Raw genomic sequence first — 72,089 nt, 5'->3', positions numbered from 1 at the left:
CATCAGCCGTTATCTTACTTTCGCTTGACACACACCTGTACATTGTTTCAGGAAATGAACCAATGAAGGAAAATTTAGTTGTATCAGAGAAGATAATCTTCTTGGTGTGAAATGTAGCCACAAAGGAAAGCATAACATCAGTCATCATAGGAATCTGAAAATGATCAATAGACCTTTGAGGGACGATGGTCCAAAAATGACCACATGAAATCACTGAACGTCTGGTGGAGGAGTTGATACTTTGCACGAGTTTCGACCAGATAAGAGAACCATAATCTAGGTTAATACCATTATAGAGACCATAGAGAATGGTCATAAAACCTTTGTTGGTACCATCCGACCCGGCTACTCGTTCCGCCAAACCCTTGTTGATAAGAGTCAGTAATCCATTCCACTGCGGCGGCAAACATGACTTCTTGAATTTAGTCACTGTAGTGAGGACATCAGTATACCCCATCTCATAGAACATCGAGAATAACTGAGTCGTAGTGATGAAATCAGGAGAAATAACAGATGCATCAACAGCAAACCCTAGTAAAGAGCTAAAGAGGGCTTCAGAAACGGAAGTCTTATGATTAAAGATCTCGAAATAGATGCGTTCCTTGTTCTTGTCATAGGAAGTAGTAGTATAAACCTGTGATAACAGGGACATTGTCACATATTTGATTTGTGTAAGAGCAATCACTAATGGGGAATACGTGAGAACCTCTACCACATGTAACATGTAATGATCATACATAAAAGGATTCAGTTGGATGATCAATTTCTGGTTGGGTTTGATGGGAAGCAAGTTTGAAGAAGCTGTATGTTCTTGCAAAGAAGATGATTCTGCCATGGTTGTAATAAAAAAGATGAAGAGCAAACAAGCGCTTGTTGTATTTGAGAGAGATCAAAGAAGACAGTGAGGTACAAGAGGTGTGAGAAACCCTTTATATACCGTTTCTAGGAGAGAGAAAAAAATTTCCGTAATGATTATACGATTTCTGAAACGTCCCTGAAAAAGCACGATTTGATAGCTTGGTTTCCCCAGATAGACGTCATCACGTGTGGGTTTAGGAACAGTTTCAAATTCACGCACCCAATTTAATGCTTATTCGATGACTCGGTTCAAATTCTTATCCACATATCCTCTCTTCAAAACAAACTTCAACTTCCAACACAGACAGTGTTAAACATACATCATTCTTTCTCTTCAACATGACCACTTTTGCTCCATACATCAAAGAGACATCAGTGCGGTCAGTTCCTCAAACATAAAACGTAAACGTACCATTAGGACTAACACCTTGAGATATGGAAAATCATAAAAAAAATTCGTGCAAGAGTGTGTCAAAGATAAAGAAATAAAGCAAAGAGTATATAAGACGTGAGTGATGTCTTAAGACATAAAGCAGATGATTCCGAACACAAATTTCTTCCTTCAAAGTCAAGAGAGACTTGAAGTGCTTGTTTGGTTTCCCGAGAAAATACGATCGAGTGTTTGTAAATAAACATCGAAAAGCTTCTTTTCAACTATTGGCTCTAAAAGGTGGCTTATCTTCAACAAAACTGCAAGACTTAATATAAGTCTGAAAGTTGGATGAAGTACTTGTGACACGGATGTGGTCTATTGAACAAGTAGGTTAGATATTGTTTGTAGTGATGTTTAATGGAGGTCTCAAAAAAAAACTAAAGTGGATCTTTTGGGAAGAAATGCCTTGGTGTCAGTCAATTTCATAAAGATCACTCAAAAATAAAAAGAGACTTCATAAGGTAACAAGTAATAGCTTGAGTTTATGATCTTAGATGCGTGCACCACGTGCTGAGTGAAACCCAAAATCCAACACCAACAATGAATCAACTTTGTAACCATAAACCTCAGTGGTAATGGCTGAGAGTCTTAGGGGTTACATTGGTGGAATGAAACGTGATGGAGAAAGAAGAAGAGGTGGTTACAGAACCGAAAGTACCACTTCTATAAAAGGATGACAAAGCAGAAAGCTCTTAACTAATATGAGAATAGTAAGGTAGCTCATGACATGAGTAAATTTAGCAACCTGATTGGGAAGAAACGATTGGTATGAATCGAATCAATAAGGCTTCACTCAGAGTCTTGGAGGCTTCGGTCTACATACAACAACATGCTTATAGGAATACCTAACTAGTTCATGGATAAGAGAATTTGTACATTCCTTTGCTTCGCTGCATGTAGTGTCGATGATCTTGAGACGAAAGAAAGAAAAGAAACCATACGAGAATAAAATAATAAAGATATTTTTGTATTTTTGAACTTTCTGAAAAAGAATAAAAGCAGAAAATAGAAGATAAAATATAAGATATTTTTGTAATTTTGAAATTTCTAAAAAAGTATAAAAACAGAAAATAAAAGATTCCAGATAAAGAGAAAGACCAAGGAAAGACGAGTATAGATACTGAACAAAATATACAAGATTGACAACCGAAACCTAACCTTGGGAAGATGAAGCGAAATAGACCGAGCGTTCGGTTCATTTCGGTTTCCTAAAATTTCGGAGCCGAAATAGACTGAGCGTTCGGTTCATTTCGGTTCCCAAAAATTACGGACCCGAACTAAACCGAGAAAACGCTCTATTTCGCTCGTCTAAGTTTTAGAGAAATGAAAGGGGTTTCGGTACCAACTCTGCTTCCATCAATCCCATACCTTGTAATATTCTATTAAAACATGCTTCTGGTAAGGCCTTAGTGAAAATGTCAGCCAGTTGATCAGAGGACCGAACGAAATGAACTTCCACATTACCATCTTCAACATGGTCTTTGATTAAATGGTATCTCAGTGCAATATGTTTGGTCCTAGAGTGTTTCACTAGATTGTGACATATTCTTATCGCACTTTCTGAGTCACAGTAAAGAGGAATTTTCTTCATATTCAATCCATAATCTCTAAGCTGGATTTGAATCTAAATGACTTGTGACGTACAGGAGGCTGCTGCGATGTACTCAACTTCGACTGTTGAGAGAGACACAAGGGTTTGCTTCTGTGACTGCCAACTTAGAAGTTTTCCATCAATAAATTGGCATCCACCAGTTGTGCTCTTTCGGTCCAGAACACATCCACCAAGGTCTACATCAGAAAAGGCTTGAACGAAGAATCCGGATTTTATTGGATACCAGAGACCGAGAGACGAGGTTCACTTCAGATACCGAAAAATATTATTCACAACAATCATATGAGGTTCTCTTGGATTATCTTGAAACCTGGCATAATAACACATAGATAACATAATATCTGGTCTACTAGCTGTTAGATACATAAGAGACCCAATTATTTGATGATAGAGGGTCATATCGACGGCCGGTTTATCCAGAGAAGGTGTATGCTTTGTGCCAAACGCCATGGGAAATTTCACCTTAGAGTCTCACATCATACCAAACTTTGCCAATAGGGTCTTGGTGTAAGCCTCCTGGTAAATAAATATGCCTTCTGGTCCCTATCTAATATTCAGTCCAAGGAAAAAGTTAATTGAACCCATTGCGCTCATTTCAAATTTAGTCTCCATCAACGTCCTGAATTAAGCTGTTAGACTAGGATTCGTGGAGCCAAAGATGATGTCATCGACATAAATTTGAACTAGCATTAAATGTTCGCCTTCTTTCTTGCGAAAGAAGGTTGGGTCCAATGAACCTTGCTTAAATTTCGACATTTTGAGAAAGCGAGTTAGAGTTTCATACCAGGCTCTCGGCGCTTGCTTCAGACCACATACTGCTTTATCTAGAACATAGCAATGATCAGGATATTTCTCGTTCACAAACCCAGGTGGTTTCTCAACACACACCATTTCTTCTAGTTCTCCATTCAAGAAGGCACATTTTACAACCATTTGAAAAACTTCTAAGTTTTTATGAGCAGCGTATGCCATAAAGATTCTTACAGATTCCAACCTTGCTACATGAGATAAGGTCTCTTCATAATCTATCCCTTCTTCCTGACAGTAACCTTTCACCATAAGTCTCGCTTTATTGCAAATTACATTCCCTTCCTTGTCCACCTTGTTCCTAACAACCCATTTTAGTCCAACCACCGAAGCATCCTTTGGTGTTGGAATTAATCTCCAAACTTTGTTTCTCTCGAATTCATTGAGTTCGTCCTGCATGGCCTGTACCCAATCAGAATGATCGAGTGTAATGTTAATCATTTTCGGTTCAACCTTGGAGACGAACGAATTAAACATGCAAAATTCCACTTTAGAGAGTAGTGCAATTTGTTTCGCTTTCAGTTGAGAACGTGTGAGAACCTTTTCTGATGGTTCAACAATAATTTGTTTTTGAGGATGGTCGTTATTCCAATTGATGAGTGGTGGGTAATCAGGATCATAAGAGGGATCTATGTAACGCCCGTAGATCCAGGCTAGTCAATTTAGAGATAATAGGGGACGAAAATGACTTTTTGACAAAAGATTATTTAGAATAAATAATCTTAACCAAGTTGTAGAATAATTCTCAAGGGTTCCGTACATATAAAGAACGCCGAAATCCGAGTTATAACGAAGAAGTTGTGACTCGTCGAAGTTTTTCGGCAAAATCGGCACGACACCGGGAGACGTAAGTAGTGAATTTAAGAGAAACAAATTTTTAGCCTTAGTGATCTAAACAAAATTTGTAGTATACGTTAAACCAATAACATACAAATAAAGAACGCCCAAATCTGACTTCATATGAGGAATCTATGATTTTTCAAAGTTTCAGCTTAGCAGTGTACAGCCCGAAACTTGAATTTTTACTTCGAACGGTTTTTTGCTTACGTGACCTAAATAAGAGATGAATATCTCATTAATAGGAACTCAACGGTAAAAATACAAACGAAAACGGAGTCTGTATGAAGGAGTTACAATTTCTTCGCGGTCATTTAACAGTCTAAACGCCTCCTACTGTTAAATTTGAGATTGGTCGAGAATTAGCCAATGGATCTAAATGAAAGTTGTAGATCATGATTTTACCTACGCGTGGATATAAAGAACGTCGAAAACGGAGTTCGTATGCAAAAGTTATGAATTTTTGAAAATCGGTTGATTTCCACCCTATGTGCGATGCCACATGTCATCACCAGGTCAAAACTTTGAGCCTACGCAAGACCCTGACATGGTGACGCTCCAGGAGCACTATAAATAGAGGTTCCGGGGCAGCCTTCAACCTCACACCTTCACCCATTCTTTCTCTCTCTAGAAACACTCTCTAAACCCATTCCCCCCCCCCCCCCCCAAAGCCTAGGGAACCCCCTAGCACGAGGTGGAAGCCCCGGAGCGCTCGAAGGCTCCGAAAAGAAGAGATTTCGGCTCGGAAACACTGGTCCAGCGAAGCCCGTTTTTCAATAAAACCCGCTGTAAGTGAGCTATGCCTACCATATCTTTAGTATAGCTTATGTTTTAATACAGTAACGTTATTAGGAACTTATAATGAGTATTTGGGCTATTATTATGAGCTATATAAGAGTGTTTCTGAATGCTTATATAATAGTAATCATATCTAGACTATTAATTAGTCGCGGTTAACGTTAGACTAAACTCTATTGGTAATGATACTAGGGTTTGTCCGAGGGAAATTGTTTTAATAGTAACGAAGTGTTGTCCGAGTACCGAGTCATCACCTTATTAAGTGAGTGCATAGTTACTTTCATCTTACGCATAGATATGAAGTATTTTATATAAACTACTGTTGGATTAGTGTCTAAGTCCATAACTATTTTGGTATGTACTTGACCCGATGGTGCATGGTCCTTTTGGGTTGCCTTCACCAAAGCAACTTGATAGGATGAATTATGGAGAGAAAGGATTAAATATGATTTATTAATATATTATGAGAATAATATATTAAAGGAGAAATCATATTGTTTAATTACTATTAGTTACGAATTAATAAGAATTAAGTTGGTGGCTAAAAGACATTAATTAAACATAAGGGACTTGAACTATTAATTGTATAATAGTTGAATATTGAGGTAATGGACTCCATATTAAAGGGGGTGGACGAATTCTATGGGGAAACCCATTAGCTAGAAATCGTCCAAAGGCCTTTAAGTAAGGGGTTCACGGGTTGCTTAGGGCCTAAGCATCCAAATTAGGGTTTCCTTGTTAGATAACCATAATTGCATCACTATTTAAGGACCCCCTTGGGCACCAAAAATGTGGGCAATTGAATCCTTAGGTTTTCTACATGTTTTTTTGAGTGTCTCCTTCTCTTCTCTTCTTCATCCTCTTGCTCTTGGTGTTTGTGAACCATTAGAGGAGTGACATTTATGACTCTAAGCTTTCTAAAGTCAACACAAGAAGGATTTGAGATTGTTATTGCTACATAACAATCAAGGTATGATCTAAACCCTAATTTATATGTTATATTGATTATCATATGCTAGATCTAGGGTTTATAGTCTTGGATGAATTGCATGTACAATAGAGAAACCTAGATCCAAGCATTAGGGTTTGTATGAGCACATAAGATGTTCTTATGGCTAAAACCCATCAGTGGTATCAGAGCCTTCATTGGTTTCTATTGTATTGATGCCTAGTATATTCATTCTTGTTGCAAAATCAATTTTTTGGCCCCTTGACTGATGAACTCGGCGAGTTCCAATGTGGACACGGCGAGTAGCTCCAACTCGACGAGTCCATAGAGGAACTCGGCGAGTTCGAGCGTCAGTTAGGCGGATTTTCGGGATTTTTACCTATTCTGACTTAGGATAATTGCCATAATTGTTTAAAATTAATAAAATTCAAATTTTGTTAATCCCTTATGATTATCCTTATCAAAATAAAAGATTTTGGTCATCTAATTAGATAATTGTTACCTTATTTGATAAATGTTAAATTATGGAAATTATTTGATCATTATCTTGCAAGAATTTGAACTAGATCTAATTAGATAACCACCAATTAATAGTTAATTGCCTTATTTGAATTATGTGATCTAGAATATTCTTAAGAAAGTTTGAAAAGTTTCAATTTTTCCCCTTTAGATTTTATAGTTTAAATTTGAACTCAAAAGTTTTGTTTTGAAATTTAAATAGTTGAAACCCTAATGTTTTAAAATGTTTCAAAACTTGCCCTCAAGTTTTGGAATTTAAAAGTTGATTAAAAGTTTAATTTAGGAATGTTAAAATCTAAAACCCTAGTATTGTTTTGAAAAGTTCAAATCACACCCTTATGGTTTTATTAATTAATTAAAGTGTATAATTAAAAGATATTTAGTAAATCCATAACGTTTTGGTGTACGATTTAATTAAAATTAAAAGTATAATTATTAAATTAGACCACCTAGTATTTTTAAAAAGTGTAAAATAGACCCTATACTATATATAACATTAAAAGTCTAACATTATATATATGTATGAGTAAAAGTCAGTCTTACCGTTAGTAGGCCTCATTCACGAAGCTGGTCTATAAGGGGTGTTTAAGGAAATTGCCTATAAAATGGCGATTGAATGGGTATCCACTCTTATCCACCACACTCTTGACTAGTGGAGGGTCGTTAGCCGAACGGGTAGGATAGGACAAAACCTTCCATTATAAGTATAATGAAGTACAAAAGTAACTAAATGTTTTTACAAATTCCCATTCTTGGTTACTTCAGGCAAAAGTGAATTGATGCAATTCCATGAAATTACACTTTGTTCCCTTGCAAAGATGTTAGTGGAGCGTGTGTGGTTTACCGGCACACTAAATGGTTCTAAGCAAAGGTAGCAAAGGGTGACACAATGTTTGTCATAGTTCGGTGGAGCGTGTGTGGTTTACCGGCACATCGAATAGGTGACCGTAACATGTGAGGGCACCATGTAAGTTTGCATGGTTATTCACACCCGCTTTGTGATCCTCGGTATCCCAGTCACAAACTAGAAGGGCATATCGAGATTTAAACATGCCATTGAAAAGTTCAATGAATCTCAAAAGATCTAGGAGTTTTCATAGATTTAAAACTTAAATTTCTTTTTTGTTTTTCATGGTGGAAAATTAGTGAATCGTCATTCACTTACCTTCAAATATTCTGCAACCAGATTACGGCATCCCTTTTCTAGGCTGTAGCGTATTGTGTTGGGTCCTAGCCTTAATATCTCATTTGGGTGATTTATTAAAGACTCAATCTATCAACTAACTTGAATTTATGTTTTCTCCCATTTTGTAGATGTCAAACTTCGACAACTATGGTCTTCCCAAATCCCGTGGAACAAGCTTTCCACATGAAGATGATATTCCACGATTCGATCGAGGAACAAGAAATCATGCTTCACTTCCCCCTCCTCCTCCTGTTGTTCTCCCTAACCCACAAAATCGAAGAATTGAAAGGTTCAATGTCACTAAAGCCCTATTGGAAATGAAACATGAAAATGGTAAACCCGTGTGTGCCCACATTCTAGGAATGAAATCACACATTGATAGGTTGAAAATGTTGGGTGCATCATTCCCTGATGAGTTGGCTATAGGCTGGGTTCTACAGTCACTCCCTGAATCATATAATGAGTTCAAAAGAAAGTATTATATGATGGATCATGACGCAAACCTCATTGACCTAACTTACATGCTCATTGTTACTGAATTAAAAATGGTTTGGCAAAGCAATGGAGCATATTTGTTGGGAGAGTCAACCAACCATGCTTCCGAGGACGTTCTAGGAGAAGCAACCTGTGTTTGCTGCCAAGAAAAGGGCATTGGATACAAGTCTGCCCTAAGAGCCTGAAGAGTCCAGAAGATGGGAGAGTCAAAGAGTATGGTTGTACTTCAGGTATAATCCACTATCTAACTCCATTAAGTTCCTATTCATTGATTCTTAATACATAATGTGATAAGATTTCATTTGAATGTTTTGCAGGATCGGTGAAAAGAGAGGAAGCTTGATGAAAGAGCAAGATAAATCTAATCATGAAGAAATGGATCTCGATCGCATGGATTTTAAGATTAGATTTTAATCTTAGAGAGTTATAATAGAGTTGTTAGGAATATTGACTACATAGTTTTTCAGTTGATTTTTCATTATAAGGACAAATGTTTTCCGCTGCTTTTATAAATAAAATAAAATTTTAGTTTGACTCATTTATTTATTTATTTCCTTGCAATGAAATCGTTATGAAAAATTGGTGTTTGCATGTTTCTACAACAAATGGATGTGATTCTTAATGACGAGAATTTACCAAATAGGGAAAGTTTCTCATCGCCCGAGTTTGAATTGGATAGAGACTTGGAATCATACAACAAGTATGGCATGATGAATGAGAAGTTTCATATTTGGAAATTAGATTAATTCGTCGACAAAATGTCAAGTGAACGACTAGGAGATCGAGTACACAAGGTTATGTGTTGATCAAGTCCACCACAAGAGTAACAAAGATATTCATCATGATTCACTAAGGTTAAGTAAATATGATTACACTTATGAGATTAAGTGTAATTCTTAGTTGATTGTAAAATTTTAAATCAATAGCAGAACGAATAAGAAGAATCAAGTAGGCAGAAAGATAAAAGTTTCTCTATTCTAAGAAGAAGGGAGAGTACCTTTTATTATGTTTTATGATAAGTCTTAATGATTAAGAACCATATCTCAATTGATACTCTAAGTAAGTCTTAGGACAATTGTATGTCTAAGAAGAAGAATCAAGAATTGAAGGAATGGTTAAATCAAGAAGTCAATCATACTTCATTCCAAAACAAGTCTTAGAGCTAAGATTGTGACATTGAGTGATAAGTCTTAAGAAGGTTTATAACATTCACCAAATGTGGAAAGTTGTGATGTCTTGGAGAAGACAAAGACCAACTAGGACCAATTTTGTGAAGCGTTTTGTCTTGATAAAAGCTACACTAACTCTTGAACATTTATTTGTCGAGAAATGTTTATTGGCAAGAGAATCTTATATGTCAACGAGTCAGTGGGAGTCTTAATGATCTTGAAAGGTTTCAAGAACAAATCAAGAATAAACCTTATCGAACATCACTAGCACACGACTTGAGGTTTACAACCTATCGTGTTGACATTATCTTGTTTCTGCGCCATTCCAATCGAGTTAATTATGCATGTGAGTTCTATGAGTTCTCATTTGCATGCATAAAAGGCAAAGACCCTAATCAATGAAAAGTACATTGATAGGAAAGGGTGAGCTGCTTAACTACTTGGAAGACATGGTGGGCAGCCGTGTTACCATAAGGCAAGAAATAAAGATTAAGAAAGTTCGGTCCATATGAGTTTGAATTTGTCGCAAACCTTGTTTTTGGCAAATTAACATGGACAGAAACACATACACCATTAAAATCTAAGTGTCATAAGATTCCCTCCTTCATGAAAATGACTGTGAGAAAATGCTTTCAATAAGAGAGATTTTAAGAAGATAGCGATTGTAAAATTGTATTCTCAAATTTGATTATGATTACGGTATCCCTTTCCATAATTCGAGTTGTGAGATTTGGCAATTAGTCTGAATTGTTTAAGACACACAAATGAGCTATCTTGGATAAAGGTGTATAAGTATAAGAAGCTTAGATAAAGGATTATCAAAGCATAAGTGTTATGTTTATAATAGTCATCATGATAGTGGGAGCATAAATGTTATGATTGTATGATTATTAAGGCAAGTATTGCAAGTTAGCAATATTAATTATAGAAAACAAGAGTTATACTTTGCGAAGTCGTAAGAGTTGAATGGTTGTTTTGCTATAATTAAGGGAGAGAATATTTTACTTCGTTTCAAAATCTAAAGCCTAGATTGAGAAATTTTAATAAATTTAGTCAAAGGATACATAGTGCGTTCTTAAATTTCGATTATGATTACGACATTCCTCTTCATAGTTCGAATTATAAGAATTAAATCTTCATGTAAGATATTACGCATCATGTCCCATACGCTAAAGGTATAGGATCGATTGCAAATGCTATAATATTTGACCATTCTAAATCTTCCAAATGTCCAGGACATTTAGAGGGAAAAGGACAAGAATCGGTTTTGACTAAGACAATTAAACAACTATCAAAGGACGATCCAAAGCTGGCTGGGGATTGGTCGCTTGTGAGTAGTTGGAAGTATGATATTGGATGGAGCATATCGACATTATTATGAATAGATAAGATTCTATTAAGAATAAGTTGTCATATGGAAAATATGGAAATGTTTCCATATTGGGAGTTAGATATTGAAAATCTATGTCTAGATTAGAAATTTTATGCAAAAGGATGCTCAAAGAAATGTACTATGAGTGAGGTACATCACGTCTATGGAATTGTATTGTCACAATCATAGAGAGCTTTGTAATTTATTGGCAAAACTCATTGTGACCTTAGTGTAGTAACATTACAAAAGGATCATTGCATAAAATGTTAGAATCTAGCATATTCTATAAGTGGCAAGAATTTGATATTCTTACACTTGTGATATGGATTGAGAGTTGTGAAATGAGTATGATTGGAAATGTGTTCATTTGATCTATTTCACAAAGTAATAACCATAGGTAAACATTGTGTGCATGCTAAGAGCATGGGACAAGTGTTGTAATTCAAGTAAGAAGTTGATTACCCGAAACGACAAATAATGAGTAATCGATATGGTGATAAATAAAAGGTGTTTTATTTATACTCAAAGGTTTGAGGCCATATGTGATTAGTATTATTCTTGTGTTTCACTTTGCATGTTTTGACTTCCTGAATAATTTAATTTCTTAAGAACAGTCAAATTATTCAAACGGGCCACAGTCGTTCATATGTTGGAAGTAGATATGAAATAAGACTGTCGTGAATTGGTGTGTGGATTGTCCAAAGAGTATTAGACATAAGCAAATGTTTGCTGCAACGTTCATGAATGCTTATGAATATGATTTGAGCATTGGATTAAACCCACGCTCACTTGGATCATTTCATGGATTTTATCACGAGTGATTGGTGAGACGATAACATTTTATATTCTTGAAACCGAGATGTCTGAGTTGTATCTTGCGAATCGGTTGCACATTGATAATATGAAAACGCACCAGTAACTTGGTGTTATAAAACATATTGTTGTGTGTGATTTGGTGAGTAAGTGCAAGCGAGCATTGAGTCAAAGTTTATCCGTTCCTTTCATCCAAAGTAGGATAAAAGCTATATCTGTGGGCCCCTCGATGATTTAGTGATGGCACCTAAGCGCTTGGCTAAGCCGGGACTAAATTGATGTGTTCAATTGTAGTCTATTGTCAGTCGTCATAAATCAGAATTCGGGAAACAACACATAGACAAAGAGAATGATTTAAATCCATGTATCAGTCTATACGATATCTAGAATGGAGGAATATATGATCCCTTTTCTTAAGGACACGCGTATCTGATAAGATCAGAGTTGACAACGGCTTTGGAAAGCTACGATTGCAGATCAGGATCTGAAGTCATACGTGAAATAGTTATTAGACTTATCCAAGTAGGAGACTGTTGGATTAGTGTCTAAGCCCATAACTATTTTGGTATGTACTTGACCCGATGGTGCGTGGTCCTTTTGGGTTGCCTTCACCAAAGCAACTTGATAGGATGAATTATGGAGAGAAAGGATTAAATATGATTTATTAATATATTATGAGAATGATATATTAAAGGAAATCATATTTTTTAATTAATATTAGTCAAGAATTAATAAGAATTAAGTTTGTGGCTAAAAGACATTAATTAAACTTAAGGGACTTGAACTATTAGTTGTATAATAGTTGAATATTGAGGTAATGGACTCCATATTAAAGGGGGTGGACGAATTCTACGGGGAAACCCATTAGAAATCGTCCAAAGGCCTTTAAGTAAGGCGTTCATGGGTTGCTTAGGGCCTAAGCATCCAAATTAGGGTTTCCTTGTTAGATAACCATAATAGCCTCACTATTTAAGGACCCATTGGGCACCAAAAACGTGGGCAACTGAATCCTTAGGTTTTCTACACATTTTTTTAGTGTCTCCTTCTCTTCTTTTCTTCATCCTCTTGCTCTTGGTGTTTGTGAACCATTAAAGGAGTGACATTTATGACTCTAAGCTTTCTAAAGTCAACACAAGAAGGATTTGAGATTGTTATTGCTACATAACAATCATGGTATGATCTAAACCCTAATTTATATGTTATATTGATTATCATATGCTAGATCTAGGGTTTATAGTCTTGGATGAATTGCATGTACAATAGAGAAACCTAGATCCAAGCATTAGGGTTTGTATGAGCACATAAGATGTTCTTATGGCTAAAACCCCTCAACTACATGATGTGTGCATATTATCTGTATACTTGCTATCTATCATGGATGAACGATTTTATACAAGTTTTAAATGATTTAAACTGTATACATATTTTATATCTACAAATATGTTGGGTATAACATGGGTAGATGAAGGATGAAAGATAAAAGATGATATGAATGATCATTGGCAGCTATGGACTTAGTGCCTATTGAATAAATGTTGGTAGCTATGGACTTAGTACCTGATAGATAAACATTGGAAGCTATGGACTTAGTACCTAGACATTGGTAGCTATGGATTTAGTACCCGATGAATGAACTTTAGCGGCTATGGAATTAGTGCTTTACGAATGAGCCTTGGCAGCTATGGATTTAGTTCTAGTCATATAACCTTGGAAGCGAAGGACTTTAGAATGAACGAATGCAGGATAGATGACTCTTAGGGTAGAATCTTAAGAGTAAGGAAGATAATGGGGATGGGTAATTGGGTTGATTGTTTGATTGTTTAAACATAATAATTATATTATTGTGGGTTGAAAATCCTATGTACTCACCAGGTTTCCTAACGACCCACTCAGTTTATTTATATCACAGGTGTTGTTATGATATCACATTACACTGAGTGATTAAGAAGATGTAAATCACTAGCGATAATAAATGTAAGTTCTGTTTATGCTTATGTTTCTGTATTGACGATGACATCCCAAATGTTTTAAATTGAATAAAAATATTTATCCTCGGAAATGCTTTGATAACGTATTTATCATGTTTTACTGGGAACAAATTCTGCAACGTTTTTACTAAAATTGATACTGTGATTTTTATAAAGCATAAACAAAACCGGTCTTTTCTGGCCGTGAAAATGGGGATGTCAGAGTTGGTATCAGAGCATTAGTTCAAACGAACTAGGAATATGGATTTTTTTCAACACTTAAACTTAGAATGCTAAGCAATGATTGTGAGGAGTGTGTCTAATAGATTTAGGTAATACAACTGAATAGACACAAGCACAAGCTTATTTTAGGAATGATGCCTAAATGACTTTTACGTGCTAAATGATTTGTGATGTTTTATGCTATAGTTTGATCGGATCTATGGTCTGTTGCCAACCAGATCTGGAAACCTAATATGTTTAGGATTCTAAACGCACGAATACGATATTAGAACTAGCATATAAACGTTTTGGAGTGATACGGATGATTTAAAACTTCAATTCTAAATTAAGATCTAGATTCATCTTATTCGATGTATAGATCAAAATGGCAAGAACCTGTAGTGGAGCTAGGAATACAAATGGTAATAGGAATCAACCCCTGGTGATTCAACAAATACATGTTGTATTAGAAGATGTACCCAAGCCAATCACCATGGCTGGAGTACAATCCATGATTCGGGCTATGTTAGCAGAACAAAGGGAAGAAATGAGGTGGATGTTGAATATGGACGAACCTACTATGCCCATTGAGCAACCCGAGCTAATTCCCAAGCAATCGGAGGAAGGGAACTACAGCCGCCAAGTGAGTCAAGTAGGGACTCAAGGTGAACGAAGGGATGACCTAGAGAGGAGAAACGACAAGGATGGACGAATGTACAAGAATTTATTGGGTGCGAAACCACTGAGTCTCTCAAGAAGCCCGAAGCCGGTTGAGATTATAGATTGGATCTCCAAGATGGAGATGGTGTTTGAGAGCTACAGTTGTAGCGAGAAACAGAAGACTATCTTTGCAGTAAGACAGCTAAAAACTGGAGTCTTGAGCTAGTGGAATCTATTGGCAGATACAATGCCACGAGGAGAAGCCCTAAGGATGTCATGGGAAGAGTTCTTGGAACAGTTGAAAATGCAGTAGTGCTCAGAGATAGATCTGATAGACCTAAACAACGAATTTCAGAACCTGAAGAAAGGGAAGATGAGTGTTGATGAGTATGCCACCGCATTCACCGAGAGGATGAAGCTATTTCCCTACTTGGTTCCTACTAAACTCTCCAAGATTGATAGGTTTGCTAATAGACTACCCACTGACTTTCGCCCGATGGTCAAAATCGCAACTACCTTGAAAACAGTTGTTAAAGCAGCTAAGAATGTAGAGACCCAGATAAGAGAAAAGGGTCTAGAAACACATAAGGCAAGAGAGAAGCGGAAGTTTGAAGGATCTTCAAGGTCCAACAAGGAGAGAAAATTCTCAAAGCTTGGAGGAGGAGAAGGAGGTGAAGCGATATGGTGTGATAAATGCAAGAAGAAGCATTGTGGGAAGTGCAACGAAGAAGTGACTTGTTACAAGTGTGGAAGGATTGCTCACTATTCCAAGGATTGTACACTTAATGATAAGGTATGCTACGGATGTGGAGGCAAGGGGAACCTGTCTAGAAATTGCCCAAATAAAAACGAAGCAGCAAGGCCAAACACACCACCATGCCCAAGGTCATTCCACATGATCCTCGATGAAGCGGAAAACAACGCGAGGAACCAAGGATGAGGATTCCATACCCGAAGATCGAGTTATGAGGTAGCCTAAGATATAGAAAAATATGATGTAGCCTATTAGAGGCATAGTCTAGGGGAACTTGAACAACTATGTAATAGTTTCAAGAAATAATAAAGCCTTCATTCTGTATCTTATGAGTTAAACTGTTATGTGATTTTCTTGCATGATGACTTGGAAAACTGCGAGACAATACTTGGGATGAGTATGAGTAGGTGTGAAAGGTAGTAGATGTGTATACTACCGGAAGCACAAGACTCACGCTTGGATTAGGGAAAGTCACAAGGTTACCAAGAAGCCAATAATTGATTCCGTTTTATTCAAGCATGTCGTTACCATCGTTTTGGTGATAACTAAGAAGATTGTTGTTATTCCGAACCTAGTGGTCATATCAAATTGAGTCCAACTAAAATGAGTATGATACCTTGTTCAGAGAACCAAGTTCGATGTAGCATCTGACTTAAACCAGAAGATTGAAATGAAAGCTAACCAAGGAAATCAGTAGAAGTATCGCGATGATTGTTAAAGAAGTTCGTAGCTAGAAATGCTACATATTGAAATGTGATTGTATCACATTAGAACATAAAGGAAGGTATGGTATGTTCTGGAATATAACTCTAAGAGGCCTGAGTCTGAGCGTTGCAACATACGATGAGAGGTCATTAGGATATGACACATCAATCCATGATAGTAATAAAAGAACTTATCTTAAATTCATATCCAGTGAGGATAGAGATTGTGACTTGAAGGTCGTAATTTGGAGTCTAACGTGAGATAAGGAGCAAGTGCAAGATCAAGCACCGCCTGCAGTCAGGAAGTCTTAGAGTTAGATACTCGTTCGAAGAAACATCAAAGTTACACTTAATACTTAGGATGAAGAGGTAACGTATGGAATCAACATGTGAGCCCTGTTTCGTTGGGACGTAATCATCCTAAGGGGGAGATAATTGTAATGCCTGTAGATCTGAGCTAGTCAATTTAGAGATAATAGGGGTCGAAAACGACTTTTCGACAAAATATTATTTAGAATAAATAATATTAACCAAGTTGTAGAATATGTATCAAGGGTTCTGTACATATAAAGAACGCCGAAATCCGAGTTATAACGAAGTTTTTCGGCAAAACCGGCACGTCACAGGGAGACATAAATAGTGAATTTAAGATAGAGGACTTTTTATCCTTAGTGATCTAAATAAAAGTTTTATTATACATTAAACCGATAACATACAAAAAAAGAACGCCCAAATCTAACTTCGTATGAGAAAGTTATGATTTTTCAAAGTTTCGGCTTAGCAGTGTACAGCCCAAAACTCGAATTTTAGTTCGATCGGTTTTTGGATTATGCGACCTAAATGAGAGTTGAAGATCTCATTAATAGGAACTCAACGGTAAAAGTACAAATGAAAACGGAGTATGTATGAAGGAGTTACGAATTCTTCGTGGTCATTTAATAGTCTAAACGCCTCCTACTGTTAAATTTGAGATCAATCGAGAATTAGCCAACGGAGTCAAAATGAAAGCTTTAGATCTTGATTTTACCTATGTGTGGATATAAAGAACGTTGAAAACGGAGTTCGTATGCAAAAGTTATGAATTTTTGAAAATCGGCTGATTTCCACCCTATGTGCGATGCCACGTGTCAGCACCAGATGAAAACTTGGAGCCTATGCAACACCACGACGTGGTGATGCTCCAGGAGCATTATAAATAGAGGTCTCGGGGCAGCCTTTAACCTCACACCTTCACCCCTTCTTTCTCTCTCTCTAGAAACACTCTCTAAACCTCCCACCCCCCCCCCCCCCCCCAAAAGCCCCTAGCATGAGGCAGAAGCCCCGGAGCGCCCGACGGCTCCGAAAAGAAGAGCTTTTGGCTCGGAAACACTGCTCCAGCGAAGCTCGTTTTTCATTAACACCCACTGTAAGTGAGCTATGCCTACCATATCTTTGGTATAGCTTATGTTTTAATATAGTAACGTTGTTAGGAACTTATAATGAGTATTTGGGATATTATTATGAGTTATATAAGAGTGTTTCGTAACGCTTATATAATAGTAATAATATGTAGACTATTAATTAGTCGCGGTTAATGTTAGACTAAACTCTAGTGGTAATGATACTAGGTTTTGTCCGAGGGAAATTGTTTTAACAGTAACGAAGTGCAATCCGAGTACCGAGTCATCACCTTATCAAGTGGGTGCATAGTTGCTTTCATCTTACACATAGATATGAAGTATTTTATATAACTACATGCTATGTGTGCATATTATCTGTATACTTACTATCTACGCTGGATGAACGATTTTATACAAGTTTTAAATGATTTAAACTGTATACGTATTTTATATCTACAAATATGTTGGGTATAACATGGATAGATGAAGGATGCGAGATAAAAGATGATATGAATGATCATTGGTAGCTATGGACTTAGTGCCTATTGAATAAATGTTGGTAGCTATGGACTTAGTACCTGATAGATAAACGTTCGTAGCTATGGACTTAGTACCTAGATATTGGTAGCTATGGATTTAGTACCCGATGAATGAACTTTAGCGGCTATGGAATTAGTGTTTTGAATGAGCCTTGGCAACTATGGACTTAGTGCCAGTCCTATAACCCTGGAAGCGAAGGACTTCAGAATGAACGAATGCAGGATAGATGACTCTTAGGGTAGACTCTTAAGAGTAAGGAAGATAATGGGGACGGGTAATTAGGTTGATTGTTTGATTGTTTAAACATAATAATTATATTATTGTGGGTTGAAAACCCTATGTACTCACCAGGTTTCCCAACCTAACCCACTCAGTTTATTTATATCACAGGTGTTGTTATGATGTCACATTACACTGAGAGATTAAGGAGATGTAAATCACTAGCAATAATGAATGTAAGTTCTGTTTATGCTTATGTTTCTGTATTGACGATGACATCCCAAATGTTTTAAAATGAATAAAAATACTTTTCCTCGAAAATGCTTTGATAACGTATTTATCATGTTTTACTGGGAACAAATTCTGCAACGTTTTTATTAAAAGAGATACTCTGATTTTTAGAAAGCATAAACAAAACTGGTATTTTCTGGCCGTGAAAATGGGGATGTCACAATCTAGTTCAGCATTCACCTCTTCTTCGAGTTTTGATTGAATGTCATCATCATTTAGATTCATAGTCTCCCCCTCAAATGATGATTCTTCTCCCGCTTTAGGCTCAAAATTATCCTTTTAGACTGGACTTTCAGATGGACTCTCCCCCTAGAATGGTGAATCTTGGTTATTTGGAGAAGACAAACCCTCCCCCTAAACATAAGAACTAATTTTTGGAGTTTCGCATGACATAGGCTGTTCGGTTGATGTTGGTTGATCATTTGTCATTGTCTTTGCTGCCTCATCAATAATCTTTTTCAGGTTGTCCACTTGGATTTCTGCAGCTTGGGATTCAAAGTGAATAGCCTTTTCTGGTTCATCGAATAGCAGCATGTATTGCTCAAATAGATTTGATGTTGCTGCCGTAACTTGACCACTTTTTTGAAATATTTTCTACACAGAACCTTCGGTTGCTGATAGTTTCTTGACATAGTTATCATCGAAGGTGACATAGTAAGTCTCTTCAATTTTCTTTGAACGCTTGTTAAGAACTCTATACACTTTGGAGGTTAAAGAATAACCCAGGAAAATCTCTTCATTTGCTTTAACATCAAACTTGTTTCGGTTCTTCTTTGAATTGAAGATAAAGCATCTTGAACCGAACACATGGAAGAACCTTGCATTGGGCTTCCGGTTGTTCAAGATCTCATATGGGGTGAACGAAAAACACTTATTGAGATAAGATCTGTTCTGCGTGAAACATGCAGCAACAATAGCATCTGCCTAGAAATATAGAGGTAGAGAAGCGAAGCTAGGCATGGTTCGGGCTACTTCACATAAAGAACGATTTCACCTTTCAACAATCCTATTCTGTTGCGGAGTATATGGAGCATAGAAGTTGTGAGTAGTTCCATTTTCTACTAGTAAATCTTCAAGAGCTTTATTCTTGAACTCCAACCCGTTATCACTTCTGACATATCTAACCACCTTTCGCAGTTGAACTTCTACCTGTTTGATAAATAGTCTAAGCTTGGGAGTGGCCTCTGATTTCTGCCTCAAAAAGAACACCCAAGTAAACTGAGAGAAGTCATCAACTATAACAAGCAAATATCTGCTACCACCAATGCTTTCGACTGAAGATGGACCACATAGATCAACTTGAAGTAATTCTAGTAGTTCAATAACTTTAGTATTTACTCATGAAGGATGACTCTTTCGACTCTGTTTTCCTATTTCACAAGCTGCTCACAAGTGTTCTTTGTAAAACTTCAGAACAGGAAGACCGCGAACATGATCCCCAAGTACTAGCTTTTTGATGCCTTTAATTCTTTACCTAATACTTCTGGATAACAAGTGTTACAACTTCTTCATGATGTTGATCAACGATGTCTTGTCGTTTCTCTAATTCTGATCGCATATTCACCAATTCTTGCTCTATCTTCTCCAAATGATTCATTAATTGTTTCTGAAGCCGCTCCAAATTTTCCTCTAGATCGGTCATCTTAATTAGTATGCTTAATCCACCTTCGGTTCCATGGACATGACAAAAAAAAAATGAACAGTAGCATGTGAACAATAATTCCGATGAATAGTGTTGTTCCAGAATTGTTGATCCGATACCAATTTTACAAATTTGATAGAAACAAATTGGGAATCAAAATACACTTAAGTTAATGCTTGAAAATAAACAATAGGGAGTGTAATTTGAGATATAGGAAATCTCCACAAAAATAAAACATCAAAACTTGTCTACCTCTAAGGGACGACTCCAACCCCTATTTACAATTAACCCTTTCTACTAAACTAGGAACCTTCCAAACAAATCCCATAATCCATAAACACCAAATAACTAATATAAGTAAATTATTAAAAATAGCTAATAAGAAATTATTGCACGCCCCGTGAGTTTTCTTCCTGTACCGAAGGTATACACTATCCCACCTTCCTATTTAGTTCATATCAAAGATATACAAATAAATGAAAATATCTTTGCATTTTTCCCTTTTTTGAAAATAAACCACTCTTTGTATCAAAGTAGTATATACATATGATTAAATGTGTTTAGTGACTTGTATATTGGTTTTGACTTAGTTAAACGATTATAATTAGAATTGTGTGTGTAGAATAGTTATGTTGTAGAAACTGTTGCCATTTTAAGGGCTAAATGCAAGAATTATCAGTCTACTTTCTATTTTTCTTTATTATAAAAATACATTTCGATTATATCCCTGGTAAAGCATCTATAATGGAACATGCAATCAACACAAAGGATTGGACAACTTATTAATCAATACCATTATTACAGGAAAAAAAAGTTTGTCTTAACATAATAAAACTTAAGAGGAATTTTCTGTGTGTTTAGATCCTTGCAGAAAGGATACCATAGTACCAAAGGAGTAAAACAGTGTTTTGAGAGAGAGAGAGAGAGAGAGAGAGAGAGAGAGAGAGAGAGAGAGAGAGAGAGAGAGAGAGAGAGAGAGATGATGATGATGATGAGTTATTCATGATTATATATATATATATATATATATATATATATATATATATATATATATATATATATATATATATATAGATTAAAATATGTTCCTCTAGAAACAGTAATCTCTTATGATCAGACCAAAATCAATTTGTTTTTTTTAATATTCTCTTTCCACTGCTTTACCTGGGTTAATCCACCACTGCCTTTTCTCCCCTCAGTTACATCAATGCATATACACGGGTTGTCAGTTTTATTCTCCCAAAAAGCTTTCCACCTCCACCGTTCCTCTAAACCACGTTTCTTTCCTTCTCCAAAATCAGCCACAAACCGAGTCTTTCCAGAAGATGAATGACCTACATCACCTCCTTGCATCTTCGTCGCTGTTTTCTGCCCACCATTTCTTTGTCCTTTTGATGTCGATTCTTCATCAGTGTAACGTCTTTCCTCGATTTTTCGTTCCCCAATTCCATCTTTAGTCTTCGTCGCCCTTTAAGGTTTGTATTTTCCTTCTATACATATGGTTTATGGGATATTTGTTCCTTTGTTTGTTTACAAGATGCTTCTTCAATTTTCCTTTTCATTGTCTCATTTCATCTCATAGGGTTTTTAAGTGTTTGGAGGATGTTGTTTTCAGGAAAACATATGGAAGCCATGCATGAAGTTGGGGCGATGCTGGAGCATTGGAGGAAGGAACTCAACCTATGAATTGTTGTAATCAACATGTTTCGCTTGCTCCCTGCAGATTATAGTGCTTCGTTTGTGATTTAGGTCTTCTTTTAAACTACTATTTGTTCTTAATCTCTCATTTTATCATTTAAATATATGATTATTCCATCAAAACAAGAACATAGTTCTTTTATCTTCTAATATTCCCTATCTTGAGTGGTGAGAAGATGGATCCTATTAACTTTGAAAATTGACTCTGGATAATGCTTACATATATTATTTATTTGAAGGAAACTTGCAGGAAATAATATAGGTTTTTTCATGTGGATGATAAACCCATGAATTTGGGTCGATGCAATATCATCGTTGAAAGGGTTAGTGACTATCTACTTGATCAAGTTTTTTAATTGCTTTTCGATATGTTTTTGCCCCTCTTGGGGTATGTTGTTTTTTTACCTATGATGTTAGTCTCTCAGGTTTAAGTTTTAGGTTTAATGTTTTTTTTTTTTTTTTGTCTGAATTGTTTGACAGGACAATTTATCTATGAAAAGAGTCTTTTTCCTCCATTTCATCTTCTATTACACACAACTGATTGTTATTCATTTTGAAGTCCCTTTAGATTTTGATTCCTAACATAAATTACTGAAGGGTAAAATTGGCATTTTGAAGAAAAAAAGACTTGAAAATAAATTGTAGGAATAGTAATCATTTGTAATCTTTTGTAACTTATTTTCTTAGCTTGTGTGCTTAATGTAGGTTACTGCAAAGCTTGAAGAAACACATGTGAGTGAATATTATGATATATGGTTGTTAGATGCCTTGCTGAACCTTTATACGTAGTTGCTGAGGAGTTGTTATCTAAATGTGTTAGTTAAAGGTAATATGGTCAATTCCTTTAGTGTTGCATGTAGGACTGTAAACGAACCAAACGAACACAAATGGGCTTGTTCATTTGTCGTTCGTTTAAGTTAACCGGACAAATGAAAAAACATGAATGGTTAAACGAACGAATTTTCTTGTTCATGTTCGTTCGTTTAACATATTACATTGTTTATGTTCGTTCGTTTATGTTTATGAACATGCGAAACGAATAGAAAGAGACGAACATAAATGAACAAAGATAAACAAACATATATAAACATAAATGAACATATAATATAATAATCTAATCCAACATAATTAAACATATATGAAGATAAAAAGGAACTTATATGAACAAACATAAACAAACGTAAACGAACAACATAAACGAACGTTTATATGAACATAACTGAACGAACGAAACCATTGTTCATGTTCGTTCGTTTAACTAAACGAACAAAAATTTGTGTTCATGTTCGTTCATTTATTAAATAAATGAACATAAATGAAATTCCGGCCATACGGTTCACGAACAGTTCGTTGAACGTTCAGTTCGTCTACAGCCCTAGTTGCAAGGGTGATGATTTTATTTTATTTATTACGCAAAATCATATTTTTGGTGAGACCGGGAAGGGAATATGGACCTGCACCGCCAAGTTAAGCATCTCACATAAATTACATGTATAATAAAGTCGTTGAATACTCCACCAGTAATTTCTTATTTTTGCTTTCTTGATGAAAAACATTTTAATTTTGTTGGTTTTGTGTTGCAGGGCTTGCCAAAGCAGCAAACCATTGGTTACCTGAGTTATACCTGAAATTTTGAATCGGAACCAAAATGGAATTGTTGACTATCATTGTTAATGTGGGCACTTAAACCTGACTTCTGATATACTTTTTGTTTTTTAACTTTGCAAAAAGATATAAATTTTACAAATTAATCATCATCTAAAAATATAAAAATTAAAGTAAAGCTTTTAAAATAAGACTAGAATTACCAGTAAATTACTGAAATCGTCCTTGTTTTTTGGTCAAAATTGCATGTTTGGTCCCTAACTTTTTTTTTGCACTCGGATCGTCCCTATGGTTTGATTTTGTTGCGTTTTTCGTCCTTGTGGTTTGATTTTGTTGCATTTTTTTCCCTTACATATATAAAGTTAGGGACCAAACATGCAATTTTTATCAAACCATAGGGATGAAAAACGCAACAACATCAAACTACAGGGACGATCCGAGTGCAAAAAAAAAGTTAGGAACCAAACGTGCAATTTTGACCAAACCACAGGGACCATTTCAATAATTTACTCTAGAATTACTAAATTAAATAAGTTCTGTTAATAAGGTAAATATTACCATGGAGAACTTACAACCAAAATCGGATCCTGAATTCATGACCACATGGTTACGAAAAGTAAACAATATTTTCTAACCACCAACATCACATTAAACCAAAAAAATATGACTATTAATATATGATTGATACAAAATATATTAATTTAATAAATAACCTCCAACCATTTAAATATTTAAATATAGTTCCAAAAGTGGCACAAACCAAAAAAAAAAATCTATTAATCCATAATCATACAACCTTGCTTCTCTACATATATAAACCGTAATCTTCAAAATAAAAATTAGAAGAAAAAGAATTCTATCAATATTATTTATCTTCTATGTTCTATAAAAAAAGAAAAAAAAAATGCAATTCACATTTACTTTACACTTTACAGCTTTTGTTGTTGATTTTGGTGTTGATTTTGGTATTGTTTAAACAAAAGTTGAACATAAAGGATTTTATTACAACCATGAGGAACACATAATATTTTGTTGTATACTAGATTGACATGCACTTTTAAGCTCAATTTTTGTATCATTCGTCTTTTCGGCATACACTAAACGATAGATTACTTTGCTTCACCATTTTTGAACTGTTTATAGTCACAATTTTTTTCCTCATAAATATGTTAAATACAATGCAATAAGTTGACCTTTTCAATCCGCTTAATTTCTTTTCTTCCAAACTATTAACCCTTTTGTTTTTCCAAGGAAATTTGAAGATTACTTCCAAGCATAAGAAAAAACAACCTCCAAGGTAAAATACCTTCTCATTTTTGTTTTTTGGATGTTGCCAAAAGAACAAAGTCACAGGAACAACTAAGTTTCATGACTGTACTCTTTTGTGTTTTAACTTTGGAAGAACGTGGTCGATATTTGGACATGACTACAACTTTCAATAACATTATTATATACTAAATAAATACAAAATCATGGAGAACTTGACAAGTGTCTTCATGATTTAAACCCGGATTCCAAAGTGGTTATAGCATCTCTCAAACGACAAACATGCAGAAGTAGACTACAAACATGCAGAAGTAGACCACAAATTCCAATTTGGAAGACTAGGTAAATTTTAGAAATTATATAAATCTTTTATATTTGAAATATTATTAATTCGTTGAAAATTATCTATCACAAACAGGTTATTAAAATTTTGTCATTATCCAAAAGATTGCAGAATTGTCAAAAGTCACTTATAATTATGTTGATGTTTTTTTTTTAATATCGTTGCTATGCTTCTTATAAAAACCGGTGCAATTGGTATGGTTGTAATTATTTTATTCACAATTGAGAAAAGATGATTAATAAAAACATAATTAAACTAATTAGTTTTTATGGGAAATGTAGGAAGAATTGGTTTACAAGAAACTACTCAGGGCATTTATTGCTTTTCTTTATGAATACGAAGAGATGAGTTCTAAGGCTCTAGCCATATGGAGAATCTTTGCAAGAAACTACTCATCTGTATTTTCGAAGGACCAAACACAGATAAATGAGTCAAGTGGGGAGTTGTGGCTGCTTTAGGAATGAAATATGCCGACGAGCTTAAAAGTTTCTTTATTTGTGTAAACATGTTTCAACTTTTGGCCTTTTTTCATTTTCAAAATCTGGCTGGGTTGGAAAAGATACCTCAAATGTAATGGAAAAACCAATGAAGTCGAAGCAAATCTTACAAAAGATCCCTCTAGTTTATAGTAATATATTGAAAGAACCGCAAAAAGTTACAATTAATTGCATTCAAAAAATAATGACAACTACTACAACTCTTCTTCTGCAGCATATTTCAAACCCTATCCCTCATAACTGTCCCTTTTACTGAACAAACATTCATTGCAATATTTACTTCAAATGCATCAACAATTGTATCCGAGTCTAGCAGCATATAGTGAGGATTTTATGTGACCCGTGATGCATTTTGAAGAAACCCGGTAACTGTTGAACTAAGATCTGTTTATTAACATAAAAGTATGACTTATATGATCAAAATTCTGCTGTACAAACGTTGGGGTTTTTTGGCGAAGGAGATAAATAAAATATGAAACATAAACACTGCCAGCTGTTTGGTGTGCTTTTATTTATTTATTTATGTGATGAGAAAAGAGTTTTAGGGGACATCATCCTGTATGCAAGACTTCCTATGAGACAAAGCTTTGAAGTACAGCTTTTCTGATGAAAAAAAAAATATAGATTACTTCAAGATTTGACGATGATTGCAGAAAATCAATACATGAATTCTTTATAAGTAAAACACTATCATTTAGTTATTATTAGCTTTAGATTAAAAGTAATACATAAGAATGACATCTTACCTTTGAAATTCGCTCCTTCTTCACACAGATAAGCATAACTTAGTTGATACATACCAAGGTTAGGCAGCAGAATTCGCCATTTGCTTAGGATGTATTCTCCTGTTGTTGATTGAAATCCAATGAGATCCCCACCAATGATATGATTCCATGACTTGTAATAACCCAACAAATCTTCTTCTTCTTCTTCTTCTTCTTCTTCTTCTTCTTCTTCTTCTTCTTCTTCTTCTTCTCCATCATCATACACAAAACTCACCCCACACTCCTTTGTATAAGCAAAATCATCTGGTCTCTCCCTCAGGATAGTAATAGTAATTTGATCACCACATTCCATCTCATTCATCCCAAACATCCAATGGCTTAACAATATCATACAATATCCACCAACATCAAGTACACTGTCAATGTAATGGTCGTATATCCAGGTGATGTTCTTTGTTATATTACTAATTTTGATCACCAGCAAATAAAAGAACTTATAATTAGGAAATGGAGATGTCAGCACACAACAGAAATTCAATCCTCTGAAACTCATAGAAGATGATGGGATTTTAAATGATATTGATGGCTCCATGCTTTTATCTGTAATCCAATTTGGCATCTCTTCGCCTTCATAAATTGTGCTGAATATTCCAAATTCATAATACATCTGCCAAATACAACCAACTTCATTAATTAAATATACATAGATACTAACATAAAGACTGATAGTTAACTAGACCAAACCTGGATTTCAGATTCTTCTGATTCTCTATAACCAATAGAAGTTGTGACGTGCCTTCCGTTAAGGAAGTCTAGATTACTCCAGCCCAAACAATGTAATACCTTTTCCTCAACACATGCCATTGGTTGCATTTTGACCAGACCTTCAAATTCAAATGATGAATGTGTGAAAATCCTCCATCCTAGTGAAAGCTTGAGTGGGGACATTTGTGGATCAAATATAACTTTTTGTAGCGAAGGCTTTTTAGAATCAGCATAGAGGTCCATAAATGTTAGTGTATGTGGAGGATGCTCGACTGATGTCAACATTTTACAATCTCTCATACTAAGTGTCTCAAGTTTAGGAAGGCTTCTCACACAACTGGGCAGGGAAACAATAGGATTTTCATCTAGATTTAATTCTTTTAACATGGTTAGGAAACTGAAGTCCAAGGGAAATGATTCAGTAGACAAATTATTATTCTCAAGTGACAACCTTACTAAAGATCTTGGTAAAGAAATGACTGAAAACATTGAATAACTTGGCATAGCCTGGAGAAGAGTGGAGGATGAGGTCATTGTGTTTATGTCAATGTTGTTAGCCTTGAGAATTTGCGATGATTTGTTATTCCTAATCTTAATTTGAGATTCATCGATATAACAACCGTTTAGCAATAGTGTGTTAACATTCTTTAACATGCCTAAGCTTCTTGGAAGTTTTTCAAGCTTGTTGCAGTAGCTCAGATCGATGTGGACAAGTTCAAAACATTGTTCAATTGATTCACAAACCTCAAGCAAAGCGATGCAACCTTTAAGTATCAATGTCTCAAGTTTAGGGAAGTGGTCAAAGCCACCAAGACTACGAATCTGTTCACAGAAACTTAAATTAAGAATCTTCAACGATCCGAGCAACCTTTTTTCTTCTGAGCATGATCCAATCAATCGCTGAGACAGAGATGAGTTAGAATAGAGGTGAATTTTATTAACTCACATAGAAGAGTAATAAATGGAGAGAAATTACCTTTAGCCTCTTACGAAGTCGTTGTGGGTAGCTATAGCAAATCCCAAATGATTCAATATCGCTATATGACATATCAAGAGCAACCAGGTTCTCCATTGGTAAGTCTAAAGGTATAGACTTCAAAGGGAATCCATGCATACACAACCATCTTAATTCTTCTGGAAAATTCTGGTAAGGGCCAGTTATATGCACATAATTTAGTTGCAGCAGCATTAATCTATCCATCTTACTCAATGCTTCTGTTTTCAACTCAACTGATCCATGTAACTTCTCTTTCTCAAGCATTCGCATGTCAAGGGTGAGGCCTAGAACATTTTCCGTACCCTAAGAAAATAGGGGATGCAAAAATATTTTTAGAATGTTAGACATGTACATAGAAATACAAAATTCTTTAAACAAGTATACATGGCATCTTACCTTTTTTTGTTTCAGTGCTCTAAACGAATCATGACCCCATATTCGACTTCGTTCCCATGGCTTGTAAAGTGATTCCTTGCGAACTAGAAATCTTCCCATCTCTTTAACCAACTCATGCATTATCAATTCATTATTCCATCCGATACTAAGAAGGCATTTGTCAATGAGATTCGTGATCCCGGTTTTTGTTTCTATATCACATGCCTCTAATATTGTTACAGTATCATTTCTATCCATTCCAAGAAAAATACAAGCAATATGCTTAAACAAGTCCTTGTCATTTTCCGATGACAACGAGTCAAAGCTCATTCTCAAAACATTATTTATAGGGGAGTCATTTTCTTTTGTTAGCCTGTCTATGTACCCTTCCCAATAAGTTACATCTCGATTATGTAGAGACCTACCCAATATTTTAATAGCCATTGGATGTCCTTCACAATACTTCACAAGCTTTTCCAACACCTCTTCATAACCTGGCTTAGGATCATTGCACATAAATGCATGACAACACAAAAGTTTTTGTGAATCGAGCTCATATAAGACTTTAAGCTTGTATGTTGCATGATTGGGTTTAAAATTTGTTTTAAATAGTGTACAACTCTTTGTCAACCATGCGTCCTTTGTCGTTAGTAGGATTTTGCTTCCTGGATGAAAACCTTTACTTCCAAGTAACGCATCTAATTGATTAAGAGTACTAATATCATCTAGAACTAGAAACACTTTCTTACGAGCTGCTGCATTCTCTATCATTGAGGTATATATAGAGTGATCATGAACTTGAACTGAACTTGCTTTTGTAATGTCCTCATAGAGTTGCTTTTGTACATCAAGCATCCCATTAGATTTTTCATCACATTTCCTACTAATATCTTCAATGAAGCTGCTTGTGTCAAATTCATAAGAATGTAAAGCGTACACATATTTGGCTAAAGATGTCTTCCCAATCCCACCCATCCCCAAAATAGTTAGTATATCTATCGTATGTGAAGATACATCTTTCAACCATGAAGTGACGACTTCAATGGAATCTTCCATCCCAATAAGTTGTGGTAGTGGAAACCTTGAGGACATGTGTAATCTACGAAAGATGTCTTTGACAATTTCATCAATAAACTCCACCTCTATCCTGGAAATTAATTTTTGTAAGAGCAAATCCAAAAAACTATCATGCCATATTGGAGATTTAATTTTTCCAATGATCCAAATCAAAATTATATCATCAGAAGCTATTATACAATTAAGCTTTTCATATCATACCTATTATCATGTTTTCATTACTAACCATGTAAGCATTCAACTTGGAAGGTCATAATTATCATCTATAATAAGACTAGAACCACCAATGTAATACAAGATTTCATTAACAGACCTCCAAAGTTCATTGTGTTTCTACGAAACCATCAAACTTAAATCTTGATGCGGTTTTGCATGAATCAAAACAAAACGTCAGTGAGTAGTTATAAGTTAACCTTTAATACTTAAATAAAAGAATTAGAATATTGCTATGAAACGACTAATAATATGAACCAAATAATTAGAACAAAAGAACAAAAGCTTCACTATATTGATTAATCACTCAAAATAACCCACTATGAAAAAACCCCTAATGCTTGCTAGAGATTCGAGAGCCCAATTTCTCCCAAAGTTTCACACAAAAGATTCCATGTCTTAACTATTCCCGACAGCTTACAGGCTAATCCTCTAACATAATTTAAACCTAAACTGCCCAAAATTCCCTTCCACTATCGAAGATCCTCTTTATATGTTATATTTCCCAAATTGCCCTTATCTAACATATGTGACATAATTGATACCTAGCAATTGTAACCAACGTAGCCGTAACCAAATATTCTAATAAAAGATGATATAGTTTTATGGTAGAAAGATTTAAAAAATAGTCAATGCATTACAATTGTTCAAAATTTTGGTTTAGTTATTAAAAGTATATAAAATCATCAAAATGATTTACCTACATCAACTAATTTGTGATAAAATAATAAAAATGCATATCAAATGTGTTAAAACTTGCAGGATGGTTGAGTGAATATGAACTAATCTGTGTGATCGTATATTCACAAAAATCAGATTCAATGTCAAGCATAACTTTGTCCAAATTGAATGAATCAAAAATATGCTTATTTGATGAATATGAATAGATGTATTGCAATGCATAAAGAGAAGATTATGTCAAATTTTCAAGCGCTAATTAAACAATATTAAAGGAGTATGGAAATATATTTGGGTAGGAAAGTGGTTACCTGCCATTTGCATCTTTCCCTTTTAAATCAGCAACTTCTCTAAGTGCTTTATTCCAAAGCTCTATCTTTTGAACCCATTGAATTCTTTTATTTGCATCTGTCTCTACCTCTATCTTGTGTCTATGCACAGCCATTGCATCTCCGAAGCTACTTTGTTGCTTCCTGATATCAGTGGGCTCCACATGATAAAAGATGGGGATTACAACATGATTGGATTTCATATGTTGTTCAAGGATCAACACCAGTTCATCAAGACACCAGGTGGAAGTAGCATAATTCTTGGACAACACGATAACTGAAGCCCTAGATGATTTAATGACACTTGCCAGTTCTGGTTTTAGATCTTCCCCTGTTTCAATCTCTTCATCATCCAAGAAGGTAGTGATATTGGCATTCGTGAGGGCTTTATGAAGGTGATTAGTGAAACCATTACGAGTATCAACACCTCTAAAACTTAAAAAAACGTCATATATATGACCATGAGTTGATGAAGAAGATGAAGATCCTGCACAATGTTCAGAGAGAACAACCATTATGAGTTACGGTTGACAACCCTTCACTCTTCCCACGACTTTGTGTGTCTCAATACGCAAGAAAGTAAGAAAGTAAGTAATGTGTTCCAAAGCTTTTAAATCCCATGCTTTCATCACTTGTGCCTCAATTTCATGATCCCATACATAAAATCTACAATAAAATCCAAATTATTACTAACTTATACAACTTAAGTGTCATCAAACAATTTAACCTCAACAATGATATATTCTACTAAATAAAAAAATTTAAGAGTTTAAATAACAATACATATGCACCTTCAAACTTTTCCATGTGAATTCAATAAGCTTCAAAAATAACCAACATTTATACAACTATGTACTGATATAGAATCACCATCACATTGGGATGGAATTTGCTTAAAAAATTGGTTAGCCTGTTTTTCCGGTGAAGTTCAGTGATAGAAATTATTGAACCAATCTATTCAATTAAACAAAATTCCTAATAACAATTTAGAAACAACTACAACTTCCATTATTACATCATATGAAAAGAATTTCAGAGCATATAGGCAATTTCCAAACTTTCACTAGATATGAACAAACAATTAAAAGATCCAAACATATATAAGAAAGAATAAGTTTCTTGAAATGTCTGTTTATAGATCACCGATATGATATTAGCAAGAACAATCTTTTCAAATATGTGATGCCTTTGCTTTGTACTACTTTTAACCAAACCCTACTTTTAATTACAACATACACATGAAAAGACTATCAAAGCTGACAAACGAGAAAGTGGCCAAAAGTAATCACATCTGAAAGTAGATATTATCCCTGGTTCATGTAAAACTACTAAAAGCACAACCAGAACAAGGAGTGTTCATCTAGGCCAAGTTTTCCCTTCTAGTTGCAACGTCAATTGAGGCTCGATTATGTGACAAAGCCGACATAAGTGACAAGTGACATAGACTTTACTGATAAATGTTGTAGATGTTAAATTTATAAATAAATCCATTACCAATTTTGTAGCTCAGAACAAAAACCTAATTCAGTTTACTTGTAAATAAATGGGGCATTACTTTATTGATTTCGGATCTAGACTCTGCACTAGCAAAATCCTTATTTTGATTCATAGACTATAACACCCAAAAGTACTCCATGAGAACCGAGATTTCTTACAGTTCGTATTCAAAAGATCAGCAAGTTTTGCATATGGGGAACATCACCAAGCAATTTCACATTATTACAACCGAAAATTAAAGCTTCTTAGTAATGAGTGTATAGCGTAATGTTAAGATTAAAAAAAATCATATGTAGAGGATCAAGTTTGTGAATTGAAAGATAAAGAGGAATTAAGGAAATACGTGATGGATTCTCTACTATCGTGGCCAAAATAATCGAAATTTCAATCCCCTATTGATGAACAAACAAAAGATTATGATGTTATTTATGATTAATTAGATACAATTGTCTAAGAACATGTGAAACTAACTTGTAAGAACTACAGCGAGGCCTGAAGCAGAGACAGTAGCAGACGATCCAACGGCGACGAGACCGAGAAGGACAACCAGTGAGAACTACAGAGCGAAAGGCGCGAAGTCGGCTGGTAAACAGCAAGTCAACGAGGAGAGACAGAATGTTCTTTTTACATGGAGAGTGGAGACGGGGCTTTCTTTTATTATATTTCACAATTTATTTATTCGTTTTAAAAAATATATATAATATTGTCGAGTGGTTAATATTTTTTAATGAGAAAAAGGAAAAAAAAAAAATTGTTTGTGTGTATGTATTTTATTTTTTTGGTTTTTCTTTAATTCTGATTTTTTTGGATTGTTGATCATATTTTAAGTTATTTTCGTTGCATATTTAATCCCTCCGGATATTGAAATTACTGTAATATCCTTGGATTATTTATTTTCTTTTTTTCTTTTATATTTTTAAAACCTAATACTTATTTATTTATTTTAATAATTTGAGTATAGAAAGATACCGTTAATTTTTGTTTGTTGGGTTTCTACACACACATGTGGGAAGAAGCATTAGATAATTTTGTAGGTATAATTTTTTTGGGGTTTGAGATTTCAAAATAAAGGGAACTATCCATCCCCTATTCTTCGATTTCCTATAGGGTCAAAACACACCATCATACACACATTTTTTATGGAGTTCCTGAGAAAAACAAACCCCAAAATGTTTCAGGGGCATCATTTTCTCTCACGCTTATAGAATACGAAAAAATCGACGAGATGTCGGTGGCGAATTCAGAGTAAAAGAACGATCCCTATTCTTGGTCCCAAGTTCAGTTGAAGTTAATAATTGCAGTCGATAGAGAGTAGGGATGACAGTGGGTCCAAACCCGGACCGGATGGACCCAGACTCGAAAAACCCGGAACCGGTTAACGAGATTTTGTAGACCCGGAAACCGGACCGGTATATAGGAACCGGTTCCGGTTCGGTTCCGGGTATGGTTCCGGGTAGAGTGGGTGTAGAACTGGAAAACCCGAAAACATCAAAGTGGGTAGGTTGGAATCGGATAAAGTGGGTTTAGAACCGGAAAACCCGGAAAGACCGGAATTTTTTGTTAATTACTTACTACTTAGTGGGTTGAACTTTGAAAATTTTCATATTGATATCCCAACTTTGGGGGATTGTAACTCATTGAATATAAAACCAAAATTAGCAAAATTATAGTAAAAAATCATGTACAAACTCTAAAATACACTCTGGAAAAAATCTCATGTCAATCCGACTTTAAACGAACGTGATATGCATGTGTTAACATTTTCACATAACAAAGTACAAAAACAAATAGCTGAAAAGTTGGAAATTTTCAGTTTTGATATCCCGACTTTGGAGGACTGTAAATCATTGAACGTTAAATCAATAATGACAAAATTATAGTCTAAAATCATGTATAAACTGTAAGCTACAAGTTGGAAAAAACCACATGTCACTCCGACTTCAAACGAATTAGATATGTATATTTTAAAACTTTCATCGAATACAAAAAAACTGAAAAATTAAAAACTTCCAACTTTGATATATCGACTTTGGGGGACTGTAAGTCAATGAATATAAAACTAAAAATGACAAATTTATAGTCTAAAATCATGTAGAAACTCTAAGCTACATGTTGGAAAAAAACCGTATGTCAATCGGAGTTGAAACGAATGAGATATGCATCTTTTAAACGTTTCACAATAAACTGGTTCTGACCCTAAAAGTGGTTCCGGTTCCAAAAACCGGTTCCGGTTTTTAGACCCGGTTTACCCGGACCTGATAGACCCAAATCCGGATTACCCAGAACCTGGATAAAGCCAATTTTTGAACCCGGAATCGGAATCGGTTCGATATATTCCGGTTCGAACGGTTCCGGTTCCGGTTCCGGTCCGATTTTCCGGTTCTAAATCTCATCCCTAATAGAGAGTCTTCCAAAACCCTTAGAAAGTCTGCAACTAAATCAAAGGTTTGACATTTAAAAACAAACTCATATTTAAACGTGTTCATCACGTGTGTGTGTGTGTATGTGTGCGTATTTTGAATCAATTTTTAATCTAGAAGGCTTGAAGTATTAAAATCGAGTTTTGAACCATATCTGTTCCCCATGGCTCTATGGAAGGAGATAAAATTTGGAATCGAGTTATAGACCAACATCAGAGGTCCAAGAACACGTAGATCCAAAATCGGAGGTAAACATAAAGGATTTTCAAAAGAAATCTTGAAATTTGTATGTATATGTGTTCTTCTGTGTTTCAGAATCGGACTCCAAGAAATTTGTGTGTATATGTGTTCTTATGTGTGTGTATGTGTATATATATATTAAGGTTCTAAATAACGTAAGGCGTGACTTGGTGGCAATGTCAAGCCTCAAGCTTTTTCGAGCCTTAGCGAGTCACGTCGTTCGTAAGGCGTGACTTAAAGCAGCAATTTTCTATATAATTAATATTTTTATATGTATTTTCAAATATTATTCATTTTTATACACATATATGAGTTAATACGATGTTTTGACAAAGTTTGGCGGCAGGTGCAAGCCGTGGAGCCGTCGCACACCATGACGGAGCCATATCGAGCTTTTTAGAACCTTGATATATATATATATATATATATATATATATACACACACACACACACAAACAGAAAGAGAGAGACCCTCTTACTTTTTAATTATTAAAATAAATAAATAAATATTAGATTTAAAAAAATGAAAAATGGAAAATAGATACCCCAAATTTCAATATTCAGGGACTAAATACATAACGAAACTGACTCAAAAAGACTATCATCCAAAAAAATTCGGTGTTTGGACCAAAATCTAAAAAAATGAATACCATAAGGACCATTTTTGTAGTTTTACATTTATTATTATTATTATTATTATTATTATTATTATTATTATGGGTTGGCCCTTAATTATGGGTATTATTGTGGTGTTGGTCATCTGTCAATGTGAAATGACTAAAATACCACTTGTAGTTGTAATGTAAGATCCAAGTTTTATGAGATCCATAAATAAAAATATGGAAGCGTGTACCGTTCGAATATCTCTACGGCTTAATGAAGTACCAAGAAAAATAAATTAAGAAGTTACCAAATTTCTAAATGAACTTCGACATTAGTCAAACGTGAAGATAATTACTCATTGTTTACTTTACTTCAAGTAAATCTTGTTGATGTGGAAGTACTCTAAAATAAATAAATAAGGTAATTTAAAATTTTAATTAAAGATTTAGGTGTTTTAAAGTTCTTTCTTGGTATTGAAATTATCAATATTGATATGGGGTTTGAATGTGTCAAGAAAATATCTTTTGGAATTATTATATGAGTATAGGTTACTTCGGTGTAAGCTTGTTAACACCCTATTAGATATGTTCATACAACCAAGTTTTTTCTTTTTACTTTTCATCTCTCCGACCCTTCAATGGAGAATAATTGGACGACGGTACGCCGGAGGAGAAAACCAGTAAACAAACACGAGACCACGTATTTTGTTACAAACCTACCAAAGGAAGTGGCAAAAGGCGAGCTTTGGAAAGCCTTCGAGAAATATGGAAACCTATTAGATGTATACATGGGTAAAAAACCGGGGAAAAACAGACAGTATTATGCGTTCATCAGATTCAGAGGGGTTATGAACGACAAGGAGTTGGAAAGAAGATTGAACGGTGCCAAAGTTAGAGGGAAGATACTGGCGGTGAATGTCGCCTTACATGAGAGGAAAGAAATGGCAAGGAACCAAGACTTCAATGAGAAATACAGGAGAGCGAATGTTGGACAAACAGCGGCCGCCAAAAACAATGGAATGCGGACTGGATGCAGTCTCCGTGATCATCGGTCGTATGCCAATGTAGTAAGACCGGAATACACATCATCTACCCATCCCCCTGGGCCACCGCCTCCGGCAACCATCCCGCTCCACCAGGAACCGATCACTCTCAGTTGGTTGAGGAAATGTTCGCTTGTTGGCGAAGAAACTTCACTAGACCACCTGGGTCATCTGCCCAAACTACTCCTTGCAAAGGGAGAAACGTGTATTGAAGTAAAATATATTGGAGGATTAATGGTATTATTACTATTTGATCACTCGGTGGCTGCCAAGGATTTCATGGAACAAGAATATAGGTGGAAGGAGCATCTTAAATGGGTTAGATGGGGAGACAAAGTGGAGACACACGAAGATCGTGTGGCATGGATTCGAATAGTGGGTCTTCCCCTGCGCCTTTAGGGGCAACGCAACTTTCAGACTATTACGGGAGGATTTGGGAAGATAATAGCTCCGTTTGAAGACATTCCCCACAGAGTGGATCTCTCACACGTCAAGATCGGCTTACTCACCACCAGGAAAGATCGTATAAATGATGAAATCCGTGTTGCGTTCGAAGGGAAAGTATATAAACTGGGTATCATAGAATTCGATGAAGACTGGTTTCCCTTCAGATTTGATGATGATGAAGATTATGTTGAGTCGACAGGTATCAAAGAGAAAACAAAAGAGGTGGTTCAGAAGGGAAAAGAAAATGATGAAATGGAAGAGGGGGAGATACGATCTGAATCAGGTGGAACGGAAGCGCAAGGACCGGAAAATTCTAGGGTTCCGACGATCGATTATGAGAAGACGGAGGTGGAAGACGAAGAGTCTCATGGGGAACCGACAGGTGTGGAGACTTCGAGAAAGACAGACGAATCGACACTCTGGAATAAATCTATTACTAACGGTACTTTCCTCCCAACTTGCCACGTGGATGGAGCATACAACCCAAACTCAGTATACGGTGGGCCAGATATTGGGCTTCCACCAATTAATTGTTTTGGGCCCTTCCCTTCTCCATCTGCATGTGGAATAAACAACGACACACAAACGGTTAAAGTGGGAAGATCCAATGGGAAAAGGAGGCGGATCGTAGAACGTGATGATCTAACTCCTAATATCGTCACGTTGATGGAATTAGAAGATGATACCCCCTACCTCATACAATTACCCTTCCAGATTCCCCACCTGCCAATTTCGAAGATAATCAAATTGACCTTAATACCCTTCCCACACAACAATGCGAGAATACAGATGCAACTCCCCAAAACCCCCAGACATCGGAACTTGTCAAAACTGCTGAATTGGGAAAGGAATTGGGATTCGACATTAGCCCTGATAACCCTATCCTTCATGAAGTCATGGGAGAAGAAGGTGAATGTTTCGTCCCTCAATGAACAGTCTCAGCTTGAACGTGAAGGGAATTGGCGAGGCACATAAAGTCAGTTGGGTGAAACAACTTAAGACACACAATAAGATATCATTCCTGGGACTCCAGGAAACTCAATTGATGAACATTGATGCTATCGATGTACATGGTTGCTGGGACTCAGATGAATTTCAATTTTTTGCAACTCAGTCAGCTGGCAGATCAGGCGGGCTGCTGAGTATATGGGACGCGAACATTTTTGAGGTAAGGGAAGTAATTAAATCAAATCATTTCTTGATAACCATTGGTGATTGGGAAGGGATTCCAAGGGATACGATAGTTGCCAATGTATATGGTCCTCACGACCCGGTTGAAAAGAAAAGACTATGGGAAGAGTTGCTACATTGGAAGAAGGAGAGACCAGGAACATGGGTTTTATTTGGGGATTTCAACACAGTTAGAAGACGAGATGAACGAATTAACTCTCAGTTCTGTCCCTCCTCTGCTTTCTACTTCAATAGATTCATCTCTGAAGCAGGTCTTCATGACATCAGAATGGGGGGGAGCAGATATACTTACTTTTGCCAGACGAATATAAAGCTTAGCAAACTCGATAAATTCCTAGTATGTAGTAATTTTATCAATGCCTTCCCGTCTACCTCAGTCACTGCCCTCCCAAGAGAGCTATCAGATCATAGCCCAATAATGCTCCAAACTTCCTCCCCGGATTTTGGGAAAACCCCATTCCGGTTATTCAATTCTTGGCTCGATCGAGAAGGATTTGAGGCGGTCGTTAAAAAGGCCTGGGGTGAATTTAAAGGGTACGGTGCACCAGATATGTACATGATGGCGAAATTGAAGTATCTAAAAAATGGGATAAAAATATGGAGAGCTACAGATCAACCTAAGGAAGTGATAGAATTACAGTAAACAAAAAGGAGAGTTCATGAGATTGACCTGATAGCAGAAGAGCGAATGCTTTCGGAAGAGGAGATAAGTGAAAGGAGGTCCGGTTTTCAAAAAATAGCAAAAATGGAGAGGTTCTTAGTTGAAGATATTAAACAAAGGGCGAAGATTAAGTGGATAAGTGATGGAGATGAAAATTCAACCTTCTTTCATGGTTTTGTTAATAACAAAAACAGAAAGAATAGGATTGCAGATCTACTCGTTGACAACCAATGGATTACTGAACCAGAAGCAATTAAATCTGAGATTTTCAGATTCTATCAAGAGAAATTTCAAGAAAGGTGGCCATCCAGACCAAAGTTCTTCAGCTCCCGGTTCAATACCTTAGACCCATTGCCAAGCGCAAGTATTGAAGCCCCGATCACAATTGAAGAAATAAAAGAGGCAATTTGGGCATGTGGGAATGAAAAAAGCCCAGGCCCTGATGGATTCTTCTTCAAACTTATAAAACGGCACTGGGAGACAATGAAGCACGACATAGTGAACATGGTCAAACACTTTGAAAGACACGGAGACATCAGCAGGGGATGTAATCCTTCATTCATTACCCTTATCCCGAAGATGAAGGACCCGCTCTCAGTTGGGGACTACCGGCCGATAAGCCTCATTGGTTGTATGTACAAGATCATTGCAAAACTACTATCTAGCAGGTTAAAAAGGGTGATTGGCGGATGTATAGGAGATGTACAATCAGCATTCCTTGAAGGTCAGAATATCCTGGAAGGACCCTTAATCGTCAATGAAATGTACTCATGGGCAAAAAAAGCGAATGAAAAGATGCTACTATTTAAGGTAGACTTCAATAAAGCCTTCGACTCGGTCAATTGGGAATACTTGGATCACATTCAAATGCAACTGGGGTTTGGTGAAAAATAGAGGAGATGGATACAAAGCTGCTTAAAGACCCCAACACTATCGGTCTTAGTTAACGGGTCCCCGACTAAGGAATTTGGAATGGGACGTGGAATAAGGCAAGGGGATCCTTAATCTCCATTCTTATTCCTAATAGCGATGGAAGGGCTGCATATTGTAATGGAAGAGGCGTGTGCTAAAGGTGTATTCAAAGGGATACAAGTCCCTAATAGTGAAGTAAGCATCTCACATCTGTTATATGCAGATGATGCCCTTTTTGTTGGAGAATGGAGTGATGAAAATATTAAAAACCTGGCAAGAATACTTAGGTGCTTCCATGTATCTTCGGGTCTGAAAGTAAATTTTGATAAGTTAAAGATCTTTGGAATTGGAGTGGATCGGCAGGAAGTAACAAGATTGGTGGAGCCGCTAGGCTACAAATCAGCTGATTTTCCATTCACGTATCTTGGAGTACCTATAGGGGCGAACATGAAATACAAAAGACATTGGATGCCGGTGATAGAAAAATTCCAATCCCGTCTGAATATATGGAAATCTAAAACCTTATCCCTCGGGGGTCGACTAACACTAGCGAAGGCTGTTTTGGGAAGCCTACCCACCTTTTATTTTTCTTTGTTAGGTGCTCCTACAGGTGTTATCAAGAAGTTGGAAAGCATAAGAAGAAGATTTCTTTGGGGAGGCACGGATGAGAAAAAAAGGATCAACTGGGTGGCATGGCAATCAGTGACTGCCCCTAAGGAGACTGGTGGTTTAGGAATGGGATCTCTCAGGGATCAAAACCTATCACTAATTATGAAATGGATATGGAGGCTCAAAGTAGATAACTCAGGTTTATGGAGCAAAGTTATTAAAGGGATTCACAATCTTCATGGCAAACCTGCACAACATATCTATAAGAAAACACTACCTGGAGTATGGAGTCGAGTGGCTGGAGTGCAAGATGAATTAAAAAAATTTGGAATTGACATTGATGAAGTAATAATAAAGAAAATCGGATCAGGAGATGAGACTATGTTTTGGCTTGACAAATGGTTTGGCAGCTCAACACTGAAGGACTCCTTCCCAGAGGCATACAAACTGGAAGGTCACAAGCATTGTAAAATAAGTAATCGTATACAGCATGGTACCATGAACTGGGAATGGAAATCAACTCCAAGAACGGTGGATCAGATCAGTGAGATTAACATGCTCACTAACACAGTCGGTGATTATTAGCTTATGGATGGAAGAGATAAGTGGAGGTGCACTTTATCTAGTGATGGTGCTTTTCATGTCGATGCTCTCAGATTCAAAATTGATTGCTGGAACATACCATTGATGGAGACCCACTTAAAATGGACTCATGAGATTCCATTAAAGGTGACATGCTTTATATGGAGGGCCAATTTAGACAGAATACCAACCGCATGTGCTCTACTCAAACGAGGCATTCAACTGGATTCCCCCATATGCACACATTGTGGGACTGCAGAAGAGGATGCATCTCATGTGCTACTTCGATGCCCAATGGCTATGCAGGTTTGGGATTGGGTGTTCCGTTGGTGTGATATCCCTAATGTTCAATTCGTTTCGGTGGAGGAATTATTGAAGTTTTCATCGCAGTGGGGGACATGTATAAAGAGGAGAAAAAGCTTCTTCAGTATCTGTTATGGAACGGCATGGCTCCTTTGGAAGGCAAGGTGTGATTGGGTATTCAAAAAATCTAGAATCTCTCCTGTTAAGGTGGCTGACTTGGTGAAATCCACAGTGTTTCTGTGGATCAAATATAGGAGAGAACATTGTAATTTTCAATGGGTTGATTGGTGTATCAATCCTTTTTTGTGTCTGTAATTTCTTTCTTTATGTTTGTACTTATTTCCCCTCCCTAGCGTCTTGCTAGGGTGTGGTCTCTTAATGATATTTGCCGTTTCCAAAAAAAAAAAAAATTAGATATGTTCATTGTTGTTAGTAACAAGGGACTTTAAGTGTTTTCATTAGTTATCGAAAGTATATTGGGAAACTCATTTATCCATCATCACTCCGTGAAATATCTCATTTGTTATCTAAACATTGAGCTAGTTCATGCATTCTCCATAGAAGTTGCATTTAACGCTAGCCATTAGAATAGAAACTTAAAAAAATAATCTTGGAAAATGCATTGTTATTAACAAGCCTTGTAACTTGAGGTTGGTGGCACACAGAGATAATGACGGAGGGAAATGTGTAAGGACTAGCAAGTCACTTACAAGTTTATGTTTGTTATGTGGAAAGTCATTTATCTCTTTGGAAGAGTAAGATAGACCATTGTTTCTAGGTCTTCCATTTAGTCTAAATACCGTGTTTTGGCTTCATTTACATGTGAAGTTTTGTGGGTCATAAAGTTTTTGGGATACGCAAATTTAAACTATCAATTACATGTTGAAGTTTTTTGTGATAACATCTTTGAAGTTTTATCAGTTAAATATGAAGATTGATATGCACTTGGGAAAAAGTATCATATTAAATTATAAAAGGTTGTAAAGAGTACCTCTCAATAACAATTGGTAGACACTACTATTAAAACCTTGAAAAGATTTCAACACAACTATTTCTATGGGAAGTTAAGGTTGTGTTGGAAAAGTTATTTAGCCAATTTTCTATAATGGATTTTTCTCAATTTTAAACACAAATATCAAACCCTTAACATTATTAAAATGTATAAACACTTATATCGGTGGGAGGAAGAAATATATGGTAACATGTACATGGACCAATGATGCAAAAAGTAATGTAGTTAAAAGTGGTGGTGTTTGTCTGGTTGAATAAAAGAGAAACACATGAGAAAGACTAAACTACCCTCATATGTAATGCACATGAACATTTAGAAGAGAACAATTGAACACATTCTCTAAAAGGTCTCTAAATTAATTAAAAGAGAATGTAAAAAGTGGTTGGCTAAAAAGACATCCTATTTTATCATTTAGACAACCCTAATTAATTTTTGACATAAGCAAAAATTGCAAAAATGGAAGTTAAGGTCCCAAAATTGGAAAAAGAAAAAAGAAAATTGAAGGACACTTCTTGTAAGTTACCCTTTTATAAAATCTATCACTTTTAGACATTTTTTTTCCGTAATTCATTAAAAAATAAAATGACTATTTATGAAAATCTAATTCTTTGTGGTTAAACTAATGTTACATAGACCATATTGAGTCACAACAATGAGTCTTGGAGATGCTTTTGAAAAAACAAACAAACAAACAAATGACAGTGGACCAAATTTGTAATTTACTTCATATTTTTCTATCCGTTTAAAGTTGTTTTTTTAAAAAAAAAAATAATATTGTAGCTAATAATATCAACAAAAATAATCTATCAATATTATATACAAGTATTTTTTTTTTTTTTTAATTTAAATACAACAGCCATAAAAAGATGTTTACCAACGAAATGACAATAATTTACTCCATATTTTGTTTGTTAATCGTAATTCTTACCTAAACGAACTTTGTTGATCAGAACCCTAGACCCACGCAATACCTCACAAACAATAAAGATGTGGCCAAACAACCCCAAGGAGTTGACCAGCTGTTGACTTTATTGAGTTATAGTCTTATACTCAAAGTAAAACAACTAGAAACATGGAAACAAAATGCATGTATTCCCCCCAAAGTCCCACCAAAATCCCCCAATTAAGTTATAAAAGGGTTGAAGAAATGCCACACTCTCACTTAACCCTTGTGGCAACTATAACAAAATTAATGTGAGGTACCCCCATTATTTATTTTACTTGACAGAAAATGAAGTATCTTAAGCCACAAGATAGGAGCACAGATGGAATAGAAAAATTCATGTTTTTTACACATATCAGAGATCAAGAACAATTTTGTGCCACACCTTTTTAGGTGAGACAAAATATTACAATTTTTGTTTGAATTTTGAAAGTACTACTAACAAATGGGGATAAACAAATATGCCAGGGAATCATCAAATCATGATAAAATATCCTACAACATTTTTGGAATATTAATAAGTACAAATGGAGGGGAAATTTTCAAAAACTAGGCCGTTTGTTTTTAATAGAATTATGTCTGTCAGTTGATCAAGAAAATGAAATCAAATCAGATAAAAAAACAAAAACCATAAACAATGTGATCTAACTTGTTTAAAATCAAAACCATCCGGATTAAACTATAAAAAGGAAACTCTCACCTAGATTTAGCTGATGACAAACACCAACTTGAAGACTTATATTAGTTTCTAAACTAAAGATATAACAAATCTACATAAAGAAATGGAAATAAAAATACTTATACACATACGTGATAGATAACTGAGAATCTAATATGGGGGGCTGATGCTATTGGTGGGCCTTTCTCTCATAGGAACAAAGGGTCTTGAAGAAGTTTGATTTGCTGTTGGAGGTTGACTGAGTCCCATCTAAAAATTTTAGATAGATGTAAATTCGAGAAGAAAAACCACAAAAAATGAAACAAATTTCATATACATGCTATTTTGTTTGGTTTGTATTTCAAAAAATACACATTACTTCATTGATTTGTTTAGTACAACATTCTACTTTCATTTCTTCCAGCAACATTGTACTTTGAAAAATCAACCCATTTATAGCAATCTCATCCAACTTACAAAGCACATTTGATTGCTATAATTGGTACAATACTGTAAAGACTATATATAAAGGCATGAACCCGGATCATAGGAAACCCTAGAACCCTAGGGCCAAAGCTAATAAGTACAATATCCACATTCTAACAAATACATTGCATAGCAATGTCATCCAAAGTGAATGTGAAGTTTTGATGAATGGAGCATGTTAAAAAAGCTATATAAACATTACACCTTTTTCCCATCTTATCTTCAAATTCGAGAAGTAAAATATACAGTTAAATGCAAGAAATAGGAACGTACTTACTGATTTGTTTGTCATAGAATTCTACTTTCATTTCTTTGTAATGTAGCATTGTAATTTGAAAAATAACCAAATTATAGCAATGTTATCCAAATACAAAGCAATTCTCAGTGTTATGAAAGGATAGAATTTTCAAAGTATGATGTTATAAGAAAGAGATCGAAAATACAATGATATAAGTTGGTAAATTTTCTAAAGTACATTGTCTTAATAAGAAAAAGTAAGGCAAACTAATGCACCTTGCTATTTCTTGCATTCAGTGGTTACATATAAGGTAAGTGAATATAATGTTCTTCCTTAAAGTGAATAGTTGATGTAGGTGCGAAAAAATAAAAAAGATAAAAAAAAAATCCATAGACACATTTGGACCCTAAACCATAAAGCAAATTCAAGGACCACAGAACATGACAGGTTCAGGGGACAAATACATGGTGACCTAAGTCTTCTATATTATATCCTTAACGCTACGGGCTACGTGCAAGAAATAACAACATACTTTCATTAATTATTTGTGTATTTGCAATAATCTACTATCATATAGTTCTATTACAACATTGTATTTTCAATCTTTTTCTTATTAAAGCATTATAACATGCAGAATTTACAATATGTTGGGTATATTAAAAGACATCCTTTTGTTTATTTATTTATTTTTCTTCAAGAATGTAGACTACTATACCAACATAAAGGTCAACATTCAACTCTCTAGTTATTGGATAACTTTTGAACATGAATGTTTGGAAGATTCAACTCTTTGGGACAAAAAAACACCTTCACTTCCATTAGAATACATAAAAACAAAACTAAAATAAGACTTGCTTAGAATCACAAAGCTGTAGAGATGAAAATGGTAGGGTGAGCTACAAGTGTAAGTCTGTTGAGTGAGAAATAAGCTTGTGACTGTTATTTTTGGGATATACAAATACCTTAGGTGCCATCCTCCAGTACGCCAGGCTTCCGTTGGGAGAGAGCTCTGAAGTGTAGTTCTATTTGGTCATCTAATGAAAAGAGATAGATTAAAGATGTGAGATTGATTGACAAAAATTCAAATATGAATTTACTAATCATCAAAGCTTTATCATTTTAGTTATTATCAGCTCAACATAAGAAGTAATACATAAGAAAGATATCTAGTTATCTACCTTTAAAGTGGACACCATCTCCAAACAAAGACCCGTATGAATGTTCACGTATTTGATTTTCAAACAGCAGAAATCGCCATATGGTTAGGATGTACTCTCCTGTTGTTAACTGAAATATGGTCAAATCTCCACCAATAATGTGATTCCAGGACTTGTAATAACTGAGTGCATCTTCTTCTTCATCTATGTCTCGATCATCATAAACAAAACTCACCCCACACTCAACATGAAATGGTTTTGGTCTCATGGTAATAGTAATTTGATCACCACATTCCATATCATTCACCCCAAACATCCAATGGCTTAACAAGGTCAAACAATTTCCAACAACATCAACATTTAGAATGTAATGTTTGTATTTCCAGGTGTGGTTCTTTGTAATATTACTAATTATGATCACTGGCAAATTAAAAGTTTTATAATCCAGATATTGAGATGTCAGCACATAGCAGAAATTCAATCCTCTAAGTTTGTTCGGAGATGATGGGATGGTAAATGACATTGATGACCCCGTGCTTCTATCTGAAATCCAATTTGGCATTTTTTCGCCTTCATAAATTGTGCTGAATATTCCAAATTCATAATACATCTGCCAAATACAACCAACTTCATTAATTAAATATACATAGATATTAACACAAAGACAGATAGTTAACTAGACCAAACCTGGATTTCAGATTTCTCTCTTTGATTCACAAGATAGGTTCCCACACGCCTTCCAATAAGGAAATCTAGCTTCGTCCAGCCCAAACTACGTATTATCTTTTCCTCAACACCTTCCATTGGTTGGATTTTGACCAAACCTTGAAATTCAAACGACGAAGTTGCTAACATGTTCCAGTCTAATATGAACCCTAGTGGAGACATTTGTGGATCAAATACCACTTTTCGTAGCAAATGTTTTTCAGAATCAAAATGGAGGTCCAAAACTCTTAGTGTATGTGGAGGATCCTCAACTGACATCAACATATTACAATTCCTCATACTCAGTATCCCAAGCCTAGGAAGGCTCCTAACACAATTAGGCAGGGAAACAATAGGATTTCCATCTAAATGTAATTCATTTAACGTGGATAGCCAACTGAAGTCCACGGGAAAGGATTCGGTAGATAAATTATTATTTGCAAGTGACAACTTTACTAAAGATCTCGGTAAAGGAATCGTTAAGAACTTCAAATCAGCTGATATAGCCTTCAGAATAGTGGAGGAAGACGTTCTTGTTTTTATGCCAATGTTGTTAGCCATGATCTTTTTGGTTGAATCCATATCCCTAATCTTGATTGGAGATTCACCGAGATAACAGCCATTTAACAATAATGTTTCAACATTTCTTAACTTGCATATAATTCTTGAAAGTTTTTCAAACTTGATGCAACTCAGATCAATGAAGAAAAGTTCAACACATTTCTTAATTGACTCACAAACCTCAATCAAACCAATGCAACCTCTAAGTATCAACCTCTCAAGTTTAGGAAGGTGGTCAAAGCCACCAAGACTATGAAGTTGTTCACAGAAACTTAAATTAAGAATCTTCAATGATCGAAGCGACTTTTTTTCTTCTGAGCATGATCCAGTCAATTGCTGAGACTAAGATGAGTTAGAATGGTAGTGAATTTTATCAACTCACATAGAAGAGTAATAAATGGAGAAAATTTACCTTTAGCTTCTTAGGAAGTTCTTTTGGATAGTTATAGCAAATCCCAAATGATTCAATATTGCTATAAGACACGTCAAGAGCAACCAGATTCTCCATCGGTAAGTCAGAAGGTATAGATTTTAAAGGGAACCCGTGCATACACAACCATCTTAATTCTTCTGGAAATTTGTTGTAAGAGCCGGTGATTTGTACAAAATTGAGTTGTAGCAACATTAGCCTATCCATTTTACTCAATGCATCTGTTTTTAACTCAAGCGATCCATGTAATTTCTCTTTCTCAAGCATTCGCATGTCAATGGTGAGGCCTAGCACATTTTCTGTACCCTAAAAAGAAAGGGATGCAAAAACATTTTAAAATAGGAAATATTTTAAGCAAGAATAGGAAATGCAAACACATGTATATAAAAATAGGAAATGCCACGACATCTTACCTTTTTTTGCTTCAATGCTTTGAAAGATTCATGACCCCATAATCGACTTCGTTCCCATGGCTTGTCAAGTGATTCTTTACGTACCACAAATTTTCCCATCTCTTGAACCAACTGGTGCATCACCAATTCAATATTCTTCGATTCTTTATTCCATTTGAAACTAAGAAGGCATCTGTCAATAAGATTCGTGATCCCAGATCTTGTCTCTATGTCACATGCCTCTAGTATTGTTACAATAAAATCTTTATCCATTCCAACAAAAATACAAGAAATATGCTTAAACAACTCCTTATCATTTTCTGATGGCAAAGAGTCGAAGCTCATTCTCAAGACATTATTTATAGGGGAATTATTCTCTTTCTTTAGTCTATCTATGTACCCCTCCCAATAAGTTACATCACGATTATGTAGAGACCTAGCCAAAACTTTAAGCGCCATTGGATGCCCTTCACAATACTTCACTAGCTTTTTTGACACCTCTTCATAACCTACCTTGGGATCGTTGCACATAAATGCATGAAAACACAAAATTTTTTGTGAATCAATCTCAGATAAGCCCTTAATCTCATATGTTTCATGTTTGGGTTTCACATTTGTTTTAAATAGTGCACAACCCTTGGTCAACCAGGTATCTCTTGTTGTTATTATTATTTTGCTTCCCGGATGAAAACCTTTTCTTCCAAGTAACGCGTCTAATTGGTCAAGACTACCAATATCATCAAGAACCAGAAACACCCTTTTAGAGGCTACTACATTCTCTATCATTGAGGTGTATATAGAATCGTCATGAGCATGAGCTTGAACTGAACTTCGTTTTGAAATGTCACCATAAAGTTGCTTTTGTACATCCAACATCCCATTGGATTTTTTATCACATCTCCTGGTGATATCCTCAATGAAACTGCTTGTGTCAAATTCAAGAAAATGTAATGCATAAACATATTTGGCTAAAGACGTCTTCCCGATCCCACCCATACCCAAAATAGTTAGTATATCTGTTGTATTTGATGATACATCTTTCAACCATGAAGTGACGAATTTTATGGAATTCTCCATCCCAATAAGTTGGGGTGGTGGAAACCTTGAAGATATGTGTAATCTATGGAAAATATCGTTAAGAATTTCATCAATAAGCTCCACCTCTAGCCTGAAATTTGATTTTTGTAAGAACCAAAAAACAAAATCCAAAAAACTAACATGCTATATTTGAGATTTAATTTTTGCCAAAGATCCAAATAAAAATTATATCATATTAAGCTATTCTTTAATAAAGTTTTTCATATCATAGAGATTATCGTTTCGGCACTTCTAACCGTAGTAAGACTAAAGCCACCAATGTAATACAAGGTTTAATTAACGGGCCACCAATTTTCATTGTGTTTCTATGAAACAACAAACTTAAATATCAACGTGATATTGCATGAATCGGAACAAAATGTCAGTGAATAGTTATAAGTTAACCTTTGTTACTTAAAAGAATATTTGTAAAAGAAACTACAACCATTAAAAATTTGGTTTATTACTTAAAACCATACAAAAACCATTACAACTGATTATTTTAAGGGGAGTCTATTATAAAATCCCTACATTTTAAACTCATATTCAGTTAAGTCGCCATATTATTATTATTATTTTTTATTAAGTCCCGAATACCAGTTAAATTATTCAATGGTGGACAATATTTTAGATTAGCCGGTTTCACACTTAGAAATCTCCAATAAAATCTCTATATTTTGACCTCATATTCAATTAAGTCCCTATACATGACACCCACATATGCTGTTAACCGGTTTGAATACCATCTAACCTGCAAATTCTCCACAATTTAATAATTTAACTAGTATTCGGGACTTATTAAAAAACAAAAAAATAGGGACTTAATTGAATATAAGGTCAAAATATAGGAACTTTATAGGAGATTTTCCTTATCTAAATTAATTTATTCATGATAAAATAATAAATGCATAGTAAATGTGTTAAAATTAGCGGAATTATTAACCTACCTATATGAATTAATTTATTAAATCACATAGCATAAATTAGATTCAACTTCAACCCTTTCTTTAAGATTTATCCATTTTTAAATACGTCAAAAAATATTCCTATTTGATGATAATGAAGAAACGAAACAAAATGCATAAAAATATGGTATTGACTTTTCATGTGTTACCTGCCATTTGCATCCTTTCCTTTTAAATCGGCAACCTCTCTAAGCGCTTTATCCCACAGCTCTATCTTTTGAGCCCATTTACTTCTTCTATTTGCATCTGTCTCTGCTTCCATCATTCGTCTATGCTTAGTCATTGCATCTCCATAGCCACTTTGTTGCTTCCTAACATCGGTGGGCTCAACATGATAAAAAATCGGGAAAATAATATGGTTTGATGTCATACGTTGCTCAAGGATCATCACCAATTCATCTAGGCACCAGCTTGAAGAGGCATAATTCTTGGACAACACAATAACAGAAGCCCTAGATGATTTAATAACACTCTTCAATTCTGGTTTCAGATCTTCCCCTGTTTCAATCTCTTCATTATCCAAGAAGGTAGTTATATTGGCATGGATGAGGGCGTTATAAAGGTGATTAGTGAAACTATGACGAGTGTCAACACCTCTGAAACTTAAAAATACGTCATATATATGGCCATTATGAGTTGATGAAGAAGATGAAGATCCTTCAGAAAGTTCAGACAGAACAACCATTATGAGTGATAGAACAACCCTTCCCACAATTTTGTGAGTTTAATTCTAGCTTCTCCTTATACTCTACAAATAAAAATTTCAAGTGTTCAAATAACAATACATATGCATCTCCAAACATTTCCATGCGAATTTAATATGCTTCAGAAATAACCAACATATCTACAACTATGCATACAATTAGAATAAACAATAGCATTGAGCTGGAAATTGTTTAAAAACTGTTTACTCAGTTAAACGAGTTAAACTATTTTTGAAGTTAAATTAGGTGCAAGAAAATATCAAACCAATCTATTCAAACTAACCTATTCAAAACCTTTATGATTTTATTAGCACACCACAAACATCCCTAAAATAGTCTAAATAAATTTCATCTAAAGTTCAGTTTAAGTAATCCTAAAAAAATATCAACACCAAATTCATTCTAGAAACAAACACAAGATTTAGTATTACATCATATGAATGGAATTGAAATAGAGATAAGTGTTAGTGATTAGGGTTTAGGCCCAAGCTTTTTAGGGTTTAACCATTAAGCTTTAGGTATTTTCTATATATTCTTATGTAATTGTCTTTTGAGAATGGATCAATCCATTATCTAACATAATATTAGAGCTCTAGGTTAAAACACGGTTGCTGACCACAAGCCACAAGCACTGCCTTCTACCTCCGACAAACTTCTCTACTAGTCGTTGGAGGTGCCTTCATTATGTTCCATATTTCATTTTCTTCTCTTTTCCGCCTAAATAATAAAACAGCCACCGGCACCAAACTAGAGCTCTTACATCGGTTTCTTCCACTGCCTCGTCTATTTGTACCTTCTCCTCATATGACCCCTGCCTTTGAGCCTTCTGCCTCCTCCTCGGATGGCCACTTCTTCAGATCTGTTCGCCGATTCAGCCCCTTCTAATGTTGTTGCTGCCTCCCTCTAATGACACCTCCGTCGGGCAGCCTCTGGTCTATAGTCGTTTCTTTCTCTATTAGCATTGTAGTTGCCAATCTCGCTGGAATTGGCACCGTCCACCGCAACTCGAGCCCTCTTTCTTCCTCTGCTGCTGGTTGCATGATCATCGCAACTGTCTCCCGTCTTCTCTTTTTCTTCAATGGAATCACCTATGGCTGCCGCTTCTTCTCTCTTGTTCTCTGACGATCAGTCGATGTTAGTCGTCATTGTTAGAGCTCTACCACCATCGATGCCGCTATTTTCATCTAGTTTTTATGTTTTCTTTTTTTGTTTATTTTTCTAGTTTAATCATTTCCACCCGATCAAACTGCATGGGGAATGTTAGTGATTAGGGTTTAGGCCCAAACGCTTTAGGGTTTAGTTATTAGACTTTATGTATTTTCTTTATATTGTTATGTAATTGTCTTTTGAAAAGGGATCAATCCATTATCTAACAATAAGCAATTCCAAACTTTCACTAGATATAAACGAACAAAGATTAAAAATATCCAAACACAAAAAAGAACAAATTTGTTGACATGGTTGTTTATAGATCCCCCAAATTTCATGCACCTACGTTAACCGCAAAAACATCATCTATCACTAGATCAAGTATCAGCATACCGATGGGCAAATAGAGAACACATTTCTTGATATAGTTGTTCTATATGATAAGTTTTTGAAACTAACAAATCACCCTGTTTCTAAGCTCTCGTTAACTTCCAACTCTATGCAGGATGAAACTTCAGTGATAAATGCACCTTATACACAAGCAAATACTAGATATCATGGTACATCTCGAGTTGTATTTTCTACCCCTAGCTAGGGAATGACCTTTAATTAAGCCTTGCTGACCAAGACTGTAAGTTTTAAATCTACAGAAAAATCCGACAATTTTGTAGCTCAAAACAAAAACATAATCCATGTTATTTGCAAATAAATTGAGCGTTAAATAAGTAAATTTAGTGATCGAAACTCTACACTAGCATAAACAGTAATTTTGTTTTAAGGAATATAACAACCAAAAGTATTTCACAAGAACTGAGATGTCTTACAATCAGGTTTCAACAGATCAGCAACTTTTGCAAAATGGGAACATCACCAGGAAATTTAGAATTATTACAATCAAATGGGGTTCAGCTTACTGTTCAGAAGCAGATAGCATCATTCAAAAAGAAACATTAACAACAAACTCTGTTTATGAAATGTAAAGACGAACATAAGAAACTGAAACAGTCGAAATTTCAATCACCTGATGGTGAGAACAAACAAATGATTATGAATTTATGATTAAAAGATCAAAGGGTCTAATATGTGAACCTTACTTGCAAGAATGTGGATTAATTAACAGCTATCTGCAGAACGACGACGATAGCTAAAGCGGCGAGAATAGAAGCTGAATCAACGGCGAAGACCAGAGCAAACTGGGAGTCGACAAGAAAGCGAGAGAGGAGGACGATTTATATTGAATAAATTATAGTTTTGGTCCCTTTGGTTGTGTCCCATCTGCACTTTTAATTCAAGTTTTGATTTTTTGACATTAATGGTCCCTGTGGCTTCAAATAATTGACTGGTGATCCCTGAAGCTAGCTCGGTGTGATCAGTTTCATCGTTATAGACCCCCAATGTGCCCCTCGCATGAGGTAAATTTGTCTTTTCACGTTCTCTTTATCTTTTAACGTCTTTGTCGCCATTATGTACCTAATAATGCCTATGGGTTACACCACTACTCCTTAGAGCATCCACAATGGGGGTTTAATAATAGATGATGACTAGGATTGAATAGAAGTTTAATGGAGTCAGAGTGTGACTGATAACATGGATGAGAGTTGAATGAGAGAGTTGCATGATCATTGAGTGGTTCAATGGATTTAATCTTTTCTTTTTCAATTAAATTTCAAACCAAATATAGATATCCATTTTGGTGTGAACTTCAAAATGTAAGATCTTATAAACACTAAAAAACAACCTATGGCAAACACGAAGCTATGTACTATCGCTTTGGAATGCATGATGTACACTTAGATTTAGGTATTTTACCACTTGAAGATGACCAAGATGAGATTAATCGGTCTACATATGGTGCCGAGTCTAAGGAGATCATGGTATACATTGAGCATAATAAAAGACATATGCATATGTGTACTTTATGTCCCCTACTGAATTGCCTATTGAGGAGATATATGGTGACCTATCGCATGGTCATAGTAGAAATTAGAAAAAGAGAAAACAAATATGGTGTTGCTGAAAGAAACTTGATTTTTCGACTAGAATAAACTTATTGAGTTTTCCCATGTGATTAATGTAGGTGATCCTGTTAAAGCTTGACATGCTACATTCCCTTATAAAAATTGTAGAGTGTTTAAAGGAACACAAGAGAAGTTTGATTCAAAAGTATGTGATGATGAGTGCATTATAAATGATCATAAAACAATGGGTAATGGTGAAGGTTTGCAAGCAATTGATAATGGTGAAGCAATGATTGATGGTGGATATGGGACAATGGGTGATGGTAAAGATATACTAATGCAATCAGAAAAATGTCCCATTGTTTGATCAACAGACACTTGATTACTTCAAACCTTTCTTTGATCTTGGAACACACAACCTATTATACGAAGGAAACATCAAGGAAGACTATACCATGAGCTTGAAAGTGGAATATGAAACTCACATGAAAGATAATTTAGTTGAAAGCTTAAATGAGTTAAATATAGTAACAGATGTTCAAACAAGCTAAGAAAAAATGAAGCTGATGGAAGTAATAGTGATAGTGAATTTGATGTGGATAAACTAGACATGGTAGATGATGTGGAGGTTCATATGATATGGCTCCATATTGTAAAAAGCCCATGAAGCATAGAAGATGATTTTTCATTTATTGGCATCTTGAAGGGATTTTTCCAACATGTTCTTCACCGTTAGCATCCCTGTAATAATAACACAAGACCTAAGGCACATTCAGACGTCAAACCACCCAAAATAACACTACACTTTGGTATGACCAAAGAACAACATCAAAATCTGTGGCCTTGGTTGAGATTGGTCAAGGGAATGATGATTATTGATTGTGAACCATAACCACAAAATGATCATACTCTTGACCTTTGTATGAGTGTGTTTTTAAATTTTGGAAGAATTGAGTAGAAGAAACAATGAAGGAAGTGGGTGTGTGGAAGAAGAAGCACATGTGTGAATTAACAAAAAACAAACGTTTGGAGAGAGAAAAAAAAACATGAAAAAGATAAAAATACCCTCATATCAGGGTCAAATAAGGGTATTTAACAATTAAACTCAGACAGAGTTAAACTCAGTGATCACTGATGCAATTGTTGAAATTACAGGACTATCGTAAAAAAAATTAAAACTTGAACTAAACATGCATATTGGGCCAAACCATAGGGACCAAAACTGTAATTTACTCATTTATCTTAATTTCCACACGGAATGACTTATTCAAAGTATGACTTATTCATGAATTTATTTGAATACAATTATATATCCATAAATTATACAATAAAAAGTTATTTTATAGGTAATTTCGTAGGAATTAAAGGTTGAAAAGGAAATGTAATTTAATTCTTGAAACGTGTATAGTACCCGTTGATGAGCTTCCATACAGATACGTAGTTAATACTCGTTATAGTTGACAAAACTATTAATTATAACGATATTATATAATGTTAAAGCACTGAATACGATCATAATATTTTATTTAACTTATTTTAAATAGGCTAGAAAAGTTATTGGTCTATTCACTTAATTACAAATATGTTACTTATAATTATCCCTAACAACAATTATAAAGTCGGTGGAGTTATCCACCGCCACCGGCTTTGGTTCACCGATATACTTGCTATTAATGTATATATTACACCCCTTTATTTTGGAAAATGATGTCTTCCACCTCTTTAATTTTAATAAATGTCGTTTTTATTTTTTTCAACTTTGAATTTTTTGAAATGTTAATTTCACCTCCTTTACTTTTTAAAATATCCAACTTTCTAAAATATCACTTTAACTCCATCTATTTTTTAAACTTTTGTGTTTATCCCATAGACAGTTACAACCATCGATTTTGTAAAATATCATTTTTATTCCTTCGTTTTTAACTTTGTCAAATTCTTTAACTTATAAAAAAAAAAATTTAATGTATTTGTCTGTATAACTTTGAGGTGGTTAACATTTTGACATAACTTTAGAAATTTCGTCTGCTATCTTTAAAAAAAATGTATTTGTTTTTTTTTTTTTTTGTATGTTTCGGTATACATTAAGGTAAATGACACTGTAACCCTACAATGTTTTGGGTTTTGATCGAATCAGTCCCTTAACTTAATTTATTGCTTTTTAAGGGAATAAAATGTATGTTGACCCGTTTATTTGGTCCCTTTAACTTGGAATAACCGATTCTATCTTCAAAACAATCAATCGAAGATGACGTGGCTTGTAAGTCAAAATTAAAGAACTGTAGAATGGAACATATAAACATACATACACCATTACTGTTTACACATCGACTTATCAACTATCAAGCTTCGATCATCACGTCATGAGTTTAACACCCCCTGCCCTCTCCACTAGAAATTGTTAAAACCGTTTAACCGTTTTTGTTCTCAGACATGTTGATCTCCCCTGTTTTTCAGCTTTTACCATTTGCATTTGTTCGTAATAAAAGACCTAGAAATTACAACATAAATTGCCTTAATCTTCCTTCAAGCAAATAATAGCGCTACTGTTTTGAAGGTTTTCTATAAAACACACTTACAAACTTCCCTTGATTTCAAGTTCAAAAGGAAATACAAAAAGAAAATTTACAGACACAAACGCATGCTCAAATAATACGAGAATTATGAAGTCGATAATGCTTCAATATACAAGAAAAACATTATAGACACACCCTACTGGCACCCAATTCACCTCCAACAACCACTATCGGTAGAAATTCAAAATCAAACTGACACAAACCTCGTATATGCAATTCAAGCCCCAAATCAAAATTACAAATTAGAATATACTTGGCACAAACCTCATATGATCATATATTTGCTTAAAATATGATGAGAAAACTAATCACAAACTAAATGCTTCATCGTGGAGTTTGCAAGATTGATGCTGGTCTAAAGGTCGGCGATGGTCAAGAGGCCGAGGAGTATGGTGGATCCCTACGGACCCTAACACGACCTCATTATAGATATCTCCTCCTATTGGAGAATTGTGATGCATGGATTGAGAAACAACTTAGAGAGCTAAACATCATCGATGATGGTGAACAATCAAGGGAGGCGTCGAAGGAAATCTGCAACCACCGCCGCCAGTCCGACATGAAATGTGGAGGTTTCAAATGTGGCTCCATGTCTTCGATACTTTCTTAGGTTTATGGAGGTTGGAGATATAGGAAGTGGAACACAGATTTGGATTTGTTGAAGAAACAATTTTGATAGGCGGAATTGTCCAGGGTGGAGAGAATTTTTCAAGGGAGATAGTGTTCTTTTTGAGATAAGGACGGTGGACCCAATCAAAGACAATAACAGAAGATAATAAATGGAGTAATTAATAAGGTGAAAATGAGCTGGAAAACATATTTGATAATTCATTTAACGAGGTGGCAAGGGGTAACCGGTTTACCCCTTCATATTTTACAAAATGGCCAAAAAGACCCGATAAAATGGATTTTATTCCCTTAAAAAGCAAGAAATTAAGTTAAAGGACTTATTCGACCAAAACCCAAAACATTATAGGGCTATAATGTCATTTACCCTACATTAAAGTTTCTCTCTCTCTCTCTCTCTCTCTCTCTCTCTATATATATATATATATATATATATATATATATATATATATATATATATATATATATATATATATATATATATATAGCGAGTGGTTCAAATGAGAACTCAAAATGGTTAAAAACCCTAAGAACTATTTTTTTTAATGTTTTCATTAAAAGTATTTTGGACTAATCCATCATTTATATTGTATTAAGGACACTTTTTTATTTTCTAGTTTACAAACTACTTGTCACTTGTTGTCAAACCACCATCGAACCACTACCAGACCGCCGCCGGAATAACATTAAATTCAGTGATATTTTTCTAGTTGTATTCACAGTTTAATAAAATAAACATTTTAGCTCCCATTTCTTTGGTAGTATTTTTTATTTTTCCAGCCGAATATACAAAATTTTAGTAAAAAAAATAGAATTATGTATTGAGAAATTCAATTTTTTCTAAGTTGTATTCACGGTTTAAAATATCATATTCAGAGTTTAATAAATATATTAATTCAATAAGACATAGTTCAATTTTTCCTAAGTTGCATCGACAAATTCTTATTGATTAGATCTTCAACTCTCCTTTAGATTGTTTCGACTAATAGATGACCGATCTTAATTTCATTTTGTATGTCCACATTGTTGTGTTGAAACTTCTAAAAATCATAACATCCTCATATGAAGTCAGATTTGGGCGTTCTCTATATACACGCTCTCGGTTTTACGATTACTACGACTTTTGTTTAGATTACCTAGACTAATAACCAACCGATCTCTAATTCACTTTCTATGATACATTCTGTTGTATATAGGGTTGAATGTGAAACTTCAAGGGGTCGTAACTTCTTCATACGGAGTCACATTTAAGCGTTCTTTATATCCAGGAGTTCACCATCACGGCTACTTCAATTTACAGCATGGATATTTATCTTAAATAATATTTTATTTTTAACGTTTATTTTAGCCCTATTTATTAACTTTTAAAATATGGTTTTACACAAATATTATACACACAGTATTCATCCAATTTTCACTACATAATATTTAAAAATAATTCTCTTTTATTTATACATAAAAAGGTTACAATCACCGACTAACGTAAATACATTTTTTATAATTATGCCTAGCGAGAAACGTTGGAGTTACAACAACTAATCTTATTTTTTCCTTCCTTGTGTTTTTCTTCCTACCATCGAGAACCATCACCATTGTCGACATCCTCCATTGTTGGCATGCTTCTTCTACCACAACAGACCATTGTAAGGTGGTTGTGGGTAGGTGTGTATGTGTGTATGTGTGTGATGTGTTACCTAGCTTGCTATTTTTCTTTCCATTGAACCTATATACATGTGTGTTGTTCGAGTATTATTGGACGAGAACCACTACAAAACAACCATTGGCAGCCTCTAACTACCGGTGGGTGTCATCTCCCGCCATCACAATCCACCATGAGTTAAGTGGCAGTGGGATAAGTCCTGGAGATTATGAATTAGCCTTTTGGAAATTTTAATGTCCTTTTCTTTTTATACCACGAATTGCATCGTACTTTGTTTTTGATAGATTTAGCCACCTTGGCGCCATTACCCGACTACCTTCTTGGAGGTGGTTGTGATTATCACTTGTTATAGTCCTTGTTTCCTTGTCTAGGTTGAAGAGCATGGGTTTAAATACATAATTTAACTGTCTCACTTTTACTCTTAATAGCAACCTACTTTCCTTTTTGAAGGTTTTGACACAGTTGGCCACCACCATTGGATCACCAGGTGTGGGTGACTATCTTATGACCACATTAACTCGCGTTTCTTTTGGATTTCCTTCTTGATCAATCACAACTGCAGCATTGTCATCATATCGTATTATCATACCGTTGTCACGTTTAAGTTCTTTACAAGTACGGACAATTACAACTGTGGCCACTTTTGATCTTTCTAGAGGCATGTTTGGAACTGTGTCTTTGATCATAACAACAATAACGTCACCAATATGAGCATATCGGCGTTTGCTAGCTCATATGATTCGAATACACATCAATTCTCGAGCCCCGTTGTTATCTGCTACATTCAAATGGGTCTGAGGTTGAATCATATCATTTTTTTATCTGTTTTTTACAATACAAAGGTCGAAGAAAAAAAGAAACATTGTTTGTCCAAAAAAAGAAACCCGCACCCGCTATTTTTTTTTACCCAAGGCCTATTTCTTTTTTATCCCGAAATGATGAATTGAGCTCGTATAGGCATTTTGGACACTGCTATTGAAATAGCCCTTCTGGCTATATTTTCTGTTACTCCACCCATTTCATAAAGTATTCGACCTGGTTTAACAACAGCTACCCAATATTCGGGAGAGCCTTTACCTGAACCCATACGTGTTTTTGCGGGTCTTACTGTAACTGGTTTATCTGGAAATATACGGACCCATATTTTTCCACCACGACGTGCATTTCGTGTCATTGCTCGTCGACCTGCTTCTATTTGTCTAGAGGTGATCCAAGCGGGTTCAAGTGCCTGAAGAGCGTATTTACCAAAACAAATAGCATTACCTCGATAAGATATTCCCTTCATTCTTCCTCTATGTTGTTTACGGAATCTGGTTCATTTGGGGTTATAGTTGATGTTTATTTTGAATTCCATCTCTACTACTGAACTGGACGTGAGAGTTTCTTCTCATCCAGCTCCTCGCGAATAAAATGAATTCAAATTAAACATTGCATTTAGTGTCTTGAGTTGGGTATTTATGGGTTAAGCTACAAGCTTAACCGTAATTCTAAAAGTTATAATCTCCTGTGAAAAAACCTTGATTTTGAAGACTCGTTTAATCAAGCTAAGAAGCCATTAAGTCGTTGTGGTTCACATGTTTTAGTAACCTAAAATATGTCATTCTAATCTATTTAGAGTTGTAAAGTATAAACATAAATGTTAATTATTTAATGGAGGAATAAAAAATTACTTAATCACCTTTACACCTAAAAGTTCCTAATTTGTCCAGAATTTTGAAAGACCATAACTCCATCAAGGATGATCATTTTTGGTTTAAACCAGTGCCCAAAGTTCCGTATGTGAGTATGCTTCGTTTCATTAGTTTTTCCAGAAACGATCTTAACTAGAGTGAAATATTCTATTTTCACTGTGTGGTCTGGAATTTAGCTGCAGTTGGTAAAATCAGTAGTAAATTATAGAGAATTTGTAAAGACTTGTGCAATTAGTCCCTGGAAAAAGTATTAAACTTCTGAATATGACTTTGTAATATGGATTGAATGGGTTTAAGGGGGCAAAACATTACTTAAACAGACTGCAACATTAGTGTAAAAAGTTGGGAATAAATATAGAAATGTTTTAGTGGATTCAAGGGTTAAGGAGTGTTTATTAACAATTTAAAACACTTATATAAGGAAGGAGGAAGTACCTTAACGTGGGACTTAAGGTGAGTTCCTCACTACATAACATTATTGTTATTTATATATACTTGCTTTAGATCGTGTAAGTATTAGGACATGTATGATTAGCACTAGATGATATGGCTTGTATTGATTGTATATATGACGTGTTTAAGCTGCTGAAGACTGAAAGGGTGAGCCGACTAACTGAAGGTCATTATTATGCTAAGTCAGGCTGACTAAAGGCCATCATGTCGAATCAAGGGACCGAAGGCGGAGACACCAAGACCATGAACCGAAGGCAGTAATGTCGAGTCCTTATTAATGCCAATTTATTGATGTGTTCTTAAGCTCACATGTATTGTATGGAAGTGTTTGCTTATCTGATAAGTTTGAATTTATACAAAAATGAGAAAAATATTGAATTATTAAAATTAAAGTGTTTTTTATTTTTATTTTTAGCAAATAATTTAGATAAATAAACAAAGGAAACTAATGAGGCTGTAGTTTAGTAATTTTGAAACTAGAAGGGAATTTCATTAATGAAATTGATATGTATTTATTATTATATTAAAATACTATGTAGAATCTAATAAAATAGAAAAACCATAAAATAACATGTGGAATAAAAATTATTTAAAATAATCTCAAAATGACATGTGACAAAATGATTGAGAATGTGACATGTGGCAAAAAAGATCTTTATTTATTAGAGTAGATTATTGCAATTATTACATTAAAATATTATGTGAAATTTAATAAAATAGGAAAACTCATAAAATGACATGTGGAAAAAAAATATAATTCAAAATAACAACAAAACGACAATTAACAAAATGAATGAAAGTGTGACATTTGGTAAAAAAATCTTCATTTATTAAAGTAGATTCTACATTTTTCGAATGATGCAAGGATATGCTTTTGGTGATATAATGTTGTGCTTTTAGTTTCCATATGATAACTTTATTATAGTTTTTTAGAGAGCACATACATAAAGTTATTATGATCAAACCAAGCTCTAATGATAAGTAGTCTACCCAGCAAAAGAAGTGATAGCCTTCCTGAAAGTAAATAGTTTACTAGAGTATAAAATATTAGCCTAATTATAAAAATTAGTTGCCCGAGGTACTTTTAAGAAAAATTGCACCTATTAAGTAACACCCACATACATAATAATTTAGTGTTGTAGTATGTGTTATAAAGATATTCCATACCTTTTTGTTATTAAGTCTATATCTATATTCGAACGTGGTACTTTACTAACAGTATTTGGATCCTTAATTTCATAAAAGAAAAACTTTAACAAACATCCTTGCTTTTCACAAACTGTTGCATAAATGGTCCCTATAACAGTTTACTGTTACAAAAATATTTATGTAATAATAAGCTATCAAAGGGACCATTTCTGTAACAGTTATTGTCATAGGGACCTTTTTGTAGTAGTTTACCATCATGGGGACCATTTTGGTAACAGTAAAATGTCACAAGGACCATTTCTATAGCAGTTTACTGTCACATGGACCTTTTTTATACCAGTAAACTGTAAACTGCCACACAGGACCATTTCTATAGCAATTTATTGTCACAAGTAAACTGTAAACTGCCACACAGGACCATTTCTATAGCAATTTATTGTCACAATGAACCTTTAGGTTATCCGTTATATTATCCACTAATCATTATAGTGGTTGGTATCACATTATCACCTCACTCTTTACAACTAACCATTAACCATGGGATACCTACCATTAAATACATCATTCTCATTTTTTTTAATTAAATTTAATTCAAAAACACAATAAAACATATTTTTTTAAAACCAGTCTTTATTCAATGAAACAAAGATTAGATTAATTTAAAACACACAACATAAAATTTTTAAAAAAAACATAAACATGCAACCACAAACAACTTAAACTAGTTTTTAAACCTTATTTTTAATGACTAAAATTTGGGCATTCTCACAACTTTCGCCAAGCTTTGATGTGTTTAAACGGTGTGTGTTTCGTGTTTTCATATTGGTGCATGTCCACAGCAAACGGGTCGCCTTCGTCTACGTTATTTATAACAAAGTTATAAACCTCATTGAATTCAAGACATTTAACCCTTATATCGCAAAACTTCAAACATATTTCATCAATACTACGACTTTGACAACCCATTAAATCATGGAAAACGTTTCCAACTTTTACCCAAAAATTAAGAGCCATTATAGCATCTAGGTCTTCTGAAGCCGCTACTCATGCTAGTCCTAAGTTCTCTTCTTCATTTTCTGACCAATTCATCCTTTTAGAAGCCATTAGGTTTGAATTATCAAGCAAAACATGTGTGTGATTGTGAGAAGAAGAGAAATGAATTGTGTGAGTAAAATGAGAGAATAAGTTTTAATGGTGTTTGAAAGGTAAATTTAAAAAAAAAATACATTTTACATACTAAAATATAGTCGTTACTCAACACCCAACCACATTCATCGTTTCAATTCATAGTCCGGAGCATGAACGGCCACAACCACGACGAGACACCGGGATGGTGTGCACGGTTGTGGTTCGTGCCCACTTAGACCACGAACTCAAGCGTTTTGCGTATACTGTATGGTCTAACATTTTACTGTCACACAGACTATTTCTGCAACAGTTTGCTACAATAATGACCAATTATGTAATTGTTTGGCTTACGGACCATTTAAACAACTTACAATACAATGAGGGAAAAAATCAAGGCTGAACACTAATCAAAGCTTCCACATCTTCATTCGAATTACCTGTGAATTAAGATGAAAAGATAGATGACACTTTCACCTTCATTTTGATTGCACGTGAATAAATATGAGACAATAGAGGACATTTTCACCATCCTAAGAACAAAATGAAGACCATAACAAATAAAAATCATAGTTAATAAGCTTGTTTTACCATTATTTATATTGAATATCATTTTAGGTTATGCACCTTCTATGCATAACAAGAACATAATTAATTTCTTCCGGACATCGCTAATGTATAGAGACTATATCTATTGAATGGTTAAAGTTGCCCAAATGTAATAAAGTCTGCTATTTTTAGTAATATAAATAAAGCTTAGTTTTAGTAAATAGTAACCATGTATAATTTTGGGGGCTAGGCATCCACATTCATGTTTGTTCAGTTATGTTTATCTATTGACAGATAACAATGGTAAATCTGTAAGAATTAAGCTTAGTGATGCCAAAACAAATGTAATAAACTCTGCTAGTTTTAGTAATATAATGCTCATGTTCGTTATGTTCTGGAATCATGATTGTTTAGTTGAGAGAGGTAAAGTTCTTTTAAAACTACGTCCGATTCCAGTACTGACATATAGAATAAGCACTACTAGAAACATGGGTTTTAGAGACGGACGAATCCATTGCTATTCCGTCGCTAAATGTTGTTTGCGATGGATCAGCGACGGATTCACTCCATAGGTAATTTAAATGTGGCTAATTTCTCAGCGAGGGTTTTAGCGACAGATCGGTTTTTACTTGCGACAAATGTAGCGACAGAATATCTGTCGCTAAATGTCACTCAATACATTTACTCGGCACATTGGCGACAAATTTTGATAAAGTCATTCCGTCGCTATTCTGCCGCAAATTTCTGTGATCAATTTTTTTTCCGTAGCTAATCCCTTGCAAAATTCATATACTGATTTTTTTTTTCCGTCGCTGATCCGACGCAAACTTTAGACATGATTTTTTTTCCATAGCTAATCTCTCGCAAAATTCATACATTAATTTTTTTTTTTTTAATTCACTGATCTGTTGCAAACATGTAATATCATTTTTTATTATGATTCTAAACAAAAAAATACTACAATCATCAAATTATTATACAAAAAAACATCAATAATGACACAACCAAACATTACAATACCAAAACTATCAAAGTTCACCAAAATATCATTCAAAAAACATTCAAAACCAAAACTTTATATGCTAGTGGAGATCCTTCTATAATGATACCATTACTGCAAATTAAATAACACACAATTATTCTTTACACAGAAATACGAAAAGAAACAGCTTTTGATATCTTAACTTGGTACTAGTATCTTTGGAATTGCCGAATCCTCTTGCACGTACTGATTCCATTACTGTTTTGACATTGGAATCAATGACATGGTTGTCTGCAATTGCATGTACTGATTCCATTACTTGCATGCCACCAATTTTTACAAGAGTGACAAATTTTGCATCCCCTGGCTGGAAAAGTAAACTTAAGTGCATATTTATTTTTAATTTACATAACATATAGTGCCTTAAGATGAAGTATTTGACCTCAAATCTAGTAGTTGTTCCTATGGGTATATTTAGTCTCATGCCATATGCTTTTCTTTGATAAAAAATTAAACTTGGATTGACCTCGATAAAATGATAATGGCTTCCAACCTGTAAAAATAGTATTTATTTAAGTAATTATATAAGAGAAAAATATTAAAATGTGAAAAGGAAAGTAGGAAGCCACCTGTATTGGTTTATCTCCATTGTTAGTTACTTTAAGGACTATTGCTTCCCTTCCAGAATTAAGCATTATATATCCATGTTTGAAGGTTAGTTCTCCAGGAATCTTACAACTTTCTACAAATATCCATCAAATTTGGCACCCAAGATAAGTAAAATGGATATGAAAAGATGAAACTACAGATTGCTTACCTGGAAGAAAAGATCCATGTAAAGCTATTTCAAGATTTCCATTTTCACAAGATACTGGATCATCTACAGTAATTAACATTGTTCCATCATGAAAGGTTCCCTCTACCTAAACATAATTTAAGCATCAATGAAAAAGAGTTGATGCAAATTGATCAACTCGGGTAGTAAAGTGGGATAAATTTTAGTGATTATGTAACAGATCACCTTCTAGTTGACAAAAAAGTCTAAAAAATATACTTACATCTATATCTTCTCTCCCAGTAGCATGAAAGTTGTAGCTATCACCATTACACACAGGAAGAATAAGCTTCTAAAAAAATTAAAAAAATGACCTGTTTTGCAAAATGAAAATTAAGCGAATACTACCTCAACATATACCTCTCCCTTCCTTTCTTCATCAATTATCCCACAGGTTTAACTCACGTTTCATGAGAACTAATAAGAAAAAAGAGCATAATTATTAGTAATATTAAGTATGTGTATCATTAAATTAACTAATTAAGTCAATAAACAACATTCACATGTAATCCAATGCTTAGTGTAAATTAAAGGTCTTAGTAGTTTCAAGAATAATGTAAGAGTGTTCTCTAGTATTGATGCAACAACCTGTGATATAGTGAAAGTTCATGTAAAAAAGCATTTGGATTTTTCTCAATATGAAAAATAATAGATGAAAATGATAAATTTATAATGGAGATAAGATACCTTGTCAAGGTTATTTTTGGTAACTACAACATTGATTGCTACACCAAGAGACCTTCCAAAGGCAACTAGTTGAGAAGTGTCAATGTCTTTCCTCTGGCTGAGATGATCTGGAGAAGCCTAGTTGTAATGTATGTGATTGAGTTCGAATAAATTAAATAAAAAAAAGAAAAAAGAAAAAGAAAATCATTTTAATGGATTATGGTTAGAATGAAACCTGAGCATCCCTAATGATTCCTTGTTGAAAAGGATAACCACCACTAGCACCATATCTATTTATTGTCAACAAGATAAAAATTATTATTAACTGCATCTAGAATTGACTCCAATCCCTACAAGTCATTATCCATCTATTTTTTTAAACGGTTTCCTTTAATTTTATGGTTAATTATTATCTAACACCATATTCAATTAACTTTGGATCCAAAACATGAAACTTACTTGACCTAAAACAAATAGATCCCCATGGATGAGATCCCTTTCTCAATATTGTACAGTTTAGTGTTCAAGTTGAACTTATAGGAACGAAATGAACTCTCATATGAATCATTTAGGTAAGCTAAAACTTAAAATACTTTCAAATATCGATCAACAATGAAGATATGTTAAAAATTAAATTACCTTCAAATATTGACCGCCAATAAAGATAAGAGCCCTAGAACAAACCCGTGTCATGTGACAAGGTTGATCAACCTAAGAGAAAAGAGAATAAGATAAGATAATGTTTTCTAGTTGCCTCTTAAGTTTTAGCTCATTTGATCATTTGACCTCAATCTGAGTGCCTACAAAAGACATCTGTTTATGAATATAGTATCTAAAAAAGATATGACATTGTATTTTTAACTTAGTTAATTAAATTTATACCTTCTCTTCTAATCCAATAACTTCATCAGCTGCACTACATTCTAACTGAGGATTTCCATACCCTGTACTCATAGCCTCAAGTCCCAACTAATCACTTAAATAAATAAAACATATTTCAAAATTCAATCACCAAGTTAATGTTTATTGCATCTTATTAGATAAGATACTAACCACTTAAGCCTTAATTTCTTCCTACAATCTCTCCATATCCAACTTTAACTAGTTCACAATGCCTCTCTGCAAAAGAAACAAAAAAAGATTTACAATAATTAAAATTTTCTTTTTCTAAATGATTATCTTAGAAAATCAACAATCTGTTGGTTATAAATGTCAGTAAGTGCTGATCTTTTCCAGAAACTTGTTCAACAACTATATTAATGAAAAACAATTATATATATATATATATATATATATATATATATATATATATATATATATATATATATATATAAGGGTATTAAAGGGAAATCACAATGTCATTGTCCTTATAGTAATGAGTAAGATACCTGAAATACCCTGGGCATTTGTTGCATGAGCAAGCATCATCTTTCCATTAGCATCACCAATGCAATACAAGTGAGGGACCTAAAAAGACCAATATTTTATCATTTTATGTTTAAAGAAATAAACTTAAAAAAAAATCCAATTAAAATTTTGATGTCAATTTTGAGTCAATACCAGTTCTCCCTTTGAGTCAATCACTCTCATGTGTTCATCAACAGGAATAAAACCACATTGTGTTTGATCATTCACCTATAAAAATAAAAAAAGACGATAATGCCCTCTGTATTTTCATCATCAAAAATATCCTAAAACCCTAAACCCTAAGAAATGCAGCTTTGTAGATGTATTGATGAGTTCACTTACACTCTCAAGACCAAGCCCTTCTGTGAATGGAGCTCTTCCAGTTGCAATAAGAGCAGCATCTACCTGTAACAAATAATAAATTCACAGAGGTAAAATGACCTCCTGATGATCAGATGACCATATCCTGAAAATACTACTATATAAGTGGATAGAAACATGTGACAATACATACCAGTTACATCTTTCTATTTTGAATTTGCAACCATGCAACAAAGTCTTTGTATTTATTTATCTATTGATTTGAAGTATGCAGAGTATGCTCTGCTAAAAAATGATGCAAAGTTCGTTGCTAAAGAGCCACATTCAACTTTTCTTTTCAACAACTATGTTCAACATATAGTAAATTGCCAGTTGTTTTCTTTTACGTACACAATATTCATCAATTGTAACATTAATTTGCAGCTAGTACTATCATCTAACACATAACATTGGCCAAAAATTATGCATATCATCCATAAGGTTCAAAATTACCTTCTAAGTTAATCAAATTTGTAAGAACAAGATCTTGGAGGGGATAACCACCACAGTTTTCAAGCAAGCAACCAATAGATCGAACTATGTTGGCAGGAAACATTGAGTGGACAAGGAAAGGAGACGAACCAAGAGGAAATCCAACGAGAATGTTCCTTGGCGTTGCTTCAAGTAAACTTCAAATAGGGGAGATACAGGTAAGAGAGGCGATGCAGGCGAATGGTGGTGGAGGTTATTTCTAGGGGGAGGAGGGAATTGAGTCGACGTACTATGGTTTAGGGTTTTGGGAGGAAATCGTGCTTAGGTCTTTTGGGGGAAATTTAGAGGGGATGAAAATAAAACGAGGGACCAAAGAAAAAAATAGCGCATAATGAAAAAAAGGGAGTGGGCCTTTCAGCGACCGATTGGCGATGCCCAAGAAAAAAAATCCTCTGTTTCTAAGAAATCTATCGCTGTTCCCTAGCTAAAGATCTGTAAATTTGCTACAAATTAGCAAGGGATTCCTTTTGTCGGAAAAAAAAAGACCAATGTGTCGCTAAGCCCTCGGTAACCCCACACTAAAATTCTGAAATTAATTTGGTTGAGGTATTTGTGAAATCTGTAGCTGATCCCTCGGAAAACCTTAGATAATTAGCTACGGAAAAGTTTCGTCGCTGATTCCGTTGCTGAAAGTCAGGTATCTAGTAGTGAAGATGGCATTTTATCTTTGCCCTATTTCATAAACTTTAAAAAAAAATTAAAAAAAAATAAAAATAAATATAAAAAAAAAAAACCACACACACAGAGAGGATGGATTTTGATTACTTGGGAATCGACACAAGGGGATTTGACCAACAACTCAAAAATCGTTTTCTGAGGATCAGACTTCACTGATTTTATTAGTCCAAAAGAATCGATTTTGATATTAAGCCGCAATCTGAGCAGGGAGGAAGGGGTGGAGCAGACTAGAAGAGCGTTGAACAGAGAGGGGAACACAAGGCAGAGCGGTTGAGCGGCGGAGCAGGGCGGCCGATTTCGGTAGAACCGCATTGCAACTAGTTCCCGCAAAGTAGGAAGCAGGCGGCGGTAAGGCCGAACGGTGTACGTACAACGAAGGAGTCCTTGGCCACACGATCCTGCACACCGTCCCAGTGTGCGTTGTGAGTGGTGGTTGTGGCTAGGGTTGTAAACGAACCAAACGAACACGAACAAGGTCTTGTTCATGTTCGTTCGTTTAAGTTAGCCGAACAACAAACGAACACGAACGGATAAACAAACGAGATTTTCTTGTTCATGTTCGTTCGTTTAACAAATTACTTTGTTCATGTTTGTTCATTTATGTTCGTGAACATGCTAAATGAACATAAACGAACAAATATAAACGAACAAAGATAAAAAACACAATTGAACATATATGAACATAAACGAACATATAATATAGCAACATAATAAAAAATAATTGAATATAGATAAATGTAAATAAACTTAAACGAACGAACATAAACGAACGTAAACAAACATCATAAACGAACGTTCACGAACATAAATGAACGAACGGGACCATTGTTCATGTTCGTTCATTTAACTAAACGAACGATAATTTTTGTTCATGTTCGTTCATTTATTAAATAAACAAACATAAACGAACTTCCAGCCGAACAGTTCACGAACGGTTCGCCGAACGTTCAGTTCTTTTACAGCCCTAGTTGTGGCTATTTGTGGTGGCTACGAGGGGCGGCGGACAACTAATTAAATTTCGGGGCTTGCATTCAACCGGTATTTTTGTAGTTTTTATTTATTTATTTATTTATTTTCTTCTACAAACTCAATACCTATGTAAACACGATAAACCCTTACTTTTCATCAAATTTTACACTCTCATTCTCTAAACCAAAAAACATATGAATTTCTTTAAGAAATTTTACTCTGATGATAACAGAGAATTTATCTCGACCTTCTTCAATGTTGTGCAATACGTTCACGATGAAGAATGTTCGAATGTTGCACGTTTGAGAACGGTCGTCATTCGTGATCGCCAAGTCCAACACAATTTATTTGTACATGATTACTTTGCCAATAATTGTCTTTACAATGAGGACTCGTTCGAACGTTTTTTTCGTCTAAATAAGGTTGTATTTTTACGTATTAGTAATGCTTTAGAGGCCCGTTATGATTATTTCCATCAAAAACCCGATGCTAGAGGAAGAATGAGTTTTTCTATTATTCAAAAATGTACGGCTACACTTAGGTATTTGAGATACGGTATATCATTTGATGCATCCGACGAGTACTTAAAGGAAGTGTTGACAAAATCCCGATTAATCCCTAGGTGCTACTCGATCGATTAAAGGGCGCCTAGCGATTAATCCCTACATACACAATGGATACACAATGGCTGAAATGGTAGAATCCAATGAAATTTTAACACTTTAAAGAAGTTATGTCTCAACAGAAACTATTTGAGGTATGATTAGTGTTTTATTTATCATATTGACCTATTTTGTTATGATATTAGTGGTATTTATCAACTTTTATATGATATTAGTCATATTTAATTTTTTTAAATCTATCAAATTAGCAATTAATGGTCCGCGATTAATCCCCCGATTAATCTCCGCCTAGTCGATTAATCCCTTAACCTCAGTCCACCGATTAGCTAACGTCGAACAATTTTTACAACCTTGCTTAAAAGTATCCAAGAGGCAAGAGGACCACAATTGATTGTGTAGATTGGTTTTTTGCATGTGTGTATGAGGTTTTTTCACAAAGAATATTTGCCTAAATGGCTAAACCTACTCCACGTGATAGTGAGAGATTATATTTGGCTCATGAAGAGAGCCATGGATTTCTGGGTATGCATGGTAGTCTAGATTGCATGCATGTAGCTTGGAAAAAATGTTCAAATGCGTGGCGCGGTCAATTTACACGAGGTGATATAGGTGACTCAACTATAATGCTATAAGTTGTTGCATCTCAGGATTTGTGAGATGACATTAATTTTCTTGGCCAGTCTCCGCTTTTTGGAGTTGCGGGGTCTAACAATGACATTAATGTTCTTGGCCGGTCTCTGCTTTTCAACGATATTTCGACCAGCAAAGCATCTGATATGTCGTTTGGTGTTGCTACCTTTGTAATGGGATATACCCTAATTATTCTACATTTATGAAGGCATACCCTGTTCCTCGAAATGAAAAAGAAAAGTTGTTCACAAAAAGGCGGGAATCAGCGAGAAATGATATCGAGAGGGTATTTGGAGTCCACAAGCAGACATGACATGTGGTGAAATACGCTACACGACTCTGGGATAAAGATAGAATTAAACAAATGGTCGAAGCATGTGTTATAATGCATAATATGATCATTGAAGATCAAGGTCGAGCGATTTCCACGTTTGATCCGGACGACGTTATCATCCCAATTGAAGAGTTCATACCCGGAACGCTTAAATTTTTACCACGAGTTGTTGATATTCATAACAGTGAAACGTGTTTCAATCTTCGAGAAGATGTCGTGCAACATTTGTACCAAATCAACATGAAATAAGATTACCTTTTTACTTATGGTTGTTTTTTTTTTAATTATAGGTTATTTAAGTAATGTAATGTTTATTATTTAGTTCTAGGTTAATTATGTAGTTTGAAGTTGTATTTTTATTTTTATTTTTTAATTAATGAAAAGCTAGTCAAAAAAAAGTTCAATGTTTTTTTTAAATGTAATTTTATTGTATTTTCGAATTAAAAAAAACATAAAAAAAATAAAGTGGAGTGAAGTTAGGGTTGTCAAATCGGGCAGTCGTGTCGTGTTTGTCTGACACGACACGATAATGTTTTTTGTAATACGAACA

At 34.8% G+C, this 72,089-nt stretch overlaps 4 protein-coding genes and 1 pseudogene across 6 annotated transcripts; 2 read left to right on the top strand and 3 right to left on the bottom strand.

The window, feature by feature from the left end:
• Nucleotides 1–25,734: 25,734 nt before the first annotated feature.
• LOC145100750 (disease resistance protein Roq1-like) lies at nucleotides 25,735–32,902 on the bottom strand. Of its 2 annotated transcripts, none has more exons than XM_079037898.1 (7): nucleotides 32,763–32,902; nucleotides 30,777–31,460; nucleotides 28,519–29,644; nucleotides 28,102–28,425; nucleotides 27,105–28,025; nucleotides 26,382–27,027; nucleotides 25,735–26,238 (listed from the first exon to the last, which is right to left on the bottom strand). In XM_079037898.1, exons 2-7 carry the CDS (start codon nucleotides 31,307–31,309, stop codon nucleotides 26,177–26,179), a joined length of 3,612 nt encoding a protein of 1,203 aa, XP_078894024.1. In that variant the 5' UTR covers nucleotides 31,310–31,460; nucleotides 32,763–32,902; the 3' UTR covers nucleotides 25,735–26,176. The 2 variants fall into 2 exon arrangements, with proteins under 2 accessions (XP_078894024.1, XP_078894030.1); XM_079037904.1 differs by having other exon boundaries at nucleotides 25,735–26,019.
• Nucleotides 32,903–38,088: 5,186 nt separating this feature from the next.
• LOC145063443 (uncharacterized) lies at nucleotides 38,089–38,877 on the top strand. The gene has a single exon (XM_079011053.1). The coding sequence runs from the start codon at nucleotides 38,089–38,091 to the stop codon at nucleotides 38,875–38,877; it is 789 nt and encodes a 262-aa protein (XP_078867179.1).
• Nucleotides 38,878–41,004: 2,127 nt separating this feature from the next.
• LOC145063413 (uncharacterized) lies at nucleotides 41,005–41,616 on the top strand. The gene has a single exon (XM_079011028.1). The coding sequence runs from the start codon at nucleotides 41,005–41,007 to the stop codon at nucleotides 41,614–41,616; it is 612 nt and encodes a 203-aa protein (XP_078867154.1).
• A 2,246-nt stretch (nucleotides 41,617–43,862) lies between these two features.
• LOC145100731 (disease resistance protein RPV1-like) lies at nucleotides 43,863–52,960 on the bottom strand. 2 transcript variants are annotated; one of them, XM_079037892.1, is made up of 7 exons: nucleotides 50,075–50,825; nucleotides 47,905–49,051; nucleotides 47,474–47,797; nucleotides 46,483–47,397; nucleotides 45,817–46,405; nucleotides 45,601–45,672; nucleotides 43,863–44,184 (listed from the first exon to the last, which is right to left on the bottom strand). In XM_079037892.1, exons 1-6 carry the CDS (start codon nucleotides 50,608–50,610, stop codon nucleotides 45,602–45,604), a joined length of 3,582 nt encoding a protein of 1,193 aa, XP_078894018.1. In that variant the 5' UTR covers nucleotides 50,611–50,825; the 3' UTR covers nucleotides 43,863–44,184; nucleotide 45,601. The 2 variants fall into 2 exon arrangements, with proteins under 2 accessions (XP_078894018.1, XP_078894012.1); XM_079037886.1 differs by lacking the exon at nucleotides 43,863–44,184 and adding an exon at nucleotides 52,873–52,960 and having other exon boundaries at nucleotides 44,195–45,672; nucleotides 50,075–50,673.
• A 6,133-nt stretch (nucleotides 52,961–59,093) lies between these two features.
• On the bottom strand, nucleotides 59,094–59,881 carry LOC145063407 (large ribosomal subunit protein uL16c pseudogene; annotated as a pseudogene).
• Nucleotides 59,882–72,089: the final 12,208 nt, after the last annotated feature.

Source organism: Lactuca serriola, chromosome 1, assembly GCF_051521515.1.
Source record: "Lactuca serriola cultivar US96UC23 chromosome 1, Lser_US96UC23_V15, whole genome shotgun sequence".
In the NCBI taxonomy this organism is placed as follows: domain Eukaryota; kingdom Viridiplantae; phylum Streptophyta; class Magnoliopsida; order Asterales; family Asteraceae; genus Lactuca; species Lactuca serriola.
Note: the sequence above shows the minus strand (reverse complement) of the source record. Positions and strands in the feature narration are given on the sequence as shown.

Coding starts and splice junctions, on each gene's coding strand:
- LOC145100750 (XM_079037898.1), bottom strand. CDS start 31,309: ATGGTTGTTCTCTCTGAACATTGTGCAGGATCTTCATCTTCTTCATCA. Junction 27,028..27,104: donor CAGAAGAATCTGAAATCCAG/GTTTGGTCTAGT, acceptor TGTATTTGGCAG/ATGTATTATGAATTTGGAAT. Junction 26,239..26,381: donor AGAAGGAGCGAATTTCAAAG/GTAAGATGTCAT, acceptor TTTTTTCATCAG/AAAAGCTGTACTTCAAAGCT.
- LOC145063443 (XM_079011053.1), top strand. CDS start 38,089: ATGAACATTGATGCTATCGATGTACATGGTTGCTGGGACTCAGATGAA.
- LOC145063413 (XM_079011028.1), top strand. CDS start 41,005: ATGGATGGAAGAGATAAGTGGAGGTGCACTTTATCTAGTGATGGTGCT.
- LOC145100731 (XM_079037886.1), bottom strand. CDS start 50,610: ATGGTTGTTCTGTCTGAACTTTCTGAAGGATCTTCATCTTCTTCATCA. Junction 47,798..47,904: donor AAGCATTGAAGCAAAAAAAG/GTAAGATGTCGT, acceptor CTTTCTTTTTAG/GGTACAGAAAATGTGCTAGG. Junction 45,673..45,816: donor AGATGGTGTCCACTTTAAAG/GTAGATAACTAG, acceptor TCTTTTCATTAG/ATGACCAAATAGAACTACAC.